This window comes from Zosterops lateralis (genome assembly GCF_965231275.1).
Source record: "Zosterops lateralis genome assembly, contig: HAP1_HAP1_SCAFFOLD_182, whole genome shotgun sequence".
Classification (NCBI taxonomy): Eukaryota; Metazoa; Chordata; class Aves; order Passeriformes; family Zosteropidae; genus Zosterops; species Zosterops lateralis.
Window position 1 is genome coordinate 4,777 of NW_028154508.1, and position 70,079 is coordinate 74,855.

The 70,079-nt window shown below is 51.5% G+C and overlaps 4 protein-coding genes across 4 annotated transcripts; 2 read left to right on the top strand and 2 right to left on the bottom strand.

Annotated features, from left to right (window-relative positions):
• Positions 1–28,878: 28,878 nt before the first annotated feature.
• Positions 28,879–43,210, bottom strand: LOC310923664 (uncharacterized protein). Its single transcript, XM_083885585.1, has 2 exons — positions 43,040–43,210; positions 28,879–30,544 (listed from the first exon to the last, which is right to left on the bottom strand). The coding sequence occupies exon 2, from the start codon at positions 30,515–30,517 to the stop codon at positions 29,681–29,683; it is 837 nt and encodes a 278-aa protein (XP_083741711.1). The 5' UTR covers positions 30,518–30,544; positions 43,040–43,210; the 3' UTR covers positions 28,879–29,680.
• Positions 43,211–43,360: 150 nt separating this feature from the next.
• Positions 43,361–44,769, top strand: LOC310923660 (uncharacterized protein; the record flags this gene model as incomplete). The annotated part of the gene is made up of 4 exons (XM_083885582.1): positions 43,361–43,826; positions 44,192–44,287; positions 44,389–44,567; positions 44,665–44,769. 4 exons carry the CDS (start codon positions 43,361–43,363, stop codon positions 44,767–44,769), a joined length of 846 nt encoding a protein of 281 aa, XP_083741708.1.
• Positions 44,770–45,613: 844 nt separating this feature from the next.
• Positions 45,614–48,699, bottom strand: LOC310923661 (HLA class II histocompatibility antigen, DQ beta 2 chain-like; the record flags this gene model as incomplete). The annotated part of the gene is made up of 3 exons (XM_083885583.1): positions 48,488–48,699; positions 47,690–48,029; positions 45,614–45,626 (listed from the first exon to the last, which is right to left on the bottom strand). The coding sequence occupies exons 1-3, from the start codon at positions 48,558–48,560 to the stop codon at positions 45,614–45,616; spliced, it is 426 nt and encodes a 141-aa protein (XP_083741709.1). The 5' UTR covers positions 48,561–48,699.
• A 9,121-nt stretch (positions 48,700–57,820) lies between these two features.
• LOC310923663 (serine/threonine-protein kinase PAK 3-like) lies at positions 57,821–60,564 on the top strand (the record flags this gene model as incomplete). Its single annotated transcript, XM_083885584.1, has 5 exons — positions 57,821–57,899; positions 58,290–58,389; positions 58,789–58,985; positions 59,887–60,024; positions 60,475–60,564. The coding sequence occupies exons 1-5, from the start codon at positions 57,822–57,824 to the stop codon at positions 60,562–60,564; spliced, it is 603 nt and encodes a 200-aa protein (XP_083741710.1). The 5' UTR covers position 57,821.
• Between the last annotated feature and the right edge of the window lie 9,515 nt (positions 60,565–70,079).

Sequence of the window (70,079 nt, forward strand, 5' to 3'; positions counted from 1 at the left end):
AATTTTGTAAATTTGTCTCAAATACCATGCAGGGAGTGGGGAGGGGACAAGTGCCACCAGCGATGTCCCGATGGCATCACCGCCCCGATGACGGGACGTCGCTGTGCCCGCAGCAGCCCCGGGATGTCCTCGATGGCTCTTTGGCACCGCTCGGCCACCACGAGGCTGTGGGAAATGAATTTGTAGAGAATTCTCAAAGCCTGACAGAAGGCTCACATTGGATCCATCTGCATGCAAACTCTGGGATAAGAGATGCTGACTTAGAAATGCCATGGAACAGGACAGACATTGTTGAGAGAGAAATGAACTAGAAACAAGTTTCCAATAATGGCCTTGCAAATAGACCAGACACTTTGGAGAAATAGAACTATGAAAAATGTATTGTAGTAGGACCCACGAGGGGTAATTTTAGATGATTGGCTTTAAGGCATTATCAGCTTTGTGTGACAAAAGCTGATAGGTCAAGAAATGCTTATAATGTATTGTAATTAGGAAATAGTTTGGCTTCTGATTGTAATGGCATGAATTGTAACATCTGTACCGTCTCACCCTCCATATGAAACTGAAAATGGAATAAAAGTTTTTAAAACACCTCTCAGGAGCCCCATCTCTGGGTCAGAAAAGGGTATAATCCAACCAAATTTGTGCCCCTACGTGAGGCAGATAACTCGGCTAATTTGTCCAACTTGCTGGAAAGCCCCGAGGTAATTTTAAAAGGGATGTTGTTTAAAGTGCTGTTGAAAGAAACGTGATCCTGGACTATAACTGTTCCAAGAAGAGCAGTTGGATTCCTACCCTCGTCTCTGGGGACGGAGATCTGACAATACTTGCCTGTTGTTCAACATCACGTAAGCCTCGGGGAACACGTTAGGATACAAGATACCCAAAATGCCTAGAGATGTTTATAGAAACCTTAAAAATCTGGTCAAATTTAATTCTTGTAACATGTCAAAAACCGAGTTAAAAGACTTGCTAATATACATTCAGAAGGAGTTTCCAGCTGTGGATGAAGATTCTGTGTTATCACTCCCTCTCTGGGAATTATTGGGACTCTGACTTTGCAATGCTTTTACCATAAACAGAGATCAAACAGCTGCCAAGCTGCCCCCAGCGCGTCGTGCAATGATCGATATCTTTAAACATTCCACTAAATCCTCCGTTTTCTCGGCTGCGTCCGCGCCTCCCCTCGACCCCCAGGCAGGTCCCCAGAGCCTCCCTCACCTCCTGCTGTGACCCGAGACCCTGAAACTCCGACTGGGGCTGTGACACCTCCGCCCCTGACACCACGGGCTCTGTCCTGACTTCCCTCATTTTCCGATTCGTGTCCAACCCCCTCCCCCTGCCGTCCCCCCGGGACGGGAATCTTTTGGTGCCTGTGAGAAAGAGGTGGGGGAGAAGAAGGGGGGAAACTCTGTCACCACCTGTGTCCCCACCAGCAGAAGGGAGGACGGTTTCTCTGTTAACATTACAGAGAAAACAGGCTCTGGTTGTGTTGAAAGGGAAAAATCGGGGAGATGCAAGTCTGTGGGGGAGGAAAAGGACAGTGGTCCCAGTAGTTCGGAGGAAGAAGTCAACATCTTATGTGCTGGTCCTGCAAAAACAGAAAGGGAGCCTGGTTTGCCTTCTTTTGATTCGGGAAATAGTTTGAAGAGACTGGCTGATTGGGCTGAGGTAAGACATAAAATCACGAAAGATGAAGATTTTATGTTACCTTATGGAGGGTTGCTTGCAATGCCAGTTAGGTGTAGAAGGAATAATGCTGACCCAAGGTGGGAGCCCATCTCGCATTATGACATTATAGAGTTAAGAAAGGCTGTTAAAGACAGTAGCTTGAGCTCCCCATATTTTAATTATGTGGTGAGAAGTATATTTCATTCTTATGACCTAACACCGTCAGATTGTAGGAATATTTCATCTTTGATTTTAATGAACTTGCAGTATATTTTATGGTACTTAGAATGGCAAAAGCATCTTAGTAGATTGGTTGAGAGGTATGCTGGAGGTCCTCATGCTCACCTTACATTGGGGAACTTGCTGGCGATGCTCCAAATGATAAATCAAAAGGTCAGGCTGAGACTTTTTCTCGGGCTGTGCTCGGAGATGCTAAAAATGCAGCCCAGAGGGCTTTTTTAATGGTCCAACTTGCGAGAACTCATGAAAATGCTTATTCTCTGATTCGACAAGGAGAAACTGAACCCTATGGTGCTTTTTTGGATCGTCTAATCCCAGCAGTTCAAAGGCAATGTCTTGATGAGGCAGCCCACTTGCAGTTAATTACAAGCCTTGCTTTGGCAAATGCAAATGAGGATTGTAAGAGGGTGTTGTGGTTTGAAAGCAAAATGAGTGAGAGGCTCCAAGTCAGAGATACAATTTAATAAGAAGAAAGGTAAAAAGGTAAAAATAAAATAAAATAAATGCAATAACACAAAGGATCACTGACAGAGTCAGAACACAACCTGAGCAGGGTGGTGGAAGCAGTCCAGGTGAGATGCTCTTCCTGAAGCAGTGATCCTGTAGAAAGGTCTGGTAGCTCTGCTCCTCTGGGAATCCAGTAGGTAAGGGCTCCTTGCACTTTTCCAAATATCAGCTTATATCCAGGTGAGAATGCTTGGCTCCTCCCCCTGGGCGGAGCATCTCACAATAGGATGAGGAGTGTGAAGTGGGTCCTTGATGGCCCATTAAACAGAGATAACTCCTGGAGGGAGTTACCTGTGAGTCCTGGCAGGGCGTTGATGGGCCATTAGAAGAAGACAGCTCAACACTAGAGCACTGCCCCACTTGGTTTCAACAGTTCATGAAGATGGTGATGGAATAAATACTTTGTGTACATCCTACACTACAACCCAGGACAGAGGGTCATCTTAGCTCTGCCAGAACAACCTCCCTCAGTTCCTCAAATGCTGTCGGCTTGTAGTAGGCAGGGCACACCTTTACGTCTGGCTGCGGTGCAAGCTAATGTGCTGGGGGAGCAACTTGCAAAAGCTTTTGATACTCAAACAAAAACTACTGAGAAAACTCCCACTGTTTTGCAAATTGATTCTGCTAAAGGGCCAGGTTTTCAGTGTGGGAATCCTGGTCATTTGCAAAGGGACTGTCATGAAGCTGCAAAAAATGTAAAAACACCTAAAAATTGCCCTGGTGCAGGAACGGGAAGCATTTTGCAAACGTTTGTCGCGCTCGGTTTGACAGAGACAGGAAACCACTGACAGGAAACCCGGAAAGGAGCGCGCAGCGCTACCGCGTAGCGAAACAAATAATGGCAGCTCAACCACAAGAACAAACAGCCCGAAGGCACCTGGGGAGAACCTGGGCCAGGTGCCACCTGTACAACCACCAGCCACCTCCCAAGCGATCCCAGCTTATTACCCCAGGGGCACAATGCAAACTGGCAACTTCCAAATTAATAATTTTTTTAAAAAAAACTTTTGCCATGAATGCATTACCACAGGAGTTACTGATCCTTCACAACAAAGACAAGACTTTCTAATTATAGGCAAAGACAGTAATCGAATCCTTGGATTTTCAGTTTTTCCAGCTGTCCTCTCAGCAAATTGTAATGAAGAGCTGAAGATTTTAGCTCTCGCTTACAATGCCCCAATGGTAATTCAACCAAAAACAACAATAGCTATTGCTATTGCATTACCAATGAATGCAAATTGTATACCAAGAAATGCCTTTTCAGAACTTTGGCCCAGTGCCTAATGTCCTTTGGATAAAATGTGTCAGCAATGAACAGCCAGAGCTGACGTGCAGTCTGACACATCTTGGTAAAACAATTCATATTACAGGTATGCTGGACACAGGGGCAGGTGTTTCAGTGATTTCTCATGCATTTTGGCTGAGTGAGTGGAATTTGGTGACACCTACGGGTGCTCTCACAGGAACTGGGAGAGCTACCTCGTGTCTGCAAAGCGAATTCAAGATTACTGTTACAGGTCCCATAGGAAAGACAGCAGACATCTGTCCCTTCATGGTGCAGAAGCCCATCACAGTATGGGGGAGAGACGTACTGTCCCAGTGGGGAGCAAAACTGGAAGTGGGCCTCTGATGGGAACTGAGTCAAAGCCCACCACTCTGAAGCTGTCATGGAAAACTGATAACCCTGTTTGGATTGGTCAACGGCCTTTACCAGAGAAAAAGCTGAGTGCCCTCAAAAATCTGGTAAAGGAGCAGTTGAAAAAGGATCACATCACACCCTCGAATAGTCCTTGGAATTCACCAGTCTTTGTCATCCAGAAGAAAACTTCTGACTCCTGGGGATTGCTACCTGAGGAAGATCAGTGAAGTGATCGAGGACACAGGACCACTCCAGCCTGGACTTCCCTCTCTGTCAATGATTCCAAGAGACTGGCCTCTCGTTATCATGATATAAAGGACTGTTTTTTCAACATACCACTTTACCCAGAGGACGCCCCGAGGTTTGCCTTTTTGGTTCCAGCTGTCAATCCAGGAGAACCACTGCAAAAGTATCACTGGAAGTCATTACTGCAAGGGATGAAGAACTCGGCCACGATTTGCCAACATTTTGTTGCACAAGCTCTGTGTCCAGCATGACAGAAGCATACACAATCTGTGATTCTACACTACATGGATGACTTGCTCGTTGCAGCACCAACACAGGCAGAGATGGAACAAACTCATGACAGTGTTGTCACCGAGATTCAGAATGCTGGACTGGAAATTTCTACATCCAAAATTCAAGAAATCCCACCTTGGAAATACCTGAGATGGAGGGTGACTGAACAATTATGCCACAGAAGATACAGCTCTGGACCAGTGTCAGCCCCCTGCAAGATCTGTAACAGCTTCTAGGAGAAATTAACTGTGTCAGACTGATTTTGGGAATTACAAATTATGAACCTGCTCCACTTTTTGCCCTCTTAAGAGGAGACTGTGACATCAAGTCTCCTAGGACTTTGACATTTGAAGGCCCTTGAAAAGGTCACTGAAGCTCTTCAATAAAGGTAAGGGCATCGTTGTGGTCCAGAAAAGCCCTTTTTTCTTGCAGTGTTAGGAGAAAAAATGCAACCTCATAATCTCATATTTCAGTGGGACTCTTCTGAGAAAGATCCTTTGTTACTAATAGAGTGGGTTTTTCTTCCCGACAGGTCTCTAAAAAGAGTCTTTAGTATTATGGAGAAAACATCTCAAATTATAATTAGAGCTAAGATGAGATTGCTGGCTACGGCAGGCCAAGACTTTGTAATTATCTATTTACCTTTGAAAAAAGAATATCTTCATTGGGCTTTGCAAAATTCAGAGGATTTGCAGAATGCATTGTTCAATTAGTCAAGTGTTTGCTCTATTAATTATCCAGGCCACAAATTATTACAAGCAAAATTGAGTTTCAGAGAAAAACCCATGCTAAGTGCAGAGCCTTTGAGTGCTGTAACTCTCTTCACGGATGGATATGGAAAAACACACAAATCAGTCATAGTATGGCAAAACCAAACAAATAAAACTTGGGAATCAGATATTCAAACAGCAGAGGGCTCTCCTCAGATCGTTGAATTGGTCGCAGTAGTCTGGGCATTTCAGCTCTGTCCAGAATCTTTTAATTTAATTATAGATGAATCTTAAGTAGCTGGTATTGTTAAAAGAATAGAAGGATCAGCTTTGAAGGAAGTTAGCAAAGCTACCCTACATCACCGGCTTTCATGTCTTTATACAGTTTTGCAATAAAGAACTCACCAATATTTTGTGTGCCCTACCAGGGCTCATTCCTCGCTTCCAGGATTCGTGGCAGAAGGAAATGTGAGAGCAGACAAATCAACGATGGTTGTTTCAAACACCTTGACAAACATTTTTGAACAAGCAAAACTGAGCCATGCCTTTTTCCATCAAAATGCACAAGCACTTGTGGAAATGTTTCTCATCTCCAAAGGTCAAGGAGAAGCCATTATTGGTGCTTGTCCTGATTGTCAACTTGTACAACCTCCTGTTTCTGCAGAAGCTGCCAATCCACGAGGGTTGCAAAGCCTGCAGCTATGGCAGACAGATACCACCAAATACCCATCTTTTGGGAAATTTAAAAATATTCATGTGTTGGCGGACACTTTCTCAGGTGCAGTTTTGCCTCGGTCCATACAGGTGAAACAGCCAATCATGCCTGTCAATATTTTCTACAAGCTTTTGCTTCATTAGGAGTATCCCAAGAAATGAAAACAGACAATGGCCCTGCACACACAGCTCAAAAATCGGCCACAGTTCTAATGGATTTTGGAATCCCCTACTCTCCCACAAGTCAGGCAATTATTGAAAGGACACACCACACTCTAAAATGCATTTCAGACCAACAAAAGGGGAAATGGCTGAGGCAATGCCTCAGATGAGGCTGAGCAAAGCTTTATATGCTTTTAATTTTTTAATAGTTCATTTGCAGAAACAAATCCTCCAATTTTTAGGTGCTTTTTAAATAACACACAGGCAAAACTGAAAGAAAATCTTCCAGCTTTAATGAGAAACCCTGAGACAGGACAAATTGAGGGTTTGTTTAATAACCTGAGGCAAAGGCTTTTCTCATGTTCCCACAGGTGCAGGACCTCAGTGGTGTCGTCCCTGCATTTCTTGGTTTCAAGTGTTTGAGTCTTTGCAGCAGCTTTCTCACGCTGCTTCATGTAAACAATAAGTATTCTTAGAAATTATCTGTATGTTTTGCATTCTTGTTCTCTGAGAGAGAACTTGACTGATGGTCATAGTGACCAATGGAGTCAGGAGGTTGTAACCTCTTTGGGCCAATCTTGGCCCTCTGTACAAAATGTATATAAGCCTTTTGGAGTCAGATAATAAAGAGCTTTCCATGTTTCACCAAGCTGCTGCCTGCTGTCCTCTGTCAAGGTCCACTCCCATGTCACAACGTGTTGCCCCTCCAAAGGAGTGGGGTAACAAGTGGTGACCCCGAACGTGTGGGAACAGGGGTCTCCCATAACAAGTGGTGACCCCTCCGTGTCTGGACTGCAGCTCGGTCACATCTGGTGACCCCGGACGTGTGAGAAGAGGGTCTCCAGCACATCTGGTGACCCCTCCGTGTCTGGACTGCAGCTGGGTCGCATCTGCTGACCCTTTGTGTCTGAACGGCACATCTGGACACTGTCCGTGTCTGAACGGACTCCTGACGTGGGAGAACAGGTCACACCGGTGACCTCTGACTGCAAGAGAGACTGCACGTCGGTGGACCTCTGTGCCCAGTGAGAGACTGAGCTGCTCTGCCTGAGGTATCGTGGTAAGAGATAATGATCTCTAAACCCTCCTCAGATGAGGAAACCCTCATGTTGGACCTTTGCCTTGAGGTCCTGCGGAGAGAAGAAGTCTCCTTTCCTGGAGATGCTCTCCAGAAATTGTTCTATTATGCTAGAACTCATGGGTTTTTTTGCAGCCTTGAAGAAGTTTTTTCTACAGCAGAGTGGAAGTCTTTGGGTGACTATCTGCTCCAGGTTTTCTTTGCAAATCGCAGTGTGAAACTTTTGAAACGGATAGCTACCTGGAGCACACTGGAGAAAGTGCTGCCTAAAGTACAGCCTTCCAGCTCTGAGGACAGCTCCAGCCTCATCGGGCTGGGTGCCAGGGAAGACAGTGGAGTCATCCCTCCTGTCCCAGCTCCGCGGAGACGGGCGGGACAGCCGACTCCCCTTCCTCGTAGCAGCTTGGCGGGAAGCCTGCCTGAACTCAGCACAGCTGCTGAGGCGGGCACGGGGTCTCCTGCTGAGCAGACCCCTTTCGCACCCACGCCTCATCGGTGCTGGAGTGTGGAAAAACTCGGGGCTTCTGAGAGCCCCTCGGGATCGGCCCCACCTCCCAGCCCCGTGCCGCCGCTGAAAAAGCGGCAACAGAGGCGAAAAATCGCCTCCCCCACTTCCCTCCCCCCCCATGTTTTCCTGGCCTTGGAAGCGCCGGGAGCACTCTTGGATTGGGGGGGAGGGGTGGTTTTTGTGGATTGTCCGCACTGTGGGGCATCGGTGGAATGTTCCGTGCGGCAGGGCATCGCGGGATCGCGCCGTCCCGGGGCGCCGGGCAGGGCGGCCGTTTCCCCCCGCGGCGGGGACTTGCAGGGCACACACAGGTCCGTACAATCTGGCGACAGGCCAAGTGCCCTGCCGGAGCGGGGGTGGGGCCTTGCCCAGCCTGTGAGGGGCGGGGCGGCCCCGAGAAGCGGCGGGGCCAGCCCGGGGCAGGCGATGCAGCCTGCCTAGCCCCCGCGGGACGGGGCGGTCCCAAGGAGTGAAGGGACCAGCCCAGGGCCACCCCGCACGGCCCCGGGGCGGGAGAAAACCCCCCCGCAGCGGCCGGTGCCGCCGGTCAGAAAGGGCGGGCTGGCCCGGCGCCGCGCGGTGCAGCCGGGCGGCATTGGAGCCACAGCCGCGGCTCCGCCTGTGAATGCAGGGCGGTACACGCCTCCTGCAGTGCTGCCATCTCCTCCCGTGCCAGCCCCGCGCCGCATGGGGCGGGCAGCGGCTGCCGGTCTGAAAGCGGCGCCGAGGGACACGCCCCTCCCAGTGCTGCGTTCTCCCCCCGCGTCCATGGGGGCAGCACTTGGCAAGTGGGACACACCTCTCCCAGTGCTGTTTTCCCCCCCCCGCGCTGAGCAGGAGCAGCGCGGCGGAGGCAGCTGCAGCCGATCTGTCAATTTTAAAGGGACAGCGCGGCCACAAGCGGCTGTTCCCCCGTTGGAGATGGGAATCAGAGGTGCATGATGCCTCGTCTAATGCTCAGGCCAGCAAGACTAATGCTAAGGCCAACAAGAAACAAAGAAAGAGAGTGCAAAAAAGAGAAATCACTCCCTTGTTTCTTTGTGGAAGGTGTGGACGGCCGAATCACATGGCAGATGTTTGCAAGGCAAGCCATGTGAAAGGCCAACCTCTGTCAAAAGGGCAGTGGGGTGCAAAGAGGAAGCGTGCTCAGACAGAAGAGTCTTCCCAGTCCCCACAGCCAATGGAGGTTTGTGGAAAAAGTCTAATCCCATACCCACCTCTCCCTGTCAGTGTCCCTGAAGGGACCAGAATTGTTTAATTTGTGTTTGAGTTTCTGTTCACAGGACAAAGAGTCGGTGGTGAGAAGGCAGTTGCTCTGAAGTTACTGAGCTGCCTGGATTTCACTGGACTGTTGCTCTGATCAAAGACTGTCCTGGAACAATTTGGAACGGACATTGCAGTTTTCTCCTTTGCTGGCAGCTGGAATGGACTGTCTTTCAAGATCCATTCATCGCCCTTCATGACTTGTTTGGGAGCTGTTGGACCAGGATCATCTGGAAATTTCAACCAGTCCTGGGATGTTCCTGTGTTCTGCATCGAAACAGAACTCTGGGGACTGGAGGTTTTTATAACACCTCCAAAAAGCCAATCCTCAAATGTGAATCTGAATGATTGTTTTCTGTGATTCATTTGTATCCTGCAGGTATCACTGGCTGATGAATGTCCAATTCCTTGCACGTTCTGGAATGGGTCATTTTTGCCCCATCTGCCACAAGGCGGCAAAATGTTGTTTGAAAAAACAAACAATGAAAATATTATTTTTTTTTGTTTGAGCTAATTATTGCTCGATTTCAGCTGCAAAAATGGCAATCATTTTTGTATGAGCTCATTGCTCAATTGATAAATGCAGGCAACAATGCTTGTGAATTTGATGGGTGCAGATTTTTGTAAAATTCATACTCTCAGTATTATGGGAGGAATTTGATTGGAGCTTTGCAAGCAGTGTTTTTTCTCCCAAATGCTCTGGAGCCATGAGCTGTTGCGAGTGGCAAGAATCCTTTGGATTTCTTTTTGCGGCCCAAAAATATTCAGAAATTTAGTGCAAGGGCCCACTGTCTTTACAGACGATTTGGGAGGATGAGGTAGGCCAGTGTTCCTTGGAAGGATGATTTTGAGGGCAAGTTTTGGAAGCCCCTGAGGATGGGCAGCCCATTTGGTTTGGGGCTGCTGTCATGGCATTTCCACAGTTTTCCCAGAAACTTTTTCATTTAGTCACGGATTCAAATTCTGTGGTCGACATGGCACACAGATGGGTTGTTCAATTTAAAGGGAGTCAGCAATGTTGTTTGTTCCATTTGCGGAAGAACCTTTTGTTGTGCCACAGAGGCCTGGTTCTTCAAAAAACAAAAACGGGGAACGCAGGGTGAAACCCCGCAAATTTAATTGGCAAAGGCTTTGCATGCCACTGAGCACCTTACAGGTGCCACAGAATTTCACGAACCCTGCAATGTGAAAAGCAGGAAACCGTGACCGAATGAAGGTCAACAGAGGAGGAACCACTGGTCCTCCCATGAGAACAGAAATTGAACTGTAGTTAATTTCTTTTTTCCTTTTTTCTTTTTTTAAAGGTAAAAAGGGTGAGATGTCATCCCTGCATTTCTTGCTTTCAAGTGTTTGAGTCTTAGCAGCAGCTTTCTCAGGCTGCTGCATGTAAACAATATTGTATTCTTAGAATTTATCTGTATGTTTTGCATTCTTGTTCTCTGAGAGAGAACTTGACTGATGTTCATAGTGACCAATGGAGTCAGGAGGTTGTAGCCTCCTTGGGCCAATCTTGGCCCACGGTACAAAATGTATATAAGCTATTGGAGTCAGATAATAAATGGCCTTCCATGTTTGACCCTGCTGCTGCCTGCTGTCCTCTGTGAGGGTCCTCTCCCACATCGCAACGTGTTGCCCCCTCCAAAGGGCAGGGGTAACATATTTTCTCTTAAAGATAAGACTGAAACAGCTGTGATGAAACACTGAAAGACATCTGTTCTTTGTGGATAGAAGAAGATACAGTTTGTTAGACCCTTGATTTCCTGAAAGGTTTTATTATTCCTTGCAAACTCTGCTGTTTTAAGCTGTTTTAGTGGTTTTTCTGTGTTTTATCTCAAGGTCGTAAGTACATGACGGTTTACAAAGGTGTTATCTCAACTTGCTAAGATGATTAGTGCAGATATATTGATTACATGATGTGAATTTGTTAATTTTCTGTATATTTAACTGACTTCTCATGTGCTTTAAGATTTCTTTTCTAATTATCCAAAAGACATGTGTCATTTCAAAATCATTCCTTTTTATTTTCTACCTGCTTAAACATTTCATAACTGCTGTTGTTAAGAGCTGTGTTTTAGAAATGTATTAAAGGACATCATTCCAGTTTAGAGCTTGAGACCTGGCCAGGCCCTGACTATACCTGGACTGACGTTTGGCCAACAAGCCCAGATGTTTTCTGCATCAAAACAGTGTTAAAGTCACTTTGACTTGGCAATTTGACCCTATAAAATGACACCTGTACAGATTTTTGGAGTGGACCAGAGCACCTTGGCCAGGGAAGGAGGTCCGGGTCCTCACTGGAAAGAGGTTTATCAGCTGTTTGCAGACTCTGGGGTGATGGTGCAATATCAAATTGTCCCTCCTTAATCATCCTGTACTTGAGAACAAGTTCAGAGGTGCTCAAATGCTTTTTAAGGTGTCTTAGCCAGCCAGGGGTCAGGGGCTTCTCTGACATCTGTGTTCAGCTTTTGTTTCCATACATTTTTTATTTTATCTTTTGTAAAATGTTTTGTCTTTTCTTAAAACCTTTTTTTGTTAAAAACTTTGCTTTACAAAACACACTTGAAGAGCCGTCTTGAAAATATTACGAAGCCACTCTGGGAGGTTTAAGGCCAACCCTCAGGCTTGATACATCTTCATGGGGCTCATTGCACACTGGCCACATGCGAGACTGTATCAGAAACTTGATGCTCTTTATGAAACTTTATGTGAGAAGGCTTCCTGCACACTGCTGCTGATAAGATGCCACCGCTCCTGCTGGGGCCATGGGGACTTTACTGGCTCGAGCTGTGACAACCTCTGCCTCCATGAGGCTGATTTAGCCCTGCAATAAAGGACTTTGCTTTTACAACTGCCCATCGCCCTTGTCTTCAGTGAGGACACCCCAAAAACTCAACACACGATGGCCCCGGTGGCCAAGCGATGCCAAAGAGCCATCGAGGACATCCCGAGGCTGCTGCGGGCACAGCGACGTCCCGTCATCGGGGCGGTGACACCATCGGGGACATGGCTGGTGTCACTCGTCCCCTCCCTGTGTGGTGTTTGGGACAAATTTGGGGAATTTTCTGGGAATTTTGGCTGAAACTACCCCAAATCCTGATGAGAATTCTTAAAATGACGTCAATGGGGACACTTGGGGGCACTCAACGATATTTAGAGACACTTGGAGACACTCAGAGATGTGGGGGCAGGGGGTGAATGAGCCCCCTTCAGTGCCTTCCAGGAGAGGAAGCCGACCCGGGTTATAAATGACAGTAGAAATGACAACATAAATGACAACACAAATGACAACATAAATCACAAAATACTGGCTTTCGCATTCATGTATAGACTTTTGCATATTGTTATTGATCACAATGATTTTGATACAATACAATTTATAATTCCTTTCAGCTGCTTTTTGATGAAACATAACCTATCAGTTTACGTGTGCACTGTATAGTCTACAGAAATGGCATTGCAATAAATGATTTTATGTTGTAGGCCTTAGCAAAATATTAAAACAGAGACTGCACAATGCTGAAATGCTTTTATATTATAACTATTTGAACTAACTTTTATATTAAAACTAACTCAGAGAATGGTGTTGTCTCAGTTTGAAAGACAAGTGTTTGCCAGGGAAAGCCAGAGCCTCCATTGGAATTGAGAAGTCAAACCCTCTTCCTCCGAATTATAATTTAATTAAAATTTAATTCACAATTTATAATTTTGAAATAAAGGGGCTCTCAGGAAGTGGTATGGGGATAGGAATAACAGTTCTTTACTGGTGTGTATAACCAGGCAAACAAACAACACCAAGCACAGCATTAACAATAAACAGAAGCAGAACCCAGGAACAGCTTCCCTGAGCGCGGCACTTTCCCCTTTGGTGCAGTTCCGGGCACGGCCAGCAGGGGCGCTGGTGGCTCCCGGTGGGCGGGGCAGGTGCGATGATCCCCCCGCGGCTGCAGGGGGCGCTGTGGGGCGGGCTCGGGGAGCGCGCGGGAATGGCGGCTTTGTCCGAGCCGGGAAGGGATGGAAGGGATGGATCAGAAACTGCGGAGCTGTGGCTGAAGGGATGGAAGGGATGGATCAGGAACTCGAGCTGTGGCTGAAGATGCAGAAGGTCTCATCAGGCAGGGGGTGCGAGCCCACGGCGTACAGAAAAGCCTCAAAGCAGCACCAAAGAAGCAGCAATGGAGGGGCAGGGCTGGCCCAGCTCCAGCAGGACAGGAGGAGGTGAGCTCAGAATTCCTGGGCACACGAGCAGATGGTGGTAGATTTCCCAGGACCAGACTTGGTGGTTACAGTGAACTCCTCCCACAGCAAGCAGCAGCCCGGCCGTCCTCTCTCTGAAAGCCGAGAGCAAGAGACGGCATAGCTGCCCCCAGCCCCTGTCCTTCTCCTGCCACCAAAACTCACAGAATCTTCTCCCTCAAGAGAAACTGCCAGACACACAAAAAAAGTGTAGCCAGGTGCTACAACTGCTCTCCTTTGGCCCCTCTGCTCTGTACCCAGAAGTTAGTTTCAGTACCCGTAAGTACCCAGTAATTAGTCTTCTAGCAACTCATGGGAAAGAATTCTGTAAGTAAAAAAGAAAGAAATCTGACCCCCAACATACATCCTTCCCTAATACAGGCCCCACTCCAATGTCAGAGCCGGGTGTCTCCCCCCTGCCAGTAACTCATCTCTCAGGACTGGAAGGTGCCCCAAAAGCTCCTCAGTAACCCCATGGCCCCAAGCTCTTCATGCCAACATGTGGCTGTCTCATTGCAGAGCCCATCCCAGCCATCCCACCTCTCCCAAACACAGCCCCGTTCTTGGCGGGGCAGAGCCGCTGCCGGGGGCATCGGTGTGTGCAGGGAATCCTTTATCCCCCTCGTGCAGCTCCAAGTTCCCGAGGGCAAAGCCCTGGGTTCTAAGGCTGTCCTCCTCCTCCCCAAATTTGTTTAATACCCAAGTGTGACAAGCCCGTGCCCTGTGGCAGCAGCCGGTGCCGGGACAGCCGCGGGAGCTGCGCTAATGCCCCGCGGTGCCCGGGGGGACTGAGGGGATGGGAGTTCATAAGGACCCTCCGTGGCCCTTGCTGTGCACGAGAAGGGTTTTTAGTGCCTGGGATTGATTTCCTGGGGTTTCTGGGCTCCGGGGCCTGAGGAGGCGGCAGAGGGACCCACGGCCGGGGTTGAAAAGTTCGTGGCAACCCCAGCGCAGTGCCCGAGGGCTGAGTGGAGCTGGTTGGGAACAACCCCCAGAGCCCCCCGCGGTGCCCGAGGGCTGAGCGGAGCTGGTTGGGAACACCCCGCTCGTCTCCGCCGCTCAAAGCCGCTTCCCCAGCTCCGGCTGCCGCCTCCGCCCGGCCCCGGCGCGGTCCCGCGGGGTCACCGCTCGTCACGGAGCTGGAGGGGTTCGATGGGGCCGCGCCCCGCCCGTCCCTCGCTGTGGCTCCTTCAGTGACACCGGGCGGCCGAGACCCTGTGGTGGTGTGACTGTCATAATGAGTTTTATTGTAAGACAGTTGTTCTTTGTATCCCGGTTCAGTGCAGTTCTAGTTTTAGTTCCCCTTTTGTTACAAGTTGTAAGCTTCTCCCCCAGCCTTCCCCAGATACAGCCCCTCACTGGTTTGCCTTTCCCTCCTTGGGTACCTGTCCAGCACATGTTAGGAAACCCTCCTGCCCTGTCAGTCACTCCAGGACCTGTCCCCCAGGTCCAGAAGCTTCAATGGGAGATCTCTGGTGACTGGCTGGGTTGCAAGCTTTCCCCTCCTACCTCCTGTTCATTGATTGATGCCAATGCATGTTATGTCAGCAGACACTCCCCAGTTATACCCCGTTGGTTGTATGTCTACCCACCCTGAGTTCCACCCACTGTATAAAACCCTCTCCCCCTTGAGATTCAGGGTCTCTCTGAGGCACTGGTCTTCGAGTGAGGGCTCCCTCCCTCCTGCCCAATAAACCTAAGTTCTAGTTAAGCCTTTGAGGGTCCCTGTCACCCTGAATTTTCTTGCTTGTGAAATTCTGTACCCTTGTAGCAGCTTTCCCACGCTGCTTCACATAAACAATGCTGTTTTCCTACAACTTATCTATGTGTTTGCATATTTCTTCTCTAGGAGGAGGAATGTGATTGATGATCAAGTCCACCAATGATGTTCATAAGGTGGTGACCCTTTTGGCCAATCTTTGGCCTTTTGTACAAAATTTATATAAGGATGGAGTCAGACGTTAAATTAGAATCTTTTGCTGCTTGACCTGCTGTGGCCTGCGTGTCTTTTGTGTGTCCGACATAGCGACATGTCCCGTCTTTCTTCCTCTACCATCGCAATGCGGCAGGGCTGGTCGGTGCCAAGATCCCACTGACTATAGATCCTGTGGGGGCACGTCTGGGCTGGCTGAGCGTTGGAGGACACGCACCGCCACAGATTGGTGCCCAACGTGGGGCTGCCACACTGCCTGTCACCGAAGCAGCGTGGGGGCTGACACGGTTGGCCCGCGATTCGACGGACCCCGTGCTCCAGGCTTTTTGAGAGACTGTTGCTCCAGCGCGTTCCGGAGCCTTCAGCACTTCACGTGCAGCCAGTAGAAGCAGCCCTCTAGTAGGGTGTGCTCCTGGCAGAAGAGGAGAGCAGCTTTCCAGCACCAGGGAAGTTCTCCTCAGTGGAGGAGCCCCCCACATGCCGCCTTTCAACCCACGTCGCCAGAGCTTAGGTGAGTGTCGCCCTGCTGTGGGCACGCTTAGGGAGACTCAGTCTCATGGTGCTGCGCATCTTTTGGGTGCTTTGCACCACACTTTAGGGACGCATCAGGCAGTTCCAGGCTGAACGGCTCAGGTCGCGCGGCCCCTGCGAGGGGGTGCTTGTTTTGCCTCTCCCTGGGAAGATTGCGCTCCAGTGGGGATTTGTGTTCGTTTTGTTGGTGTTTTTCCCTTTTCATTTATGCATTGGTAGTTTGTCAGGTTTTGCTACTGGCTTTATTTTCTGCATGGCACCCCAGTTCCGAGGTTGTTGGTCTGGCTGATTTAAAGCGTGATCAGCATTTTGTTTCAGTTTGCCTTTCATTTGTGCGGTTACGTGGTGTGTGATTGGACAGGATCCAGGAGTTCCCCTCCCATTTCTGTATGATTTATTGTTGTATGTGTCTGTTATACCCTGAGCCACTCCCTACCTGTGCCCTATTGGTCCCATGTTCTGCCCTGCCCGTTTAAGCTGCTGCACCCAGGTGTTCAGGGTCTCTTCTGAGGCACAGCCCTGTGTGAAGGATCCCTTCAATAAAGCCCAGTTGCTTCATCCTCAGGAGAGTCCCATCTCTTCATTCACTTGCACCATAGCTGTGATTCTGCTCCCGCTGAAAGAGCCCCCGTGTTGCCGTGGTGCCAGGGTTGGCCGAGGCGAGCGACACAGGCAGGCACCGCGAAAGAGTGGTGTCTGTGAGCTCTTGGCCCAAGTAACCTGAGGTGGTCACTGTGCCATTCCCGAACCAGGCTGCCACGCCTTGGAGGAGGCAACAAGTGGTGCCGAAACCCGGGAAGTTCGTCTGGACAGGTGAATGGCGGCTGGAGCAGCTGGACCAGCCCGACGGGGAGGACGTTTTTGGACCAGCGAGGAGGATGGAAGCCCTTGTGAAGGTCGTATTGCAGTTACATAAGCAATGGGCTATTGATTGTAAGCCTAAAGATTTTATTTCTGCCGTTACTAGGCTTTTGCAAACAGGTGTTATTGACCGACTGGTGGATATACTCCACCCAGAAGTGTGGGAAAAATGCACCAAGGCTTTAGCTGAGGACACGATGTCCTCGGGTAGTGCAAAAAAGCTTAAATCATGAGGGAGAGTTGTGCAGGCTTTGCAAAAAGCTCTACAAGAGCAAGAAACATGGAAAGCTGCTCAAAAATTTTTGTTTGTCACACCCAGGTTGGGAGTTGGGGCAACTACACAAACCACGATTGGTGGTGATGCTATCGAGTCTAGTGACTCACAAGAGTGGGAGCGCCCCTCATCGCCCTCGTGTTCACTCACTCCCATCCCTGAATGTTCCCCTGTCCATGACCTGCCCATAGAACAACAAATATTATTGCGGGATGGGCCCATTGATGAGCTTAAACACGCTATGGGTAAATTAGAGCCCAAAGGAACTTGGGACAGACCTCCACCTTATGCCCCACAAAATGGTGCCGAGCGGCAAAATGAAGGGCGGGGCACAGACATCACTAGCAGTCGCAACGAGGGTCCCTCGGAAACTGCGAGTGCACGCGAGTGGAAATGAGAAGGGGAACAGCAGAATCAACCTCAGAGGGGTAGGGGATGTGAGTAAAGGACAGAGACCCAATCAGGGTGCGTGCCGCAAAACATGCCCTTTTAAGGCAAGAGTATGAGCAGAAGGCAGGGCGAGCTCAGGGGGAAAGAACAGCCTGCCTATAGGAGGGGCGAGAGGGGGCGGAGTCCAAGAAAAAGGTACCAGAGCCCGGAACCATCCAGTCAGTCAACTTCCGCCTCTGACTCAGATACAAGCCGGAGTGGTTGGCTAGACTGCTGGTCTACCACCGATTCAGACTCAGAAAGTGAGGGAGCAAGCGCAGGTAAAATTAAAAACCCATTTTCCCCTGTTTTAGTTAATAAGGGAAAAATAAGACAAGTCCCTCTTACGAACTTAAAGAAGATACAAATTGCCTGTGCCAATTGGGTTCCTCCGACCACTCCGGCATTCCTGGTCCAAGTGATGGACAGAGGGCCTACTCCCCTGTAAACCCCAAAGATTTACAGGCAATTGTCAAAACAACTGCAGACAAAGGCATTAACTCTGCCATGGTCTCTACTCTCATAGATAGTGTCTTTGGAAATGATGATATGCTCCCATTTGACATAAAACAAACATGCAGATTGATTTTTGATAGAGTGGGAATGATTGTTTTTAAACAAGAGTGGGAAGATAACTGCGCAAAGCAGCTGGCCCAGGTAGCCGGAGCAGATCACCCATTGCAAGGCTCTAGATTACAATGGTTGATGGGCACAGACCTGACAATGATCACCCCCCAAGCACAGGCTCAGAATTTACAGGGAGGCGAGGTTGCAGCAACCAGCCGCGCGGCCAGAGAGGCCATCTGCATGGCTTGTAGAGTGATAGCCAAGCCGGTCCACAATAAAACAAAGTGAGAGCGAGAGTTTTAGCCAATTTGTGGACCAACTCCAGGCGGCGGTCGACTCCTCGGCCTTACCCATGGAGGCAAAAGGCCCGGTTGTAGCAGAGTGCCAACGCCAGCAATGTAATTTGGCTACTAAAGAAATTTTCTGATCGTTACCAGCTGGATCGAGTATCACAGCCATGATTAACCATGTCGCGAAAGAAGAACATTTAGCCCCAATCCAGGAGCCGTTCAGACCACAATAGCCAATGTGATGGCATGCTTTAAATGCAGCCAGATGGGCCACCCCACGCTAAACTCTCCCCAGTCGGACGGCCCGCCACCATCACTCCCCCCACATGAAAACCGGACCAGAGGGCCATGTTGGGCATGTGGGAAAAAGGGACACCTTGCCAGGGAATGCAGAACCAAGACCCAGGGAAACGGGAGTGGGAGGGAGCAGTCAGGCTGCATACAGCCCCCTCCCACCTGGGATGTGAGGCAGCCCCGTTACGCCAACCCCAAATGGGGCGGGGAGCTCCCGAACCCATTACCCCCCCAGGAAGCAACCAACTTCATGGCCCACACGATAGCCCAGCTAGATTCGACTATATCCTCGAAACAGCAAGAGTTCCTCCCCGGGAGTGAGACCCCTGGGTGGCCCTGGCAGTAGAATGTAACAATCCTCCTATAGTGTGGGGGATTTGCCACCTCTGTGACTCCTTGGAATTCCCCTTGCATGAATGACATCACTATTAGCATCCCCTTTTTGATTGACACCAGAGCAGATGTCACGGTTCTCCCAGAGACAAACTGGCCTCCGCTCTGGAACCTGGAAGAAGCCCCCAGGGTAGGCAGAGTCGGAGGATTGTCCCGAGCCCGAAAAAGCACCCTACTAATAGTGATAACGCTCCATACGGAGAAAGGGCCTGAGAAAACTGTCACACCTTTTCCCTATGTCATGTCAGGAGTCCCACCCCTGTTAGGGAGGGACGCCCTAGCCCAACTAAAAGTCAGAGGGACAAATTTATCCTGAGGGCCACTGCTGCACACCCACCCCCGCCAATCAAATTAACATGGAAATCATATGACCCAGTGTGGGTCAGCAGTGGCCCCTGTTAGAGCCTCAAATGACTGTCCTTCTTGAATTACTTGACCATGAGTTACAACGAGGCCACACAGAGCCCTCCACCAGCCCGTGGAATACCCCGGTTTTCATGATACCCAAACAAAGCAGCGAAGGTTTTTGCCTCCTTCATGATTTGCATGAAGTGAATAAAAAAATTCAGCCAATGGGTTCCGTTCAGACACTGCTGCCTGTGAATTCTATGATACCAGAAGGACAACCCTGTGCAGTGCTTGACATTAAAGACTGTTTCTTTTCAATACCCCTACATGAGGAAGACAAAGAGCAATTTGCTTTTTCTGTTGTGTTCCCAAATGGTCAGCGCCCTAACTTGTGCTTCCAGTGGAAAGTGCTGCCCCAAGGCATGGTTAACTCTCCCACCATTTGTCAAATTACAGTAGACTGAGCACTGACACCATTTTGGCACACCGACCCAACCACAACCATTGTCCAGTATATGGATGACATTCTGATCACCACGCCATCCGCAGGTCAGGTAGACCAATTAGTGTTAACAGTCTCACAAACACTAAAAACAAGTGGCTTTGAGATCGCAAGTGCAAAGATAGAGAGAGGACCCTGTGTAACCTTTTTAGGAGTGCAGATTACAAACTCCTATGTGATCCCTCCACAAATTAAAATTCGCCGGAGCATCAAAACACTCCATGACATGCAGCAGTTAGTAGGATCTTTACAGTGGATCCGAAACATTGTTCTGATTCCACCAGAAGTCATGTCTCCCCTGTATGACCTTCTAAAAGGAAAGCACCCGTGGGAACAGAAAGCCTTAACTCCGGAAGCATCAAACTCACTCGACTTCTTTGAACGGCAGATATCCTCAAGCACACTTGCCAGATGGAATCCAGGCGTACCACTTGATTGTATGTACATTTCACAGAAGGAGGGGGAGTAGAAGCAGTAGCCCAGGGGCCTCCCGACAAGGCCAAACCCATACAGTGGGTATCATGGGGAAACCTTCACGCGTGTTTTCCCCAGGAGTTGAATGCCTCAGCAACCTTATTATGAAAGATAGGAAGCTCACCCTGAACCACTTGGGAATTGAACCTGCAAAGATATACTTACTTTTCCACAAACAGCTTCCCATTCTGTTGGTAGCAATGTCAGAACATCTGGCCCTAGCCCTTGTTGGGTTTGCTGGAGAGATCCGATATGCCACCAAGCCCCCATGGACTGAGCTGTTAGCAATTGTAGACATTGAACTCCCACCAAAAGTCATGGACCAACCCCTTCCGGGACCAACAGTTTTTCACAGACACATCCTCAACAACCTCTACTGCGGCAGCGTTATGGCAGTCGGAAGAACAATGGCGCTGTGTCAAGATGACAGATCACACACTCTCAGTTTAACAGTTGGAAGCATCAGCCTTAGTGCTAGCCTGCGGACTGTTCACGAAGGAACATCTTAATATTGTGACCGACTCAATGTTTGTGGCCAAGCTCTGCTTAGCCATGGCAAGGCCTGGAGTAGCGGCGTCCACGACTGCTGTAATGATAGAGGAAGCACTCCTCTTCCGAGAAGGCACTGTGTCGGTCATTCATGTCAACAGCCATAACCCAATTAAGGGATTTTTTCAGACTGGCAATGATAAAGCTGATGCCACGGCAAAAGGACTGTGGACACTCAGAGACGCCCATCAGCTGCACGAAACACTCCACACTGGAGCTAAAGCGTTAGCAAGAAAGTGTGGGGTTTCCGTCATCGATGCAAGACACATCGTAGCTACTTGCCCTCACTGTCAGAAGGCAACACTGTGGTCCAGTGGAATTAACCCCAGAGGCCTTAAAGCTTCTGAAATATGGCAGATGGATTTCACGCTCTGCCAGCTGCTTAAGCCCAGAGCCTGGTTGGCAGTGACCGTAGACACACACAGAGGAATGATTGTGGCCACGAAACACCCAAAAACCAACTCCAAAGCGACCATCCAGCACTGACTGACCGCCATGGTGTGGCTGGGTATTCCAACTCAGATTTTAACAGATAATGGCCCAAACTTTGTCTCCAAATCAATCCAGACATTCGCCTCCAAGTGGAACATTACATTAGTACATGGTATCCCGTACAACGGCACAGGACAGGCCATAGTAGAATGAGCTAATCAGACTCTGAAAGCTAAAGTTGAAGTGTTATCTAAGGCAGAAGGCTTTGCAAATGTCGTCCCTCCAGGAGACCAGGCACGCTTGCTAGCCACGGTGATGCTAGCGCTGAATCAGTTTCCCAGGGAAGATGAGACAAAAAGTCCAGCCCAAAAACATTGGGCTGTTCAGTCACTAGAGGAAGGCCCACCAGTCACAATCAGAAATGAGCTGGGAGAGTGGGAACAGGGGTGGCAGTTGGTCTTAACAGGGCGAGGCTATGCCGCTGTTAAGAAAGAAGGCAAAATTAAATGGTGTCCGCTTAAGTCCATTAAACCAGAGCTGAGGGATAAAACTAATGAAAACTGTTTCTCTCCACAGGACTGGATTTGTGGATGTCTTCGTAACCTGTATGCCCCAGCCAAGGAAAAGGATGACAGGCCAATAGACACCTTGAAGACATCAGAGGCCTCCATGTCGGTAAAAATCAGGCAGTATCGATGCCTTTGTGTCATCCTGCTTCTAGGGCTAGTTGCTGTAACACAGGCTGAACCAGAGCCACACCCTTACCGACCTTTCCAATGGCTTCTCCGAAATCCGACAACGGGTAATTAGAGATAGTACCGTGACTGGTGCCCCCGGTTTTTATGTAGGGCTCGCAGACATTCTCTACCCACATGCGCAGCCCTTGAAGCCCGGAGGCACGCCAGTGTGGGGGACATATTGGTGCCCTAGCTCAAATCCTGGGAAGAGTTATTGTAATTACCCAGGATATTGGTTCTGTGGATACTGGGGGTGCAAAACCATTGTGACATCTGATAGATAGAAGCTGGTCAGAGATGACGAGTATTTGAAAGTAACGTGGGCCCCAGATGGATGCTGACATCCCAAATTTGCAATGGATGGAGTGAAATATGAAAGAGGCACTTGCTCTCAGCTAAAGATAACAGTTTTACGGCCAGACGATACAAGCTGGGCCGTAGGAAAAATGTGGTCGGTGTTCATTCATAAAAGGGGCCAAGACCCTGGGTTTGTAATACAGATAGTCTGATCTCTGCCTCAAGAGCCCAACCTGGTAGGACCCAACCATGCCCTAATGAGAAAAACATTAAAACAAAAACCCAGTTCTACCCTCACCCCCACCTTGTTTAGCTCTCTGCCGACCCGTTTGAATGTACACGAAACAACCCCTTATGCATCATTTTATCGCATGCTAGATGCCGCTTTTATATCATTAAACCAGTCTAACCCAAACCTCACTAACTCCTGCTGGTTGTGTTATGACACTAAACCCCCATTTTATGAGGGCATTGCTGTCAATGCCTCCTTGGTTTACTCGAATGACCCCAACTCAGTTGAATGCAAATGGAACACCTCCCAAACAGGTATTACTCTTAGCCATGTCACTGGCCTGGGTACATGCGTCGGTAACACAGCCATAACAGAACAAAGTAAAAGTATTTGTGCGGCCATTGCCACGGTCGATAAGAGCCACAAATGGGCCATTCCGACAAGACCCGGAATATGGGTTTGTCACCGCACTGGAGTCACCCCCTGCTTGCTCGTTTCTGACTTTAGTACTGCTAACGACTTTTGTGTCCAAGTTGTGATTATTCCTAGGGTCCTATACTATTCCAAAGAGGAGCTAAGCCTCCATGTGGAAAAACTCGATCAACTTCAGAAAAGAGAACTACTAACAGGAGTGACCATAGCTGTGCTGCTCAGCCTCGGAGCAACAGGCACTGCCACAGGTGTCTCTGCTCTTGTGACCCAACAACGAGGACTATCACAGTTGCAAATGACAATTGATGAGGACTTGCAAAAAATCAAAAGGTCTATCTCCTTTTTAGAAAAATCATTGTCCTCACTCTCAGAGGTTTCTTACAAAATAGACGAGGACTGGATCTCTTACTCATGCAGCAAGGGGGCCTCCGTGCCGCCCTAAGGGAAGAGTGCTGCTTCTATGCGGACCACACTGGAGTGGTTAGAGACTCGATGGCCAAACTGAGGGAAAGACTGGCCCAAAGAAGAAAAGACAGAGAGGCCCAACAAGGATGGTTTCAACCGCTTTTTAACCAGTCCCCGTGGCTGACCACCCTAGTGTCTACCCTGATCGGGCCAATTGTGAGGCTCTTGTTGGTATTAATTTTTGCCCCATGTATTCTGAATAGTCTTGTGTCATTTGTCAGAAGCCGTTTAGAGAGAGTCAACATTATGTTAGTGGAGCATCAGCACGTGTTTTAAACAAGAGCTCCCAACAGTTATTTGTTTCACAGTTTAAAAGCGTTATGCCTGAGCTTTTTATATGTTTGCGTATACAGTTAATCATAGGGGAGAGGGGAAATGCGGTAGACAGGGACGAGTGAACGGGAGATATCGTGCTGTACGGTAAGACAGGGCTACCCTTCCCCCATAAGTGTTGCTGTCTGTTATGTTATGTTAGCCAATAGTTAGGCCAGTTCCATAAGCAGAAGGAAGTGACGACACAAACACAGGTTATATATTGCCATGTAACTCATGAATAAACGCCATTTGCCATCCACCATATTGGTGTCTGTGAGCTCTTGGCCCGAGTGACCTGAGGTGGTCGCCGTGCCGTTCCCGAACCAGGTCGCCACGTCTCGGAGGAGACAACAGACCCCTCAGTGCTGCCCCGACCAGCCCTCAGTTCTGCTCTTTTAGTGTTGGGGTGCGGCCACTGCCAGTGCGGTTTTTGTTATTTTTTATTCTATTCTCTACAGCCGCTGCTTCTCGCCACTCTCGGTGCAGTTCTTCCATGACACGGGCGGCGCGGAACCCTCAGTGCGGTTCTTGTATTTTATTCTATTCTCTATGTTCAATTCTATTCACACCTTGCACCCGCCTCGGCGCTGCCCTTCTGCTCACACCCGGCAGTGCCCATCCCACAGAGCGGCTCTTCAGTGACACCGGGCATAGGGGACCCCCCGGTGTAGCTTTTTTATTCTGTTTTACTCTATTCTCCGTATTTTATTGTGTTCACCCCCTGCCTGTGCTTTGGTGCAGCTGCTGCAGATGCGGGCAGGGGAGATGCCCTTGCTGTGGGTCTTTGATTGCATTTTAGTCTTTTCTCTCCATTTTAGCCTCTCCTTTCATTCCCACCTCCCCCGTCTCGCCGAGCAACTCCTCCAGGGACCCGGGGCGGCACAAACCCCTCGGGGCGGCTCCAACAGGGCCCCGCCCGCCGCCGCTCCCCGAGGCCTCCCCGCTGCTCCCCGGGGATCGGACACCGCAGGCGGCCCCGGCTCCTTCCTCTTCCTCTTCTTCCTCCGGGCGGGATTGAGCCCCCGCCGCCGCCCGGCTCCTTCTGCCGCTCCTGCCCGGCACGAACCGGCGGTGCCGCTGACGGGGCCGCAGCGCGGCTGCCCCGGGACTGCCCCGCGCCTCAGGGCCGGGCCGAGGAGTGACCGCACGGCTGGGGAGGGACCCCGCTGGACAGGGCAGGGTCTGACCCCATGGACAGATCCCACGCCGGAGCAGGGCAAGGCTTCCTGTCCCTAAAGGGGGAAGCAGCGGCACAAACTGACCGTAACTCCCATCCCTTCTCCCTGCACCGCTGGGCAGAGGAGGGAGGGAACCGGGAATTGTGGTGAATTTTCACATTCGTCGTTATGAAGCAGAATCACAAGTGGAGCTCCTCCTTCAGCTTCAAACAGGGGAATCCAACTTGGGCTCTGGGATTTCCATAACCTCAAGGTGTTACTTGGTACTGGACACTTTAGTTTAGGCAATATGAGGCCCTTCTGCAGCAATGTCTCTCTGTTTATTGTCTATTTCCCCCCAGCCCTCGTCCCCCTCCCGGAGGTTTGCAGGAGGAGCCGTCCCACAGCCCTTCCTGCCCCGGCACCCGCGGCCGCTCCGGTGCCGTCAGGCCCCGGCTCCAAGGGAAACCACAAACCCCTCTGGAAATAAACCCGCTCTGGGGGAAAACCCTGCAGGGGGATTGAATCCCACGGACAGCCAGGGCTGAGACTTGGAGATTCCAAATGCTCCAAGGGGCCGGAGGGAACCGCGCTGGGGCCTCGGGGCCTCCCTGGCGGCACCTCCGAGACCCCCGAGCAGAGCGACCCCTCCCGCCCCCCAAAATCCACAGGTTTGGGGCAGCTGAGGAAAAGAGCTGGAAAAAGGGACTGGAAAGGGGGTGGACCCCGAGGGGACCCTCAGCCATCGCCCCAAAAGGAAGAGTTTTCTGCAGGAAAGCTACAGGAAAATCCAACAGAAACATGGAAGAAGCCGGGGATGGGGAGGGGACTCAGAGCCTAATTGGGGAGAAAAGTTTAATTGGGGCAAGGAAACTTAAATTGTGGGGAGAAAATGTGAATGGAGGGGATTTGAATGGGAGGGGATGATTTGAATTGGGAAAAGAAAATGAAGTGGGGGAGGATCCCCCAGCCCTCGGCTGTGCCCTGAAGGGGCTGCCAGAGGTTCCCCTGCTCTGGCCCCCCAGGCTGGGGATGTGGAGCTGCCACTGCACCCCGGGAATGTCTCAGGATAGAAACTCCATTCAAGCTTTCATGGTCCCAGTCACTCCCAATAAGATCCCAGTTGTCCCCAACATGGTCCCAGCTCCTCCCAGTCATGCCCTGTATGGTTCCTTTCACTCTCAATCCCTCCCAGTAGGAGTCCAGTATGGCCCCAGACACTTCCAGTATGAACCCACTCACTCCCAGTCACTCCCTCTAGGATGCCATTTGGCCCCATTGTGGTCCCAGCTGCACCAAGCATGATCCCAGAATGAGTCCAGTCACCCCCAGTATGATCCCAGTAACTTCCAGACACTCCCAGTATGAGTCTGGTTTGATCCCTGTCACTCCCAATATGATGCCAGTCACTCCCAGATCCTCCCAATATTATTCCAGTCACTCCAAGTGTGACCTTGTCAGTCCCAGTATGATCCCAGTATGACCCCAGCTGCCCCCTGCATCTTTCCAACTGCACCCTTTCACCACTGTTACGGTTCCAGTCACTCCCAGTATGATTCCAGTCACTCCCAGTACAATCCCAATCATGCCCAGTATATGCCAACAGCACCAAGTTGCCCTCAGCATGTTCCCAGTAGTCCTCAGTGCGGTCCCAATAAATCCCATATGATCCCTTGTGCCCCAATTCTGGTCCCGCTGGGTCCCAGCCCTGGTATATCCTGGTGTTCCAGTCTGTCCCAGTCCATCCCAGCCTGTCACATTCCATCCCAGTCCCTTCCCGGCAGCCGCCGCTGTTTCCCGGATCCTGCGCCCCCCTGCCCCCGAAAGCTGCCCCTGCACCCCCCAAGATGCTGACGGGGATCGGGGGCTTCGTGTTGGGCTCGGTCTTCCTGGCGCTGGGGCTGGGCCTCTGCCTGTGCAAGAAGGTGAGGGGGGGTACCAGGGGTCGTGTCCCCCCTCCCCCAGAGCCTGTGTGCCCCCCTGGAGCCCCCCAGCCCGGTGTCACCCCCTTTTCTCTGCCCACAGAGCTCCTGAGCCGCCGGCGGCCGCAGCCCCTCCCCGTGGCCTCGGGCCCGGCCGGGACCCCCCGCTCCGTCCCCGAGATGATTTTGGGGGGGTCGAGTGTCCCCCCAGCCCCGCTGTCACTGTGTCCCCGCCCGGCTGCTCCCAGTGTTCCCAAAAAAGCTTCCCAGTTTATGGGGGGACCTGCTGCCGTTTATGGGGGGCTCAGGGGAGAGACTTGGAGGGACCGTGATTGGGGGGAGGGGGTAGAAAGGGACCCAGGGCGGATCAGGAATGGGGACCCCCGTGTGTCCCCCCTGTGTCACCCCGCTCTGGGGGGGCCTTGGGAAGCACCTGGACCACAGCACAACACCCAGTGAACCCCAAAATGTGCCGGGACCCCCCAAAGCCACCAGGGAAATTTGAGAAGGGGGCGCCTGGGGGGCCCCCAGGCCGGGCCCAGAGGCCAGTGCTACCCCAGGCCGACCTGCCCCGGCTCTGGGGATTAGAAAGGAGGAGGAGTGGGACCCCTCCTAATGCAATTTTGGGGGTCCCAGCCAGCCCCTTCCCCCACTCTTTCAGGTCCCAGCTACCTCTTTTCCCCCTCTCTTCCACAGCCTTCCCCACTGCCCCTCAATCCACCACCCCTGTCCCCATGCTTGGTTTTGGGGGGTTCCAGGCCCCTCCTGCTCAGTCTGGGGGTCCCATCCACCCTTTCCCTTAATTCAGGCAGTTCCTGGCAGCTTTTTCCTGGGAGGAATCCCTGAGTTTGGGCATTTTTGGGGTGCAGTTTTGGAGAGGGACAGCTCTGTCTGGCTTTCCCCTCCCTGTTGTGGCCTCTCAGCTGCCCCCAACACCCTGGGGCTGCAGGTCCAGGTCAGGGGCTCCTTGAGCAGCTGCCCCAGAACCTCCACCCGTGTTGCAGCCTGTTTTTATTGTGTTTTCAACTGCAGCTCAGTTTCAATGGTCAGTTCTATAACACCCCGCCCCCTATTTTGTATTGTTCTAGTGTTATTTATCCCTAATGGGTTGCCCCTTCCCCCCTGTATTGTTGGTTGTGCCCTGGTTGTCGATCTTCCCTAGACCTGCCCTGCCCTCCTCCTACAGAATTGTCAATCCTTCCCTAACCCTGACCCTTCTTCCAGACTGTTCCCTTTCAATCCCCCAACCTTCCACGCCCTAGTGGTTACTTTGGGCTGTTCCCTCCCCTTGTGTTCTTTCACTGGTCTATGTATTGTACTCCTGCCTTGTGTTCCTCCCCCATGTGACCCTTATTGCTTGGAAACTGTGTCCTCTCCCAAGACCTCCCCCGCTTATAAGCCTCTGCCAGCCCAGGTTCTGCCCCCTTTTTCTGTCCCCGACCCTCCGGGGAATAAACACCTTTGGAAATCACACAGGAGGCCTCTCTCTGTTCCTTATCCCGGCCCATGGACACAACATCCATCTGTGCCCCGCAGCTGCTTCGTGCTACAGCCACAGCCACACCCCGGATGGCGTCAGCCCTGGGGGGGCGGCCACTCTTGGGGACGGTGCCGGGAGCAGCTGGGCAGAAGAACTCCGGCCTCGAGTCACACCAGGGTCTCCCAGCACAGCCAGAGCCGCTGGGCCTGGGGTCCCCAAAGCCCTCAGCAAGCCCCAAGGTCCTCCCAGGAACCCTCAGCTCCCTCAAACCCAGCATCCCCCACAGCCCCTAAAAGTTCCCCCCATGGCACCGGCCATGGCCATGTCCCCACATGTCACTGGCCGTGTCCCACCCTGTCCTCACCCATGGCTGTCTCCCCACAATGTTTCCATCCCTGTCATTGTCCCCCACGTCCTCATCTGTACCCGTGTTCCCCCCGTGTCCCCATGAATGACCATGTACCCCCCAAATATCCATGTGTCCCCATGTCACTCTCCATGTCCATGTCCCCTGTCATCCCAACCATGTCTTAGTTCCATGTCTTTATTTTTACCACACTGTTGGATATTTTAAATGAAGAGAAATGAAAAGCAAATGAAGGCCAAAAGAAAAGGATTTCCCTGTCTGTGCCAGATGAGCATCCACATGCTTAGATGGGAGGGAAGTACCATTTTTGGAGGGGTTTCCACTGCAATCTCCAAAATCTCGGTCTTTGCCCCAGATCATCACCACTTGGCTGTGGAAGACACTCTTGGGCAATAGGAAATCAAAATCATGGAATCCCTGAGGTTGGAAAACACCTCCAAGACTATCCAGTATTTATTGATGCCCCCATGTTGGAGTTGAGACGGCCATGAACTCAGAGTGCTTCAAAAAATCTTCAGAGGCCTTCAAGTATCAGCACCTTGTTATCTAGAAGTTCTTCATACCTTTTCTATGTAGCAATCCTCCAGGCAGCTCCACACAGCTCAGGCTCTTTTTCTCCTTCTTCTCTCTTTCTTCGGCAGTTCCAGCTCACTGCTTCCTGTCCCTAGAAAAGCCACTGAACCCTGTCTGTCCCTCATGCAGTGGCTCACCTTATCTGTCCCTTGCCCAGCCTCCTGTCCCTTCCTCCTCACAGCACGGCCAGCAGATGCCAACTGACTCTCTACCAACTAACTCACTTTTGTATCACACCCATAGCTGTGAGGGCAAGGCTGTTCTCACTCTTCAGTAATTAACACAGCTGCAATATATAGGGGCAGGATTGCCCTTAGCACTACATCTGTCTCCCCATACCCCCAGAAGACAGAATTGAACACAAAAGATTTTCTGGGGTTGAAAGACAACAAGTCTGCTCCCCCCAAGGAATTCCCAATGTCCGTCTGTGTCCCAATGGATGTTCCTGCCCCCGTGTTCATCCAGGTGCCCACAGGGAGACAGGAACCAGTGCAGCCCCCCCAGCCAGGTGTCTTCCCAACACGGATCACCAGGACCACGGATCACCAGGACCACGGATCACCAGGGCTCTGCCCAACGGGGTCACTGGGGATCATCCAACGCCGATCCTCCCATGGGGGATGGAGCTGGAGCAGCGCACGAAGCTCTTCCCGCACTCGGGGCACTCGTGGGGCTTCCCTTATGGTGCCTCTGTTGGTGTCTGGTCAAGTGAGAGATCCTGGAGAAGCCCTTCCCACACTCAGGACACTCGTAGGGCCTCTCCCCAGTGTGGATGCGCCGGTGCACAGTGAGGTGTGAGTTGCGCTTGAAGCCCTTCCCACAGTCGGGGCAGCAGAAGGGCCTCTCCTCTGTGTGAATCCGCTGATGTTTGAGGAGATCAGAGCTGGTCTGAAACCTCTTCCCACACTCGAGACACTCGTAGGGCCTCTCCCCAGTGTGGATGCGCTGGTGATTTCTCAGGTCGGAGCTCCATCCAAAGCTCTTCCCACATTCCCCACACTCATAGGGCCGTTCCCCAGTATGGACTACCTGGTGGCGCATAAGGTTGGTGCAGTTACTGAACCTCTTCCCACATTTCCCACACTCAAAGGGCCGTTCACCAGTGTGGATCACCTGGTGCTGGATCAGGTGGGAGCTCCGGGTGAAACCCTTCCCACACTCCCCACACTCATAGGGCCGTTTCCCAGTATGGATCCTTTGGTGCTGAATCAGGAGGGAGCTCCACCTGAAGCCCTTCCCACATTCCAGGCACTTGTGGGGCTTCTCCCCTCCATGAGGCTTCTCCACCAGCTCTGAGCTCCGCCTGGATCTCCGGCCGCCCTCCTGGCACAGGGCGGCTCTTTGCTCCTCGCAGCTCCCTGGGCTGGGTTTGCAGCCCCTCCTCCTGCGGGATCTCTGGGGCTTTTCCTCCTTCTCCATCTGGGCACTCCTTGGCAATGAAAAATCCTGGTTTGGGGAAAAAACAAATGGAAAGCACCTTAGGCTGGGGGTTCCTCCTTGCCCAAGTTATTCTCAAGAAATCAGTGGGCACCTTCTGTCTGTAAGAACCTCCAAAACACCAAGATTCAGCCCAAAAGTCCTCCAAACATCAAGATAAAATTTAAAAACTCCCCAAACATCAAGACTCAGGGAAAAGCTCTTCTAAAATACAAAGATTCCACCCCTGGCAAAAAAACAGAACATCAATATTTAGACCAATAAAGCTCAGAAACACGAAATTTACCCCCATGAAAATCATGGATCCCCCTCCTGGTCACCTGCTGCATGTGGAGGGGCAACACTCCTGGGGCTGGGGGGAGGCTGCAGATACAGGGAGGGGTGGAACCTTCTGCTGCCTCCTCCTTCTCCTGGAGTAGGGAGTGTCCCTACTCCTTCTAACACTCCATTTCCTCCTACTATTCCTCTTTCTCCTGCACAATCTTCTCCTCCCACGAGCATCCTTTGACTATTTTGTTTTTCAACCCTGCTTCTCCTTCCCTTCCCCTCCTGCCCCAGGCCCAGCACCCACTGCCAGCTCCCTCTTCCCCCCCAAACCCACAGCATCCCACCGGAGGGGCACGGATGGAGCTGGGGCAGCTCGGGCTGGGGCAGCGCTGGGCTCTCGGCCGCTCCCGCCCGCACTCGCTCCCCACTGCAGCCGCTCCCGCCACGACAGCGCGGGGGGACTGAAGAGAGAAACAACAAGGATGACACCTCACCACCTGAGCCTGGGGCTGGACAACTGGGCTCCAACATGCAAATGGACCAAAACAGCAAAGTTTAGGACCTCGTGACCAGTCGTCCATGAGGAGACCATTTGAAGTCCACCTTGAGTGTAGCCCTGGTCAGGCTCCTGCCCTGCCCAAGGTCTGCCCTAAAGAGCTTTCAATAAATATCTGCTTTATTCTCTAGCTCTGTCCAGTCTCTGTTTCAGGCCAGCCTTCCCAAGGCATCATTCTCCCAGAGGTAATTAAGGACATGGACACCCAGAGGGGCAAGAAGGGAAGTCCAGAAGGGATTTAGACAGCAGGGGATGGATGGTGTTGGTGTGCTGGGAAGGGTGAGGGGGAAGGGGAGGGTGCAGGATTACAGTTAAGGCAAGAGGCAGCAGGAGGAATCTCTGTGGTGAGAAAGAGGATGATGGAAAAGAGCAGGAAGAGAAAAATACTGAGGACTGGGACGTTTTCAAGCAGGGTGTAATGCTCAAACTCTGGGAGCTGGTGCAGATGGTTTGTAGCCCCGGTTGGCAGGAGAGGCAAACAAGGAGGTCAGGATCCCAGGGGGTTTCTCTGTGCTGGGGAGCGGCAGGAGCGGGCGCAGAGGGGCGGCACCGGGAGCACGGGCTGGGGGCCTGTGGGGAGCTGCGGGGCCGGGCCGGGGCTGTGGGGCAGCCGGGGCTCAGCGCCGGGCGCTGCCTGAGCCCACCACCCCCCGGGCAGGGCCGGCACTGGCCCCCGGCCCCCAGGAGGCTGCGGGACGCCCCGGCCGCTGCCCGGCCCCGTGGAGCTGCCGGCCCTGCCCGCCGGGGGAGCCGCCTTTGGACACTGCGGCACCACAGGCACCGGCTCTGGGATACGGGCTCTGCAGGGCACGGCCAGCACAAGCACCAGCGCCAAGGAAGGAAGGGAAGGGAAGGGAAGGGAAGGGAAGGGAAGGGAAGGGAAGGGAAGGGAAGGGAAGGGAAGGGAAGGGAAGGGAAGGGAAGGGAAGGGAAGGGAAGGGAAGGGAAGGGAAGGGAAGGGAAGGGAAGGGAAGGGAAGGGAAGGGAAGGGAAGGGAAGGGAAGGGAAGGGAAGGGAAGGGAAGGGAAGGGAAGGGAAGGGAAGGGAAGGAAGGAAGGAAGGAAGGAAGGAAGGAAGGAAGGAAGGAAGGAAGGAAGGAAGTGTTATATGTGTGTATTATAAAATTGGCTTTTCGCAAGATGTATGCTATATGATTAATAACATAGTAAGGATATAAAGATATAAAGTTTATTTCTGCTATTGGTAAGACTAGATATAAAGGGAGTAGTTGATGTAGCAGCTGCTTAAACTGTCTGTTTGGTTGGGATAACATCCAGTGAACATGTAAAGAAGACTCTGCTACTGATAACACCAACTATCAGCATCTACCACCCGCAGAAGGCACCGACCAAGGCCCAAGCTGGATGCGATAGAAAGGACACAGCCACGAAACACGCATGCTCTAAAAAGGCGGACCCAGGGAGGGACCATGCAGAGCAGTTCCTGGAATATGGAAACTAGTTTATGGAATTTCATATATCGATATAACGAGAAGGGTATTTAACGAGTGTCTCTGAGAAAGCAAGGTGTGGACTTGGCTGAATGCCGAGTCACCCGGCCGGCCGTCCTTGGTTTTTTTCTTATCTCCTAATTGTCTTAATTATTTTATTAAACATATTCCTTAAAATTTACTAAAAAGTGAACCTCGTTTTTCACAATTTGGGGGCTCTTGCCGGGATATACCTCGACCCTGAAACCCCAGGAAATCCACAGGGAGGGAGGCGCCCCGCCTGGGTTTTTGGCGGTCCAAAACTTTGTTTTTCCTGGTGAGAATTGGGGATTGCAGGTAAACATCCAAAGAGACAAGCAAGGAGAAAGAAAAAAGCAAGTAAGGAAAAGGGAAAAGGCTCCCTAAAACTGCAGTATTTTTGCTCCATAAAAACCTCGTGCACGAAGAACCTGAGGAAGAAAATGGTTGTGAGTAATTCTCAGGGGAGCGGGTTAAAAGGGGGGTCTGTGTGCTGTGTGAATGGGACACTGGCTGGGTACCCCAGACTGGTGAAGTGAGTGTGGTGTGGCTTCTCATGCTGTTCGTTATCTCGCAAGGGAAACGGCCAGCACAGAGGTGAAGCAAAAGATAAAAAGTGTGAATGTGACCCCCGAGTGATTGGGACGGGATCCCAGAGGAAAGAGGGGTTGTAAAAAACCCCGGGTGGCTGGGATGGTCCCAGGGAGGGGTGGACCCTCAGGAAGGGAGCCGATAGTTTTCCTATACAACCCACTGGGAAAACGGGATACTGGGGGGGGGAAACGTTTGAACCCCCTGGTCTGGGACGGGGTCCCAGGAAAAGGGCTTGGACCCCTTAAAGGAAGAGAGCAAAGGACACCTAGACTTGCTGCTGAATTAAAAGGGTTACGTAAGACCCAAGAGCATTTAGGGTTTGGCCAAATATAGGTATTTTGGGGTTTTTGCCAGATTGAGGATAGAAACACAAAAAAAGCCTTGCAGGTGTAAGGTCCAAGACACCTGGGCTTTGGAAAAGGCTGCCAGGTTGAGGAATACTAAAGGCTTGAAAAGTGTGATAATCTAAGAACATCTGGGGGTTAGTCAAATACCTATGAGTAAAAACTAACAATTTTTTTTTTTTAAAAAAAGGGTACCAATCTTTTTGTGTTGTCTTTGTGTAAGTGGAAGTAAGTGCAGCTGAAGAGGTGTGCTTGTTGTGGAGTTTATTTGTGTTAAAGAAGTGAATTGTTGAAATGGTTAAAATGTCTGAATGGAAAAGGGGGAACTGCAAGGGAATTAATGAAGAATTCAGGTTCAAGAGGGCTGTCTAAAAAGAGGATTGGTGCAGTTTTGCAGATTAATGGGGAAATTCATTTGGAAGAGTTTTTATTGTTGTTGTTATTGTTGTTCTTGAGTGAATGTATGTGTAATATAGACTGCTGAAGTAAAATAGGAGTTTTTGTTTTGAAAGATGGAGTATGCAGCACATGGTGCTGTGCTGCTGAGCTGATGAGTTTTCTGTGCCTCGGGGGAAAAAGGGAGGGGGTGGTGTTCGGGCTGTTGGATGGCTGAGAGGAGACCAGGCAGTGACTGGATGGAATCCTGAAGGTGGGATAGAAGCTTAGAGAGTCTTATGTTAGAGGTCTTGAAAGGTTTTTTGAGAATTTTGGAAATTCTTAGAGGTCTTAGAAGTTGTTTTTGTTTGGTTTGGTTTTTGGTTTTTTGGGGGGGCATTGAAATTGCCTAAAGAGAGCTATAAGACATCAAATGCTGGGGGGTGACCTCAGAAATAGGAAGGAATAGTTTTAATGGAACAGAAGATTGGAGTCAAAAGAGTTGTGAGAGTTCTGGTGTTCGATAAGAAGGAATTAGAAGAAGAAGGAATTATGGATGAAATTAGATCTTTTGTTATTGGGAATTTTTTTTAAACAAAATTAATGCTCAAATGCCATGAGTAAAATGTATGTTGGGAGTCCAGATGCAACTCAGATTGGAACCTGAAAGTAACACCCTATGAGATAATGTTTAAATTATGAAATAAAGAGAAATTAATGTTAAGAGGGTATAGCTTTACAATTGCAAAAATGGGAGAGGAAGTTCTTTAACCCCACAGTGGGAAGATGCTTTTTCAGGTATTGCAGGCAACTGAAGCTGCGGTATGGCTGAAAAACTAAAGCTGCAAGTTTTGAATCAACGTCAGCAAAATCAAGAGACCGGTGTGAGAACCCAAGAATGAACTGTAGCATCTAAACCAGGTGATACAAAGTTGAATTTTAAACAGAGCTGAGTGGTCATGAACTGGAAAAGACTCAAGTAAATTTGGAAGTTATGGACAAAGGACTTTCTCTGTTTTACTTCTCTGCGTAACACCTAAAAATCAGTCCGGTCTGTCAAATGCTACCTCTGTTTCTTCACAGCTACAAAGGAAATGGACTTTCAAGTAATTCTAGTGTGGGGAGTTGAAATTGAAATATGTAATATTGGTTTTTTTTTTTGAAAGTGTTTATGTCACTCCACTGTATAATATTGCAGGTACATGAAAATCACAAGAAAAAGACGGGCTCCATATCCCTAACATTTTGGCTAATTTATTTTAGGTTTTATATCTTACAGAACAAACAATATGTTTTTGCCTCCTTTATTTTTCCTATTTTTGTGTGTGTTTAAGGTACTTCTTTCATACTAACTTAAAGACATTTTATTACTTATTAATCTGTTTTGTTTAAAGAAGGAGGGCAGAGAAGAGCGCCTATGTGAAATACCAAGAGGATATGTTAGTGCTCACAAAATATAGGGTGAACTACTACCCGGCAGAGTGGGAACTAAGGAAAGAGTTTTCAACTAAACTGGTACTGTGTCAAAGTTAATACAGGAGCTGTGATTCCTTTGTGTACACACACAACATTTGTAACCAATACAGGACATTCTTCAGTTACGCTGGCAGCGTTGTCCCCACAAAAAGGTACAGATAATTACTGATAGAAATCTAGTTCTGTCAGGTTTATTCTCAAGAGCAAATTTTTCTTCTACTATTTAGAAGTCATGAGAAGGGATATAAAGATTTGTTCTTCAAATGGGTGGATCAAAAATAATTTAAGGAACTAATTATATAACTTTATAAGGTGGAAAAACTTTGTCATTCGCCTCTTGGACAGAGGTTGAGATGTAGGTATTGGTTGAGAAGTTTTTTTTTTTGTTGTTTTTTTTTCTTTTTCTATGGGCAGTTCTTTGTGTGTCTTTGTTAAGAAACTTTTGAAGGTGTTTTGGTTTTTTTTTATGTAAGAAGATGTCAGATTTTCTTGTAGAATATAAGGAGAGATAGTATGAATGACAAGATACTTGCTGCTTGGAAATATTATTGTGGTATATGCAAAATTTTTCTAGTAGTTTCATTTATTTCCCTGCTTGATAAGTTACTATGAATTTTGCAGAAACTGTTTTGGAAGCTTTTTTTCTTAGTTTTCCAGCTGGCTGCAGATGAGACCTAGCTCACAAAACCGGTGGTGTTAATTGTCAAAGGGGGTTCTTATCGAAGTTTCTAAGGAGTATCTAATCTTTCAAATCAATGCATGTCAAATTGAGTGAGTGTGTTTGCCTTAGATAGAAATAAATCCTATAGTGTATGTACCTTTCTAAGTTCTCCTAAATAGTGAAGGAAAATCTTCTAGAATAGCAAGAATTCATTGTCTTCCTGCCCTAAGAATAGGCTGAGCAGAGGATTGGCCCACCAGAAACCTTCAATATGATAAAACTCTAACATCAGAATATTTATTAAGTTAACAAGTTAAGACTAGTCCATAGATACTTCAATAGAAAAGAAAGAAGTAAAGGGGTAAAAGAAGTTTCTGGGGGGGTTTTTTCTCTCTCTGTATTTTAAGTTATTTTTTTTGTTGAGTAAATTTTTTTCTCTCTCTTTAAATTTCTTTTTAACCTGTCCCTCAATCCTAGTTACAGTTAAAAAGGTGGAAGCTTTCAAAAATTAAATGGTATCAGAAGTGATTCCCCAGAGAGGAAGATGACACCCTAATTTCAGTAGAATGATCATGCAGAAAAGTCACAGTACATGGAATAGCTGAACTAAAGGCGCAGTTTTACTCGAAGTGCAGCTCTGGCCAGCATAATTAATTGTCAGTTCTAAAAAGGCTTTGCAGCTGGCCTTTGGATTAAAAGACTTTACTGCCTTTTAGTGATGCATGTGCACATATATCTTGGTAAATGGGGATTACCAGTGCCTGTTGAGTGGGAAATACCTGAGGAACAGTGGAGAGAATTACGGTTTAAAAAAAAATGTCAAAGGCAATTTGTCTGAAAACTAACAAACAAACAAACAAACAAACAAAAAGAATTGACAAGGAAATAGAGGGCAAGACTGGATTGGCCGCTGTACTTGCCACCAAGAAGATCATCTACTCCTGCTGTGGGTTGCAACCCCACAGGCATGGAGGGTGGAGGTATAAGCCATACCAGACCTCTGTCATTCCTTCTTCTGACACTCATTCTTTGTCTTTTCCCTTATGGGATATTGGCAAAATCATGCTACAGATACTATTGAAAGTTCTATATGAAAAGACACCGAGGTTCCTTTCTTATTACACATACCCATATTGACAGTTACTGTTATAACTCATCCAAATTAGATAGTTGTATTCATAATTGGGAAAATATTAAATTGCGGAAAACTTGAGGACCAATGGTGACTGGTTGGAAAGTGTCTATAAGAGGAAATAATAGAAGCTGTAAAACAAGGAATATGGCTCAAAGCCAAATGAATTCTAAAAGAAGGAGTGGGGTTTGTTATATGTGTGTATTATAAAATTGGCTTTTCGCAAGATGTATGCTATATGATTAATAACATAGTAAGGATATAGGATATAAGTTTATTTCTGCTATTGGTAAAAGAAGATTAGATACAATGGGAGTAGTTGATGTAAGTATGCTTAAACTGTCTGTTTGGTTGGGATAACATCCAATGAACATGTAAAGAGGACCCTGCTATTGATACACCAACTATCAGCATCTCCCACCTGCAGAAAGCACGGACCAAGGCCCAAGCTGGACGCCATAAAAAGGACACAGCCACGAAACACGCATGCTCTAAAAAGGCGGACCCAAGGAGGGGCCATGCAAAACAGTTCCTGGAATATGGAAACTAGTTTATGGAATTTTATGAATATTCATATATCGATATAACGGGAAGGGTATTTAACGAGTGTCTCTGAGAAAGCAAAGTGTGGACTTGGCTGAATGCCGAGTCACCCGGCCGGCCGCACTTGGCTTTTTTTACCTCCGAATTCTCTTAATTATTTTATTAAACATAGTTTTTTAAAATTACCAAAAAGTGAACCTCGTTTTTCACAATTGGGAATTGCAGGACCTGGATTGATGATTCTCTGCTCCAGCTAAAACATTGGATGACTTTTTAACCCCAGACAGACTCAATGTTATGGTTTGGACATGGGAAAGGGAACAAAACTTGAGAAATGAAAAAAAACTCCAAAATTATTAATGCTCAAGCCATGGCTCCTTCAGACTCAGAAAAGGAACTGGAATTGTATGTGAGTGTTAAACAGGGCCATGCCAAAGGAATTCTTGTGCTAAAATGTTTAACCCAGTGGCCAGAGTGGCCCCACTGTCTGCAGAATTGTGCAGCCACAGCTTGAATGGGACCTGAGGCCTGAAAACTGACAGCACAAGGATCTCCTGTTGTCCAAGTCTGGCATCAAGTTCAGGCTTTGAGAACCAAAAGAGCAGGGCTGGGTTATTCCAGCAGGAAACTTGTTCAGTGGCACAGGAGGATTTAGAAGTGAGGACAGGGGAAGGGTTTAACCCAGCCTCCTGTTGGAACAGCCTGCACAGGGGCTGGGGAGAAACCCATGACTGCACTGAGGTGACAGAGCTCCAGAGCCAGGCTGGGAGAGATTGATGAGACATTCCCTGGCCTCAGGGAGAAAAGGTGTTTCTGGATGGGGCTCCAAGGGCAGCAGAAGGGAAAAGAGTTACAAGACATGCTGTTATTTAGGAAAGGGAATTAGACAAAGCACAGGTTACCCCCCACATGGTCAGCTCAACCGGCAGAGCTGTGTGTGCCTGTGAGAGCCTGGGACTGAAATGCCCTGAGCAGGAAGGCTGAAATATCTCCTGCTGACACCATGTCACCCAACAGGGGGCCAAAAGCAATTCTGACTTCTGCAGTAATCACTGGATCACTTAGAAAGCTATTTCTGAAACAAATAATTCCAAGAGAAAGGATTGTGGAAGCAATAAACTACAATAGGGGAACTCATTTTACAGGAAAGATCCTTCAGGGGGTTCTGGCAGCTTTAGGAACACAATGGGACCTCCACAACCCCTGGCACCCCCAGAGCTCAGGTCAGGTAGAAAGAATGAATGGGGAAATAAAGAAACACCTTTGGAAGCTGCTGACAGAAACCAAGAGGCCACAGGTGGGGCTTTTGCCATTGGCTCTGGCAAGAATAAGAGCCAGATCCAGGGCACATATTCAATTATCTCCCTTGGAATTGATCTTTGGAATTCCTTCCCCTGGCAATTCTCCACCTAGTGCAGGCTGGAGATAAGGGATGTGTATTTAGAGCAGCCTGTGGCCAGAATCCTGTCTCCTGTGAAATCTCTCCCACTGGAAGCTGGGCTGGCACAGACCCTGCCTTGGGCCTTTGCTGTTCACACCATCCAACCAGGACATGGGGCCCTGCCTGAGGAGTGGGAAGAAGCACCACTGGGGGCCAAGTGGCCCATCCCAAGTGTCCCTGAGCACAGAAACAGCCCCAGCACAGCTCAGCACGGGGGGACCCCTCACCCTGGGCTCAAGGGCTCGGAAGGCCCAAAGGAGATTTGGACTTCCCGGCTGCAGGAGGAGGATGGGAGGCCACGACTGACCCGCCCTGAAGGCACCGGAGCAGCAGCCAGGGCTCCACAGCGGGGGAAGCCCCTGTGCCTGCCCACAGATCCTCTGCTGGAATAGTCTGCCTGGGCACCTCCTGGGCCATCTCCAGACACTGGGGGCCCAGCCTTGCTGCCACTGCTTCAGCTTCAGGGCTTTCTGTGCCTGCACTCGCCACAGGGGCTGGGGAACACAACGGGACAATTCCACTCTGGCTCTCAGTCACACTCACACACGGGGCTGGATGGGATCACATTGCTCCAAAATATACCAAGTTCAAATTTAAAAAAAAATCTTATTTCGCTAGTCAGGCTTGGTTTGCCTTTGCCCTGGACAAAGGAATTTTAAATATTATCTTTTAAAGGATGTTACAGCACTCAACAGAGATGAGTTTAACATCTCAGCAGACTGGGAATAGCCCAAAAGACACCCACAAAGACAACGACCATCAACAAAACATCAACGACCATCAGCAAACAGCAACCAACATCTGCCCCAGACACTGCCCTGGAATAGCTGGAGACATCTGGTCTGGAAAAGGCTGATGAGGAAATCCAGGAGTGGGGACCTAATTAACATCAGAGGCAAAGAAATCCGGCTCCAATAGGAAACCAAATACTCAGAACTCAGCGACTTGGAAGCAATGAACATCAAACCAATGGATTTCTATGGGTTCAGACTGTAGAAAGTTTAGGAAAAATCCAGTAAAACTCACATGTCATGGAATGATTTCCACTGCACACCCTGGCTACGAGTGGATGAAATGATTTCTGTTGCACATCCTGGCCAAAATCAAGTAATGCCTTGACTCTCTAACACTAAAAATATTGTTGGAGAAATTCTGTTTTTCTCACCGTTTCTGTGACAAGATTACACCACCACAATAATTTCTCATAATAATCCTGCTTTTATATTGTCAGTTACGTTTGGACCAGGGGTGTGAATCAATTCCTACTCCTAGGAGGAAAAGTAAATAAAACTTGATTACTTTGAAATGTTTTTGTCTATGTTTGTGTGAGGCTCTTAGTGATGGCAAAATTTCGGTTTGGGTTTTTCGATGTTCATCTTTAGGCTGCATTTTGCAAAACTGGAAGAGCTTTAAAGGTGACCCTTAAAGGCATAAACAGTCAAAAGAATTAAGCAGTTAAATTAACAGTTAAAACAAAAGCAGATTGTGGGGGGGCACATGTGAGTCATTCAGTGGCTGCTCTGGAAGAGAAGCTCCATTCCAGGCAGCCAGGAGAGGAGCTTTAGAAATGCAAATTAACACTGCTGGGGAAAAGTGGGGACAGTGCACCAGGCTCTTCTTGCCTGCGGGAGGAATTGGGCTGATTCCCTCTGCCCCTCAGCCCAAGCTCTGCCTGCTTGCACAGATGGAATTGGCACAGCCAAAGGCAGAGCACACAGGGAGGAGATCTGACTCTGCAACACAAATTGCTTCAGCTGCAAAGGGAAACAGCCAGTGGAGAATGGTGTGAAAACTTCACTACAACAAGTGGGGGGAATCATCCCTCTCCCCACTCCAACATGTGCTGGCACTGTCTGTGTCACACAGGGACCATCAGACCACTGGGCTGTTTGTGCTACCACAGGCTCAGAGAAATCACTTGGGAATCCAAGTCTGGGATGATTTAATTGGAGAAAAGAGATCAATTGATGCAGCCCTGGGTTAAACGAATGCTCTTTCTCCTCTGTTGTGCTACAGCAACTCTCATCTTTGGGCCCTGCACCACACCTTGCTGAGGGCAGCTCATTCAGCAGCTGAGCAAGGGGATGCAGGTGGCAGCCAGGCCTCCTGAGCCACACACGGCTACAAAAGGACAGGAACTGTTAAAAATGACCCGATAATATTGGCTTTGACATTTGTGCATTAGTCTTTATATGTGGTTATTGATTTCAAGTACGGTGGAATTTATAATCTCTTTTAGCTGCTTGCTAATAAAACTTATTTCTCATTTTAAGTATGCAAATTAAAGCCCATGGAAATAGTAGTGTGATGAGTGTTATGTTGATGTATTCACCTTACAGCTTATAGAAATAATTACGTGATGAGTGTATTGTACCACAGGCCTTAGCAAAATATAAAATGTTAAAATACTTTTTGTAACCGAGAGAACTGTGTAAAGCAATTAGGTTGTTTCCCACATCTGCTGACTGACCTCTCCAAGTGATAAGGGTGACACCAACCAGAGCACGGGAGAAGAATCAGAGAAGAATTTGTTACCTGTTCAGTATCTGGGAAGTCTGAAACAACAGGATGAAGCCACAAGAAGAAATAAAATATATTGACCCGATCCACAGGATGTTATTTAGATAAGCCAGAACAGAAACCCAAAATAAAGCAAAGTTTCTATAACAATGAACGCTACCAAGAATATTTGAATAATGCATGAAACTCATGAACACGTATGTGCCTTAGTAAAGTAACAGTACAGAGATAACACTGTCTTAACGCACCCACGGGTGCCTTGGCTGATCGCCAGGAACACCCAGCGCTGGACATGGTCCTGCTTTTTCCCTTATTGAACTTTGGAAAAATATTCTAAGACTGAATATTCGTTTTTCTCAGAATTGACGTCACTGACAATAATCCCAAAACCAGAGAGGACCCAGCAAGAAAAAACAGAGTCAACGAGTGAATCTGCTTGGAGACAGGGCCGGGGACTGGGAGATAAGGGAGCAACGGGAGAATCCATCAGTTTCAGAAAATGTTCCTCATTGACACGGACTGTGCTCAGCCAAGGCCCTGCGAAATTCCTGAACACGGAGAAGAAGAACAAAGACCGAGCAGAGCCGGGAATATCGGATGTTCTACAAAAGGGGGGCGCATATTAACGAGGACATGCAGGAGGCGGATCGGGAAGTCGGAACTTTCCAAGGACCTTCGCCACGGGGCAAAGGGACAGGGAGATGCAGAAGGGAAAATCAGGAGAAAAAGGAGGCCGCGTCCTACAACAATTGGAGAGACCCCCCGGCAAAGGCCGCACGGCCTCTCCCTTTGTTCAGGAATAAAGTCACTTTTACAGGACTCCTCGGGCTCCTGTGGGGACACAAACCTCTGGCCACCTCTGGGAATTTTCCCGCACAGCCCCCCCCCGGGGACAGGGCGGCCACCTCCGTCCTCCCCACAGGAACCGGGACGAGCCGGCGCTGCTCCGGCAGCGGCTCCTGCCGAGGCAGCGGCGGGAAGGAGAGCGCGGGCAGCCGCTCCCGCAGCGCCCTCAGGCCACGGGCAACACGGCGCCGACACGGCACAAGGAACCCGCCGGAGCCCCCTGCCGCCCCCTCCGCCCGCAGCCAGCCCCGAGCCCCGGCAGAACCGAGCGCGGCTCCCACCTGCGCTGGGGCCGCCTCCGAGCTCCGCCAGTGCCGCCTCACCGGGCTCCGGCCGCTGCCGCCGCTCCCGGGGCCGGTCCCGGTTTCCAGAGTCGCTCCGCGCTCCGGGGGCCGATCCGAGCATGGCGGAGTGGGCGGGCCGGGATCGTCCCTCAGCCCAGCTCTGACCAATCAGCGCGCGAGAAGGAGACGCGGCGGGAGACGTCGGCCAATGGGGGAGAGGGGCGGGCTTGGCGCGCGGCACAGAACTGCCGCGATCCCGTCCTGTGATTATTCCATTGTTTCCCTAATTTGAAAAGTCGGATGTGAAACTGGGCTGGGATGTCCCTCCGGGCACAGCGCCGGGTGAAGCCGCCGAAGTTCGGCTTTTCCTGCCAGGCCCCGCCTCTCCTGTTCCCAACAGGGACACAAAGGGCGGTGGCAGCGCTCAGTGTCCCTGGGCTCCAGCCCGCCCGGACAGGGGCTGCAGGGGACGGTCCTGCGCCTCCTCGGGGCTGCCGGTTCTTCCCCTCGGAGGCCGAGCCCGATCCGCAGCCGCCCCGGGCCGGCACTCGGCAGGTCCCAGGCGCTGTCACCGCCTGTCCCGGCCCGGAGCTCGTCTGCACACACTTTCCTCGGGCGCAAGAAGCCACTTGTCCTAAGCAGGAAGGGGCCACTGGTGGGTGTGCAATGAATGAAGATGTGGAGAATGAGCCCCGCTCCAGTACTGGGAGGGTGAAGAAGCCCCTGAAATGCCAGAACGGATCAGAAGCTGAGAACATACAGAAGAAACCCCTACAGTTTCTGTGTGAGTGCAGGGCCCGCGCCGTGGGCTGTAGGGAGGGGACAGTGTCACCCCACAGGTGCACAGGGCTGGCAGGGCTGTGGCTGTTTCCAGGGCTCTGGAAGAGCCCTCCTGCTCTGCTGGGCCCCCGCAGGGGCCGGGACCGACACCCCCGGCTGCCCCCGGCGCTGGGCAGTTCTTCTGGCCCCGGCTGTGCCCTGGCCCTGGCTGTGCCCCTGTCCCTTGTTTCTCTTGCTGCCAGCTGAGTGAGGGGCACACAGAATGGGGGATCCCTCCTGTGTCCCCCGGGTGTTGGGTGGGGGGATGTGAGGGCTGGGCGTGCTCAGGACAGCCCCGTCCTCACAGCCATGGACTCTTTACTGCTGCAGGTGAGAGGTTCAGATCCCATCCCAAGGTCACCCTGGTCCTGACTCTGCTCGTGATGCTGGTCCTGGCTTTGGTGCCGGCCTTGGCTGTGCTGTCAGGTAAGGGAGGAGCAGCTGCCTCAGCCCAGCCCCTCGGGGCACAGCAGGGTCCCTATTGCCTGTGGAGGGGAATCCTGGACCTTCTCCTCTTCCCTCTGCAGGGGGAAGACAAACAAACATTGCAGCTTTTCCTGGCACTCCGCTGGCCTGTCCTGATGACTGGGTCGGGTACCGCAGGATCTGCTACTTCCTCTCGAAGGATCAGCACACCTGGGATCAGGGTCAGGCTCGGTGCTCTGAGCTCGGGGCCTCCCTGGCCGTGCTCAGGGATGAGGAAATGGTGAGTGAGGGGCTGGGGGTGTGGGGTGTCCGAGGGGGGCCTGGGGGGCTCCTGGGCTGGGGGTGCAGATCTGACTGCTGGTCTCTTCACTTCCCAGGAGTTCCTGTCCCGCCCCAGCCGGAAGGTCAATCTCTGGCTGGGGCTGCGCAGACGGGGACAGCAGCTTCAGTGGGAGGACGGCAGCAGCTTCAACTCCTCGTGAGTCCCAGGGAGCCGAGCAGGGCCTGGGGGATGTGGGCAGGGAATGGGGGCATGGGAGCACAGTGTGTCCCCTGTGTTGCCAGCATTGTCTCTGCTCCTCCTTGCAGGGTTCCTGTCCTGGGCGATGCAGAGTGTGTTTTCCTGGCTGAGAATAAACTCAGGAGTGTGCCCTGCTCATACCTGATGCCCTATCTGTGCAGCAGAGCCCAAACTCGGCTGTAACAGGGGATGGACAAAGCACCTTCTCTGTGCTGGGCAGTCACAGCTTTGCCCTTTCCCAGACCCTGGGGAGAGGCCCTACGAGTGTCCTGAGTGTGGGAAGAGGTTTCAGACCAGCTCTGATCTCCTCAAACATCAGCGGATTCACACAGAGGAGAGGCCCTTCCGCTGCCCCGACTGTGGGAAGGGCTTCAAGCTCAACTCACACCTCACAGTGCACCGGCGCATCCACACCGGGGAGAGGCCCTACGAGTGTCCTGAGTGTGGGAAGAGCTTCTCCACGAGCTCTACCTTGACCAGACACCAACAGAGGCACCATAAGGGAAGCCCTGCGAGTGCCCCGAGTGCGGGAAGAGCTTCGTGCGCTGCTCCAGCTCCATCCCCCATGGGAGGATCGGCGTTGGATGATCCCCAGTGACCCCGTTGGGCAGAGCCCTGGTGATCCGTGGTCCTGGTGATCCGTGTTGGGAAGACACCTGGCTGGGGGGGCTGCACTGGTTCCTGAATCCCTGTGGGCACCTGGATGAACACGGGGGCAGGAACATCCATTGGGACACAGACGGACATTGGGAATTCCTTGGGGGGAGCAGACTTGTTGTCTTTCAACCCCAGAAAATCTTTTGTGTTCAATTCTGTCTTCTGGGGGTATGGGGAGACAGATGTAGTGCTAAGGGCAATCCTGCCCCTCTATATTGCAGCTGTGTTAATTACTGAAGAGTGAGAACAGCCTTGCCCTCACAGCTATGGGTGTGATACAAAAGTGAGTTAGTTGGTAGAGAGTCAGTTGGCATCTGCTGGCCGTGCTGTGAGGAGGAAGGGACAGGAGGCTGGGCAAGGGACAGATAAGGTGAGCCACTGCATGAGGGACAGACAGGGTTCAGTGGCTTTTCTAGGGACAGGAAGCAGTGAGCTGGAACTGCCGAAGAAAGAGAGAAGAAGGAGAAAAAGAGCCTGAGCTGTGTGGAGCTGCCTGGAGGATTGCTACATAGAAAAGGTATGAAGAACTTCTAGATAACAAGGTGCTGATACTTGAAGGCCTCTGAAGATTTTTTGAAGCACTCTGAGTTCATGGCCGTCTCAACTCCAACATGGGGGCATCAATAAATACTGGATAGTCTTGGAGGTGTTTTCCAACCTCAGGGATTCCATGATTTTGATTTCCTATTGCCCAAGAGTGTCTTCCACAGCCAAATGGTGATGATCTGGGGCAAAGACCAAGATTTTGGAGATTGTGGTGGAAACCCCTCCAAAAATGGTACTTCCCTCCCATCTAAGCATGTGGATCCTCAGCTGGCACAGACAGGGAAATCCTTTTCTTTTGGCCTTCATTTGCTTTTCATTTCTCTTCATTTAAAATATCCAACACTGTAGTAAAAATAAAGACATGGAACTAAGACATGGTTGGGATGACAGGGGACATGGACATGGAGAGTGACATGGGGACACATGGATATTTGGGGGGTACATGGTCATTCATGGGGACACGGGGGGAACACGGGTACAGATGAGGACGTGGGGGACAATGACAGGGATGGAAACATTGTGGGGAGACAGCCATGGGTGAGGGCAGGGTGGGACACGGCCAGTGACATGTGGGGACATGGCCATGGCCAGTGCCATGGGGGGAACTTGCAGGGGCTGTGGGGATGCTGGGTTTGAGGGAGTTGAGGGTTCCTGGGAAGGACATGGGGCTTGCTGAGGGCTTTGGGGACCCCAGGCCCAGCGGCTCTGGCTGCGCTGGGAGACCCTGGGGGAGGTTCTGGGGCAGCTGCTCCAGCTGCTCCCCGAGACCAGGGCAAACTTCAAAGCTTTATTGGGAACACTGGGAGCAGCCGGGTGGGGACACAGGGACAGTGGGGCTGGGGGGACACACGAGGCCCCCAAAATCATCTCGGGGGCGGAGCGGGGGGTCCCGGCCGGGCCCGAGGCCACGGGGAGGGGCTGCGGCCGCTGGCGGCTCAGGAGCTCTGTGGGCAGAGAAAAGGGGGTGACACCGGGCTGGGGGGCCCCGGGGGGGCACACAGGCTCTGGGGGAGGGGGGACACGACCCCCGGGACCCCCCCTCACCTTCTTGCACAGGCAGAGGCCCAGGCCCAGTGCCAGGAACACCGAGCCCAACACGAAGCCCCCGATCCCCGTCAGCATCTTGCTGCGGGCGGCGTCCGGCGGCATCTCTGGGGGGTCCAGAGGGGTCAGGAGCCCCACAAATCTCTCACCCGCACCCCGAGCCCCTCCAAACTCCCTCTCACTCTCTCCCACACCACCCACCGGCCCCTCCGACCTCCTCCCGATCCCTGCCCGCCCTCCCCACCGCCCACCAAAGCCCCTCCTGGCCCCTCTCACCAGCCCACAGCCCCAAACCGCTCGCCCCCCACCAAAGCCCCACCAAACCCCCCCAAACCCTCTCCCAGTCCCTTCCCAGCCCCTCCACCGCTCCCCCACACCCCTCCCAGTCTCTTCCCAGCACAACCCACCTCAGCCCCAGCCCCGCTTGCCCATCCCCCAGCTCCTCCCAGCCCCTCCAGCCTCACTCCAATCCCTCCCGCTTCCACCCGCCGCCCCCAAACTCCCTCCCGGCGCCCACCAGCACCCCCGGGACCCCACACCCCCCTCCCCAGCATCCTCCCGACTCCTGCTCAGCCCTTCCACAGCCCCCTGCCCCTCTCCCAGGTTCAACCAGGATCTCTCCAGTTCCCTCCCACTCGCTCCCAGCACACGCCAGTGCCTCTGCCAGCCCGGCCAGTGGCTCCCCCGTACCCCAGTGGCGCCTCAGGGGCTGCTCCAGGCTGACGTGCTCCACCTGGCACGTGTAGCTCAGCCCGCGCCGGGGCGGCGTTTCCAGCAGCACCAGCAGCTGGTGGCTCCAGTCCCCGTTGGGGACCACGTCGGTGGCCACCACCTGGCCCGACAGCTCCTGCTGGCCCTCGAACCACCTCACCTGGATGTGGGCGGGGTAGAAATCCATCACGGAGCACAGCAGGCCTCTGGCACTGCCGGCCTGCGAGCTGGAGGGCAGCAGCGAGATGGAAACGCTGGGGGGCACTGGGAGAGAGCGGGGACACACTGGGATCAGCTGGGGGCCACTGGGAGAGAGAGGGGAGGGGCGGTGTGGGCTTGGGAGGGGCTGGGAATGGACTGGGAGGAACTGGGATGGACTGGGAAAGACTCAGATTGACTGGGAGTGACTGGGAACGGACTGGGAATGGACTAGGAGGGACTGGGATAAGGTAGGATGGATTGGGAATGGACTGGAGGAGTCTGGGCATGGACTTGGACGGACTGAGATGGACTGGGATAATCTCGGGGGTCCCGGTGAGGGACAGGAGGCCCCGGGGATGGGCCCAAGGAGGGCTGAGGGCTCTGGGGTGATTCCCAGGGAGGGTTTGAGGGGCTCCAGGGTCACTGCCAGGGCAGGGCCCGAGGGGACACGCTCTGCCCCACGCTCACCCCTGAGCTCCACAGTGAACGGGGCATCAGTCTTGTAGTTGTGCCGGCAGTACCTGTCCACTTCACTCCGAAAATACTCAATTTTTTCCGGGTCGCTGTTCCTGTGCCGGGCCTGTTTCTCTCCATCCGGAGTGAGCCCCACAAAGTGCCCCACGTCGCTGTCGAACAGCACGTCCTGCTCCCGGTTGTAGATGCTCCTCGCCACGTACCTCACCTTCTCCGTGCCGTTAATGAAGTGACACTCGTACTTATACATCTGCTGGAACACCCCTGGGTGTGCAGGACACAGGTCAGCGGGTGCCCCCCCAGCACTACACCCCCACAATCCCAGTGCCATCCCATAATTCGGGAAGCCTTTTCCACGGCCTCAGGTCAAATGCAGAGTTTTCCTGGGGGGTCAGTGCCTGTCAGCACAGAAAGTGTGAAATTCTCATTCTCCAGGGCTCCAAGCAGTGCCGAGCCCAGGGGCAGAATGAGCTCCCTGCTCCTGCTGGCCACACCATCCTGATCCAGGCCAGCAGCCCTTGGCCTTCTCGGCCCCCAGGGCACACTGCTGGCTCGTGTCCAGCTGCTGTCACCAGTGTCCCCAGGTCCCTTTGTGCCCGGCCACTGTCCAGCCACACCGTGCCCAGCCCGTGGCGCTGCAGGGGTTAATGTGGCCAAAGGGCAGGACTGGGCACTTGGACTTGTTAAACCTCATCCTGTTGGGCTGTGCCCGTCCATCCAACCCTTCCTGCTCTGCTCTTCCTCCTCCTCCTCCTCCTCCTCCCCTTTGTGCCCCTTTTCCCGCGGGACTCGCAGGATCCTCCTCATGGGATTTCCATCCCCAGTGGGTGGATGGGGCTGGTGGGTTCCTCACCTTCCCCCGGCATCTTTTGAGCCCAAAGATTTGGACATCCTCGGTTCTGTCAGCATGACATTTTTGTGCCACATTTAATTATACAGAGAACGATCAATCTTTAATCAAGGGTGTTTCTCCCGACCACTCTATATACAAAAATCAGACTGATTAGTGTGATTGTATATTTTTAAAATTATCTCTGCATTTAATGATTTATTTTACCAGCACATGGGTGTGGACATTTTGAAGGGATTTGTTGTATGAATTTATCTGATTACTCAGAATCCATCCATTAGAGCACAGAACAGCTTAAGGAGGGCGGGTCACAATTGGAATTGATGGTGGGATTTGGATGGAGAGTCCATGAGAGAGATGGAATTTAACATCATGGGTGAAAGAGTTTCAGGAATGAGTTTTTACATATTAGTTATCATAACTGTGCTGATAAGGATACCTTGTTTACTCCAATGCATTCAACAAATGATTCATAAAGCAATTTATGGAGGCTTTAGGGCTCGAGGACAGGGGGGAGATGTTGGGGTACATCTCCCCCTGGGCCCCATTCCTGCAGGCCCAGGAGTGTCCAAACATGTAAGAACTGAATTAAAACATTCAGAAAAAACCCTAAAATACATAAATCTACACAGACATGGGGTAGAAATGCAAGATTAGTTTTAAATAGAGGATTTCAAGTGCCTGCATTAGCTACTAAGAGAAGCCATAAGACTGAGTTTAAGTTTAGTGGCATTGCCTTCTGCAAAGACAGGTAAACTCAAGTGATAACAAAAATTATATTGCCTTGCAGATAGAACAGCTAGAGCCACATACACAGAATTTGTGTAAAAAATTGCATTTGTCTTCGTACATCAATTTTGGCTTAGGATTGGTGTAGCGAGGACATAGAAAATGAAGCCAGGGTTACCAATAATAAGAGAGGGTTGAACTGAGGCAAATGTAGGTCCAACCACTCTGGTTAATCCTACAAAGTCCCTCTATTTCATCTAAAATGGCAGGTTATATACTTTTCCAGATAGTTTACAAATACAGACACATTTCCATTGGCACACAGCAGAGGAAAGAATGTAAACACACATTGTTTGGTTTACTCTTAAGGTGGCTAACACCTGCACACTAACAATTCTATTCACTGACCTTCAACACCCTCTTATCTTTCCCAAACACCTTAATATCTAATTCTAGCTACGCCACAGCTCACTGAAAATTTTTTGTTGTGCCACAGGCCTTGGGCCCAACTAGGCCTCAGGTCAGGCCTCAGTCAGGGTAGTTCAATATCTAGATATAAATCATGTTTCCTTTCCCTAAGAAATTAGCAAGAAGAAAATTCGTATATGTGCCTAAAAACAGAAAAAACTGCCCTACTTTGAGAGCAGACAGGATGGGACTCGGAAAAATACTGATGCTGCTGTTGTTCCTGCTGCTGCAGATAAGAGCTCACGGGACAGAGACAACTGATGCCTCTGCTGCTGCTGCTGGGGCTGCTGATTCTGCTTGGGACTATGAGAATTTATATATAGAAGGTTTCTGTGAATTGCTGTGGACTCTGATAACTTTGCCTTCATGGGACTGATTGAACAATGTAAAAGAGGATTTGTTTTTATAACCCCCCAGGTTCCAGTCCTCACTGAAGGCGCCCTGAGCTCTCGGTGTCAGGGATGGAGCCGGGGCAGGTCGGGCTGGGGCAGCGCTGGGCTCTGGGCCCGGCCTGGGCGCCCCCCACACGCCCCCTCCCCAAATTAAATTCCCCCAGAGCCTTTTGGGGTTCCCTGGGAGCCGCCTTGGGGTTCAGGTGCCTCCCGAGGCCCCCCCAGACCCTTGGGGTGACACGGGGGGGACACACGGGGGTCCCCATTCCCGATCTGGCCCGGGGCCGCCTCTGCCCCCCCAATCACAGCCCCCCCCAAGTCCCTCCCCAGAGCCCCCCACAAACCCCACCGGGCACAACTGGGAAGCTTTATTGGGAACACTGGGAGCAGCCGGGCGGGGACACAGGGACAGCTCTGGGCACGGGCAGGGGGGACACACGAGGCCCCCAAAATCATCTCGGGGACGGAGCGGGGGGTCCCGGCCGGGCCCGAGGCCACGGGGAGGGGCTGCGGCCGCCGGCGGCTCAGGAGCTCTGTGGGCAGAGAAAAGGGGGTGACACCGGGCTGGGGGGCCCCGGGGGGGCACACACGCTCTGGGGGAGGGGGGACACGACCCCCGGGACCCCCCCTCATCTTCTTGCACAGGCAGAGGCCCAGCCCCAGCGCCAGGAACACCGAGCCCAACACGAAGCCCCCGATCCCCGTCAGCATCTTGCTGCGGGCGGCGTCCGGCGGCATCTCTGGGGGGTCCAGAGGGGTCAGCACCCCCCAAAACCTCTCACCCGCACCCCGAGCCCCTCCAGCCTCCCGCTCTCCCCCACACCACCCACCGGCCCCCAAAACCTCCTCCCAATCCCTGCCTGCCCTCCCCACCGCCCACCAAAGCCCTTCCTGGCCCCTCTCACCAGCTCACAGCCCCAAACCGCTCGCCCCCCACCCAGGCCCCACCAAACCCCCCCCAAACCCTCTCCCAGTCCCTTCCCAGCCACACCAGGCCTCACGCAGACCCCTCCCAGTTTCTTCCCAGCACAACCGACCTTATCCCAACCTTCGCTTTCCAATCCCCAGCCCCTCCTTCCAGCCCCTCCAGGCTCACCCAAATCCTTCCCACTCGCTCCCAGCACACTCCAATCCCCCTCCCAGCCCGGCCAGTGGTTCTCCGTTCCCCAGTGCCGGCTCAGGGGCTGCTCCAGGCTGACGTGCTCCACCTGGCAGCTGGTGGTGACCCCGTGCCGGGTGTGGTTTCCAGCAGCACCAGCAGCTGGTGGGTCCAGTCCCCTGATGCTCCACTTTGAGATCCCAGGGATCCCAGGGCTCTCTCCTCTACAGGCTCATCCCTTTCCAGCCTGCCAGGGGTCCCCCAGCTCTGGGATCACCCCTCTCTGCTCTCCCCACCCTGAGGGTCCAAGGGTTTTCCCTCCTCTGCTCTCCCAGGGGTCCCCAGGGCCAATGTCCTCCCTCTGCAGATCCCAAGCGATGGCCACGTGGACCCCCAAAGATCCCCCCAAGGGGCACCTACACACACCGATGGGGACCTCCCTGGGGCACCTCCCAGGGACGCCAGATGATATTTGGGGCTCAATTCCACAATTTGCCAGCTCCAAACACACCCCAATAAAAAGACTCTCTCAGGGAACCCTCGATAGATTTGGGACCAAGTTCCCCTCCCTGCTCACGTCATCACGGGATGCTGTGGGGGCCACTGTCCCCTGGCCGGGGGTGCTGCGGACACAGGGGCACTGGAACCTCCTGCTTCTCCTCCTGTTCCTGCCCCTGCTCCTCCTTTTCCTCTCTTCCTCCTCCTCCTCCTGCTCCTCCTGCTTCCTAATCCCACCTCCTCCCCAGTTCCTGCCTTCCATATTTGGAGTGGAGAACCTTGTTTGTTTTCAGAACTAGAACAAAGATCCCAGATGGAAGGAGCCTTGCTGGTTTTAGTCAGAAGCATCAGTGACTAAAGGTCAAGTTTCCTTTGGCTTGGTCCTGTCCTTGCTCGTCCTCAGTGCTCAGGCTGGGCTGTGGGGTGTCCTTGTTTGCTGCATTTTCACAGCTCCTCTTGGATCCTTGGGGCAATAGGCTGTGCCCTGGGAGGATTCTTTGTGCTCCTTTGTGACACAGCAGAACCTTCCAGGCGGTGTTTGCGTGACCCGCTGCTGTGATGTCACAGGAGCACGTCCCCGTGGTGTTCCTGTTGCTGTGGGACACAGAGGCCGCAGTGTCCAGAGCAGCTCTGGGCGCCTGCTCGTTGCTGGAGGATCCTCCTGTCCGAGGCATTCTCAGCAGCCAGCCCAGCCCCTGACGGGTGTCCTTCTGTGCTTGCAGGGGTACAGTCTGCAGACGTGTGCAGCGCAGCCAAAATGATCCACACTGTGGTTGCTGCAGTTTGCACTCTGTACTCTGTGGCTTATTCGGGGTATTTCTTAACCCACTTGGCACGTAAGTCGAGGCTTTCCCTTGGTGCAGCATCTGTGGCTTGGGTTTGCTGTGTGCTTTCTGTTCTTACTCCGGAACTGAGTTGACTTTGTAACCAAATTGCCCCAAAGACACCATTGGTTTGGGAGAGCTCCTGCCAGCAGCTGCAGCTGAAAAAGGGGATGTCTGCGGGCAGTGGGGTGTGCACAGCATTTGCAGTGAGGCCCGGGGGAGCTCTGTGCTCTCAAGTGGAGAGTCTGTGGCCGTGGAGCCTGGAACTCCCTCCGTTTGCTGGTCCAGCCAAGAACTGACACAGCCCAGTATTTTGGGCTGTTCTCTTGCTTGCTGTGTGAAGGGACTGTGGCTCCTGGAGGGATGCTGTGAAAGCAAAAGGCTCTCTTGGGGTTGCCTTGCTCTGTGGCATTTCCCAGCACAGGCACTTTTTTTCCTAACAGCATCTGGTTCACGTTCCCTCTCCCATTGCAGGGCACCTCACACGTGGATCTCGAGCAGCTCCTCCTTTGGTGAGTTTGAAAGGAACCTTTGGTGTTTGGAATTGTGCAGCGAGGTGTGAGCTCAGCGTGTGGCAGCCGAGTGCAAGCCTGGGGGGCTGAAGGAAAGTTCCTGTCGGTGTCTTTGCAGCAGCAGCAGCAAAGGGATCCCCGGCAGTTTCTCCTTTTCTGTTGAAGAGCTTTTGAAGAGCTGCAGGTCTGGTTTTGAGGCAGAAGATGCTTGCTGGCTTTAGCCACGGTGGAATATCAAATTCCCAACAATAAGTGGCAATGTCGACTTTAGCCCATTGTTAGTTTGAACAGCTCGGAACCGTTTCTGCTTAGTGCAGCTGGATGTGTAGCTGAGGATAAATAAGGTGATAACTGAGACAGAACTTCCCGTCCCTCACACTGCCCTCTGTCCACAGGGCACAAAAGCTGCATCAGCACCTCCTCTGGCTCCCTCTGTTTCCAAAGAGGAGGCCAAAGAGGGAGAAGAGAGCAGTGAGCTTCCCACTGTTCTGGGGGATGGTGGTGAACTTCCCTCTGTGCCGGGAGACGACAGTGAACTCCCCACTGTTCTGGGAGATGAGGGCGAACATCCCTCGGATTGGGAATACAACATCGAGGCTCCCGCGGCGTGGGACAGGGACAGTGGACATCTCCCAGCATGGGAAGAGGAGGCTGAACATCTCCCAGCATGGGAAGAGGACGGCGAACATCCCGTGAGTTGGAAAGATGACGGTGAACCTGCAGCGTTTTGGGAAAAGGATGGAGAACCTGCAGTGTTTTGGGAAGAGGATGGAGAACCTCCCTCTGCTTGGGAAGAGGACACTGAACCTCCCTCTGCTGAGGGATCCTGGGCTGAACGTTCTGACAGCAGCACAGCCCTGCAGGCAGAGGAGAGAGGGGAGTGGTGCCTGAGGCAGCTGAGTACGTCTGCTCTGTTCCTGTGTGCCCGAGCAGGGGCTGTGTGTGTGTCTCAGCATCAGCTGCACCCAGTGTTGCTCTGCAGCTGAATGTCACAGAGTCATTGATTGTCCTTCCCCGGCTGAGAACAAGGGCCACAGGGAGTGGGGCCCCATTCTGGCTCTGCTGCAAGGCAGGGTCTCCATCTGGGAGGGAGCGTCTTCCATGTGGTTTCTTCAGGGAACACCGTGAGCGTGGGGGAGCCTGCGGAGAAATACCTGGAACTGGAGCAGATTGGCCAAGGGTAAGTGCAAGGCAGTTACTTCTACACCAGCAGGGCCCAGGTATTCTGCTGGTGCAGGATCAAGTGAGGAGTCAGGAGAGCTCCAAACGCCTTCAGACACTGGGGTATGATCCTGCTGTCTCTCAGTCCTGACCAGAATTGATAACTGTGGTCAGATGGCACCGCCAAAGGCCCCTGAGGCTGGCAGTGTCCTGCCTGCAGCAAGGAGCAGGACCTGGAAGATCTTCTGTCCCTGGAATGGGATTGCCTAAGAGAGCAACTCACCAGCTGGTGACTGTCAGAAAACAGTTCTCAAGAAGATTTCTTTCAAATATTTTACTTCCAAAAATATCCACCGGTCAGGATTATCAGTATAATGGTTTACAAACAGAAACCAGAGATGAACTAAGAAGGGCTCTTTTCAGCACAAGTAGCAGACCCCATACATTCAGTAACAGACACAGAGCTGCTGCCCTTGAGGGGAAAATGCACGATGCCCTGATGGCAGGGCTCTTGTGGATGCTGCAGGTCTTAGGCAGGAAATGCAAAAGGATGAAATACATTCTTTTCTAGTTCTTTAGACACCCAGACCCCACCCTAGGGTTTGAACTAAAGGAATTCATCATGGACATTTGGGATTTGCTCCAGCACTTTTCCTTCATGTTTGGCCTCAGCTTTCCCTTGCACACCTTGCATGGCAGAGGACTGGTGGCTGCTGCGCCGTTGTTTGAAGGGCTGACGCACCCAGGTGTTTTCTGAATGCTACAGGCAGAAGAGATCTCCTGTCTGGGCTGACCTTCACTCCCAGGGCCTAAAGCACTGCTTCTTTCTTCTCTGCTCTTTTGTCTCCAGGGCTTTCGGGGCCGTTTACAAAGGACTCGACAGGGCCACTGCAGGAGAGTCCAGTGTCAACACGCCCAGCACGTCCGGCAGGTCTCGAGGGCTTTCCCCTCTGCTGGGAGCTGTGGCTGGAGCTTTGGGGGCCCAGCAGAGCTTTCCTGCACAGGCTGCTCCTCTGAAGGCAGAGCAGGGTCAGCCTGCAGAGCACAGCTGGGACAGACTTGGAGCTTCTGGAGTGCCCAAAGGAATGCAAGGAGGGCAGCGGTGTCTGTCAGAGCAGGACACGCTGCCTTGGTCTGCACATCTAAAACCGTGAATGCCTCAGCTGGTGGAGACTGAGGCCCAATTTATCTCCATCCCAGCCTTGGACAGGAGCACTGTTTAGCAGTTTTCCTATGCTGAGTTTAATCTTCAAAGGGTACCTCAAGTCCTAATTAAGGAGAGATCCTGCTTGGGATCTTAGTTTGGGGTTTTAGTCCTACTGCAGCTGTTCACAGAGAGAGAGGGAGAGCAATGAGAAGATGGATGTCCAGAGCAAAGCTCTCTCCTAAACCCTGCAGTTGTGTTTGGGGCTGGTGTAAGTGACAGCCTGTGACAAGGATCATCTGAGCAGTGGATGTGTGTGTTTGCTTTGTTGTGCAATCCCAAACAGAGCAGCTGCATTTGAAATCATGACCAAACCCCATAGAATTGCTAAAGGGTTCCCAGCTATTTTGCTCAGTTTTCACAGGACCAGAATTACCTCCTGGTTGCAAAATGGGTTTGAATAATAATGAGTATCACCCTCATCATTATAAGAGTGGTGGTAAACTAGGGCCATTTGAGAAGAGTGTAGGTGCAGAGAATGTTGTTAGAGCTTTGAGGCTGAGGGACCATTTCTGCAGAGCTCCCGAGGCCAAATGTCTCTGGCCATGTGTCCTGTCAGCAGCCCCCAGCGAGCAGAGCCATGGGCTGTGGGAATGGCACTTGCTGAGCTCTGGTGTCCCATCCCAGGGCAGTTTGGCACAGCCCGGCTCCGTCACTCCAAAAAGACTCGCCCCGTGTTTGCTGTGGCCTCCTGCCACAGACTCCTCCAGTTAAAGCTCTGCAATGTCCCTTCAGGTGGCCATAAAGAAAATCAGTCTCAGAGGGCAGAACTGGGAACGAGCTCTGAATGAGACCCTGGTCCTGAGGGACAAGAAGAACCCCAACATTGTCAGCTCTTTGGACAGGTGAGTGTTCAGGTCTCATCCCGTGCACGGGCCCTGCGTTGATCTTTCCTGGCATCCCTAGTCTGAAGCCTGTCTTGAAAAAGCCTGACCCGGCCATATCTTCCCAAAACAACAGCCTGGCAGTTCACTCCCTCCATGTGCTTTTATTGCTTTGGTGTTTCCTTCAAGTTGACCCTATTTTCTGTGTCTTACAACAAGTGCTGATAATCCATGGCAGAAATTATTTCCCTTGGCTTCTTCTTCCCAAATCTTTTCCATTCCTGCAGATGTCAGGAAGACCAGGTTCTTGTTTCCAGAAACGCCTCATTTGCCCATTTTTCAATGGCCCTGCCTGTTTCTGAAGAGACTTTCTGCAAGGTTTTCCAAACAGTTGACCACTTTTATCCCAAGTGCTGCAGGGCCTCCCTCCCTGGATAACTCTGGAAGTTGTGTGGCCTTGCTCTGGAGTGAATGGTGGAACTGATGAGTTCAGATGCTGAACCGGCTGGGGCCAAGTGTTGTGGTTTCACATGGATCTGGGCTGTTGCTAAACTGCATTTTTCACTTGCTTGCCCTCTAAGGCCTCTCCTTTTGCACAGGTGTCTCCTTCTCCTTTAGACTGTGCAGATTCCAAGGCCTGTGCACCCTGGCAGGAATGTCTCTCCATCTGATTCTGTCCTCATTGACAAGTGCCCTGGAAACAAAACCCCACTGGAGGCTTTTCCATGGGGGAATTGAGCACTGCACATTCATCTCCGGGCCATTGTGTTCCTCTTCCAGCTTCCTTGTTGATGGAGATCTCTGGCTGGTGATGGAACACATGGATGGAGGAACTTTGCAGGACGTTGTCAGACACACACGCATGGCTGAAGGAGAGATGGCAGCTGTCAGTCGGGAGGTGAGGGATCCTGCCTGTGCCTCCCATGGCTTGGACACGATGGTCCTTCCCAACAGGGCAGGGGAACAGGGGTGGCTCCACGTGGGCTCAGGGCTTTGTTTCTGTGTTGTTTTTATGAGCTGGAGAAGAAAGAGCCACTGAAAGGAATGGCCTGCCAGCATCACTGCACTTCTGTTCTTGTCCTCTTTCCTGCTGTGGGGCTACTCTGTCTTGTTTGGATTGGATTTGCTGTTCTCAGCTTTGCCTTGAACCATTTGCCTGGAGCTGGTCTGCACTGCACTCCTGGCCTGTCCCAGCAAAGTTTCTGCTGGCAGAATTCTAAACTCTCCTTTCTTGTGTGCTATATTCCAGCCCTTGATTTTTACCCTGGTGTTTTGTGTTCCCTCTCAGTGTCTGCAGGGCCTGGATTTCCTCCATTCACACCAGGTGATCCACAGAGATCTGAAGAGCTCCAACATCCTGCTGGGAATGGACGGCTCTGTCAAGCTGGGTGGGTGTTCCTGGCCAGGCACGGCGCTCCCGGGGTGCGGGTGTGGGGCTTCCCAGGGACGGCCAGAGCCCCACAGGTGCTGCTGGTGGCCCTGCCCAGCCCCTGCTGCCCCTGCAGAGAGCTCAGGAGAGGAGCAGCAGTGTCAGGAGTGCCTTTGCTCTGGCTCTGGCCCTTCCAGAGGGGTGGGAGTTGGAATCTCAAGCTTCAAGGGAATCAGTAAAAGCCACTGCATGAAAGCTGAGGGTTTCTTTAAGGGTCCAGTTCCATCTTTCCTTGGCTACAGCCCTGAGGACTTTTCCAGCTGGATTCAGTAGTGCATTGTCAGACTGAGAGTGGGGAATGTTTGTGATTGGTTTCCTCATTCCAGCTGCCTTTGACAGGCTTTGTTTCTGTCCTCAGCTGATTTTGGCCTCTGCGCTCAGCTCAGCCCTGAGCAGGACCAGCCCAGCTCCATGGTGGGCACTGCTCACTGGATGGCCCCAGAAGTTGTGACCAGTTCTCCTTACGGCCCCAAGGTGGACGTCTGGTCATTTGGCATTGTGACCATCGAGATGGTGGAAGGAGAACCTCCTTACTTCAAGGAGACGGGGGCCATGGTAAGAGGCAAATTCTCCAGTGTTTGCAGAGCCCTGTGAGCACAGCGTGGCCCTGCCCTGGGAGGAGCAGCTGGAGGTTTCTGCACATCGGGAGGGGAATTCCCAGAGGACTCGAACCTGAACACAGACAAATATTCTGCAGCCTCCAGCAACAATTTGCTTTGGGCTTTAAGTTGTTGCAGCTCTTCTGTCTGTGAGGATGACCTGGAAACGTGGAGCCAGTGGATCAGCTCTAATGTTATCTTGCAAAAAACCCCAAACGCGCCCCAAAACCCAAACCCAAGAAATTTACAAAGGAGTTTCTAAAACAGGATTTGTGAGAGGAAGTCCTTCCTGGCTCTTCTCACTGGGAAAGTTGTCTAACACATGAAGATGATTCTTTAACATCCCCATAGTCTAACATGTTTCTTTCCTATCCCAAGCTCCTTTCTCCATATCACCAAGCCTGAGCTTTCAGCAACACAAACCTGTTTCTTGTCGGGCAGTTTCTGGGATGGGGCAGCAGGAATGAATTTACTTGAGTGTCAGTGGCTCTGCAGAGATGCATTTGATGTGAGAACCCTTTGAAATGACACAGTCAGACCACAGTGACTCTTGAAAATGGCCTGTAAAGCTGGTGTCCGGATTTGGAGACGCAAAATGTGCTATTTCTGATGGAGGTTCCTCCTAACAAAGTCAGGCAATGAGATTGGCTCTCAAGGCAAGATCATTTGGATGCTGCAATGGCTGTGGCTGCACCAGGGTTTGGGATTTTTGGTTGGCCTAGAAAAATGAGCTGTGGAGCAGCATCTGTGGCAGGGAGGAAAGTGCCCCTGGAGCCGGGGCTGAGAAGCCGGGGTGGATGTGAGCAGCTGTGGGTGTGAAGGGAGCTGGCGGAGCGCTGTGTTTGCCTTTCCTGCAGGCTCGCGCTCTGATCCGGCAGAACGGGACCCCGCGGCTGCAGGAGCCCCGGCGCCTGTCGGCTCTGCTGCGGGACTTCCTCGAGTGCAGCCTGGAGCTGGACGAGGAGCGGTGCTGGTCTGCCCAGGAGCTGCTGCAGGTCAGTGCCCGGCGGCTGCAGGGGAAACGGCAGAGCCAGGGAGGGCTTTTCTTGTGGGGCCCTCTCCCATCATCTCCGGTCTCGCTGCTTTTCACACGCAAAGCGAGCAGAAGCCTGGCCTGGCTTGGGTTGGCAGGGTCCTTTCCAGGTCATCTGGGCCTGCTGCCCTCAATGGGCACAGACATCTTCAAGCACATCAGGTGGCTCAGAGCCCTGCCTGACCTGAGCTTGGATGTTTCCAGGGAGGAGGCACCTCCCACATCTCTGGGCACCTTCTGTCAGTGTTTCCCCACTCTCCTGGTGAAAAAATCCTTCCTCCGATCTAATCTGAGCCTGCTTCCCTCCCTTCAGTTAAAATCCATTCCCCTTTGTCCTGTGGCAACAGAGCCTGTGAGGAGCTTGACTTTGAAAAGTGACGGTTCATTTCTTTCTTTTTGATCCTTTGCGCAGCACCCATTTTTATCATCAGCCGAGCCTCTCTCCAGCCTGACCGCTTTGATCGCTGCAGCAAAGACACTGAGGGAGCAGCAGAGGACATGAAGCACTTGAGGAGAGCTTTTTGTTAGAGTAGTTAGGACAAGTAGATAGTTATGGTAGTCAGCACTGCTAGTTAGTTATTGTAGTTAGGACACCCTGTTTGTTATGGTTGTTATGACACCCTGTTTGTTATGGCGGCTGTTGGGGAAGATGAGTCAGGGAAACCTTATAAATATGTTGGCTTAGGAAATGATTCTGAAAATATGAATCCTATAATTGAAATAGAAAAAAAAGCTTGCTTTGAGTTGTAGGATACCGAGCCTTAGTTACTATATTACCTGAAAACAATAGCCTGGGCAGGTGAAAGAGAATCCCTTTTGATTGAACAATACCCTACTACTGGCTGAGGGATCCAAAGGTCGATGTAGCAAAAGAGAAAAGTCTGAAGAGTAGTTTTAGAGTTTAAAATGTAACACAGTATGGTAAAGTAGTAGTTCCTATAGGCCATATGTAGATTCTATAGGATTTTGTGTCTTGTACTGGTTGGTTAGTGTAAATTAGAATATTCAATACAAAAGGAGACATAATGTATTGGAACGAAGACCTTGCTCTCTCTGGCTCTCTTGCTCCCTCCTCTCTTGCTCCCTTCTCTCTTTGCACCCCCTCTCTCAGCTCCTGCCCCTTGTGCTCTGACCCCTGCCACCTCTCTTACCTCTTACCCTCTTGTTCTCTCTCTCCCTCTCTCTTTGGGATTTCCCTTCAGCTGAGGCTGGTGGCTGAAGGCAGTCCCTTTTTACCCACCACCCTTGCAATAAACCCACGTGTTCTAGAATGTCTCAGCTCTGCAGAGTTCCCTCTCCCCGCCATCCACAGATGATCCTACAGGAGGCTTTGTGAATAAAAACTCCCTTAAACCTCAACTCCCTTGACATGTCCCTCCTTCTCCCCCTGCGACTCAGTTGCCTGGAGCAATGCCAGGGCAGAGGGGGCCCAGCCTTGCCCAGAGCTGAGCCCCAGCAGAGCCCTGGCAGAGCCCAGAGCAGCCTCGGCATCTGCAGAGTCAGCCTGGAAGGAGCTGCTTGGAGCCTTCTCGGCTGCAGCCGACTCTGGGTCACCAACTGTGTGTGGTGGAAAATGCCACGGGTTCTGCGGGAGGGCAGAAGGGGCCTGGGGAAGGCCAGAAGGGCCACGGGGAAGGCTCCATGCAAGGGAAAAACCTGCCCAGTTGTGGGAATACAGCCAGAGAGCCGAGCTGGGAGCACTGCCCAGCTCATGACACAAATGGACATGTCAGCATCAGGTGGCCGCAAGCCTTGGCAACCAAAAGCAGAAGTTTGAGAGAGGAATGTAAGAGACAGCGATGTGCTTGGTACAAGATGTGCTTAGCAAGCAGGACTGAGATGAGACAGCACATACCTGTGTTAGTTAGTGCGAGGCATGACTACAGCAATGTACTTGGCAATAGTACCTGTTATATAATGAAAAGGTATATAAACTCAGCCAGGCGTATCAATAAACGGCCTCATGCCTGCACCCCATGGAGTCCATGTCCCTCTGTCAATCGCCGTCAAATGGTGCCCCGTGTGACGGAGCCCTGCAGAACAAAGTGCTGCTGAAAGAAGCAGGAATGACAGCTGGCAAAAGGAACCCCTCCAGAGATGGGAGGTGAGCCAACACTCTGGGATTTTGGAGGTGAGCTGCTGCAGGGGACGATGGGTCAGGGAATGTCTGCCCAGGAAAAAAGTGTTTTTGAGCTCCGTGAGGCTTTTCACTGCCGACTGTGACAGCGAGGAAAGTGATCAAGATGGTCCGGAGGAGGATCCCTTTGATCCTGGACCTATTGATCCTGACAAAGATCCTGATTTATACCCCCCGACCCTCATGACCACTGGGTGCGGTTAAAACCACAAGCACTAAAAGGGGAGACTTTGAAATTCCTGAAAGAATCATAGCTCCGGATCATGAGGGCAAACTGCCAACTCTGGGGAAAAACGACTTTGGGAATTTTCTCACAGAAATCTCCCCCCCTCCTCCACTCAGCCCAAGGGCCTTGGGGCTTTTCCCTTTTTTTTTGGCGAAATCAAAGCCATGCGCTGATGCTCCTCATAAAGGCCGGGAGAACTGAGGGCTTTCCTCGGAGCCGGTGGCAGCGAACACGCAGGGCTGGGAAAGGCGGGCCGGGAGGTGCGGAGAACTTTGTTTGTGTTTCCAGCTCAATCCCGCCTCGGGCCCGGGCCCGTCCCAGGGCGGTTCCTCATCTGCGGCTTTCCCCTCCCACAGCCCGGGGGCGGGGCCTGAGAGCGCGGGGCGGGTGTGGGCCGTGTGCACAGCCCGGGCCTCGCTCGCCGCCATTGGCTGATTGTGCCGTCAGTGCCGGTTGTGGGCGCGCGCTGATTGGGCGGAGCGGGGCCAAGCCCGTTGCCGGGGCCGCCCCCCGGGCGCCCGTGGCTGGGCAGAGGCGCCATTGTGGGAGCGCGTGTGCGGGCCCGGGAGCGGCGGCAGCGGCCGGAGCCCGGTGAGGCGGCACTGGCGGAGCTCGGAGGCGGCCCCAGCGCAGGTGGGAGCCGCGCTCGGTTCTGCCGGGGCTCGGGGCTGGCTGCGGGCGGAGGGGGCGGCAGGGGGCTCCGGCGGGTTCCTTGTGCCGTGTCGGCGCCGTGTTGCCCGTGGCCTGAGGGCGCTGCGGGAGCGGCTGCCCGCGCTCTCCTTCCCGCCGCTGCCTCGGCAGGAGCCGCTGCCGGAGCAGCGCCGGCTCGTCCCGGTTCCTGTGGGGAGGACGGAGGTGGCCGCCCTGTCCCCGGGGGGGGCTGTGCGGGAAAATTCCCAGAGGTGGCCAGAGGTTTGTGTCCCCACAGGAGCCCGAGGAGTCCTGTAAAAGTGACTTTATTCCTGAACAAAGGGAGAGGCCGTGCGGCCTTTGCCGGGGGGTCTCTCCAATTGTTGTAGGACGCGGCCTCCTTTTTCTCCTGATTTTCCCTCCTGCATCTCCCTGTCCCTTTGCCCCGTGGCGAAGGTCCTTGGAAAGTTCCGACTTCCCGATCCGCCTCCTGCATGTCCTCGTTAATATGCGCCCCCCTTTTGTGTAACATCCGATATTCACGGCTCTGCTCAGTCTTTGTTCTTCTTCTCCGTGTTCAGGAATTTCGCAGGGCCTTGGCTGAGCACAGTCCGTGTCAATGAGGAACATTTTCTGAAACTGATGGATTCTCCCGTTGCTCCCTTATCTCCCAGTCCCCGGCCCTGTCTCCAAGCAGATTCACTCGTTGACTCTGTTTTTTCTTGCTGGGTCCTCTTTGGTTTTGGGATTATTGTCAGTGACCTCAATTCTGAGAAAAACGAATATTCAGTCTTAGAATATTTTTCCAAAGTTCAATAAGGGACAAACCAGTTCCATGTCCAGCGCTGGGTGTTCCTGGCGATCAGCCAAGGGACCCGTGGGTGCATTAAGACAGTGTTATCTCTGTACTGTTACTTTACTAAGGCACATACATGTTCATGAGTTTCATGCATTATTCAAATATTCTTGGTAGCTTTCATTGTTATAGAAACTTTGCTTCATTTTGGGTTTCTGTTCTGGCTTATCTAAATAACATCCTGTGGATCAGGTCAATATATTTTATTTCTTTTTGTGGCTTCATCCTGTTGTTTCACACTTCCCAGATACTGAACAGGTAACAAATTCTTCTCTAATTCTTCTCCCGTGCTCTGGTTGGTGTCACCCTTATCACTTGGAGAGGTCAGTCAGCAGATGTGGGAAACAACCTAATTGCTTTACACAGTTCTCTCGGTTACAAGAAGTATTTTAACATTTTATATTTTGCTAAGGCCTGTGGTACAATACATTCATCACATAATTATTTCTATAAGCTGTAAGGTGAATACATCAACATAACACTCATCACACTACTATTTCCATGGGCTTTACTGTGCATACTAAAATGAGAAATAAGTTTTATTAAGAGGCAGCTCAAAGGGATTATAAATTCCACCGTACTTAAAATCAATAACCACATATAAAGACTAATGCACAAATGTGAAAGCCAGTATTATCGGGTCACTTTTAACAGTTCCTGTCCTTTTGTAGCCGTGTGTGGCTCAAGAGGCCTGGCTGCCACCTGCATCCCCTTGCTCAGCTGTGAATGAGCTGCCCTCAGCAAGGTGTGGTGCAGGGCCCAAAGATGAGAGTTGCTGTAGCACAACAGAGGAGAAAGAGCATTCCTTTAACCCAGGGCTGCATCAATTGATCTCTTTTCTCTAATTAAATCATCCCAGACTTGGATTCCCAAGTGATTTCTCTGAGCCTGTGGTAGCACAAACAGCCCAGTGGTCTGATGCTCCCTGTGTGACACAGACAGTGCCAGCACATGTTGGAGTGGGGAGAGGGATGATTCCCCCCACTTGTTGTAGTGAAGTTTTCACACCATTCTCCACTGGCTGTTTCCCTTTGCAGCTGAAGCAATTTGTGTTGCAGAGTCAGATCTCCTCCCTGTGGGCTCTGCCTTTGGCTGTGCCAATTCCATCTGTGCAAGCAGGCAGAGCTTGGGCTGAGGGGCAGAGGGAATCAGCCCAATTCCTCCCGCAGGCAAGAAGAGCCTGGTGCACTGTCCCCACTTTTCCCCAGCAGTGTTAATTTGCATTTCTAAAGCTCCTCTCCTGGCTGCCTGGAATGGAGCTTCTCTTCCAGAGCAGCCACTGAATGACTCACATGTGCCCCCCCACAATCTGCTTTTGTTTTAACTGTTAATTTAACTGTTTAATTCTTGTCACTCTTTGTGCCTTAAAGGGTCACCTTTAAAGCTTTTCTAGTTTTGCAAAATGCAGCCTAAAGATGAACATCGAAAAACCCAAACCGAAATTTTTCCATCACTAAGAGCCTCACACAAACATAGACAAAAACATTTCAAAGTAATCAAGTTTTATTTACTTTTCCTCCTAGGTGTAGAATTGATTCTCACCCCTGGTCCAAACATAACTGACAATATAAAAGCAGGATTATTATGAGAAATTATTCTGGTGGTGTAATCTTGTCACAGAAACGGTGAGAAAACCAGAATTTGTCCAACAATATTTTCAGTGTTAGAGAGTCAAGGCATTACTTGATTTTGGCCAGGATGTGCAACAGAAATCATTTCATCCACTCGTAGCCAGGGTGTGCAGAGAAAATCATTCCATGACACATGAGTTTTACTGGATTTTTCCTAAACTTTGTACAGTCTGAACCCATAGAAATCCTTTGGTTTGATGTTCATTGCTTCCAAGTCGCTGAGTTCTGAGTATTTGGTTTCCTATTGGAGCCGGATTTCTTTGCCTCTGATGTTAATTAGGTCCCCACTCCTGGATTTCCTCATCAGCCTTTTCCAGACCAGGTGTCTCCAGCTATTCCAGGGCAGTGTCTGGGGCAGATGTTGGTTGCTGTTTGCTGATGGTCGTTGATGTTTTGTTGATGGTCGTTGTCTTTGTGGGTGTCTTTTGGGCTATTCCCAGTCTGCTGAGATGTTAAACTCATCTCTGTTGAGTGGTGTAACATCCTTTAAAAGATAATATTTAAAATTCCTTTGTCCAGGGCAAAGGCAAACCAAGCGTGACTAGAGAAATAAGATTTTTTTAAAATTTGAACTTGGTATATTTTGGAGCAATGTGATCCCATCCAGCCCCGTGTGTGAGTGTGACTGAGAGCCAGAGTGGAATTGTCCCGTTGTGTTCCCCAGCCCCTGTGGCGAGTGCAGGCACAGAAAGCCCTGAAGCTGAAGCAGTGGCAGCAAGGCTGGGCCCCCAGTGTCTGGAGATGGCCCAGGAGGTGCCCAGGCAGACTATTCCAGCAGAGGATCTGTGGGCAGGCACAGGGGCTTCCCCCGCTGTGGAGCCCTGGCTGCTGCTCCGGTGCCTTCAGGGTGGGTCAGTCGTGGCCTCCCATCCTCCTCCTGCAGCCGGGAAGTCCAAATCTCCTTTGGGCCTTCCGAGCCCTTGAGCCCAGGGTGAGGGGTCCCCCCGTGCTGAGCTGTGCTGGGGCTGTTTCTGTGCTCAGGGACACTTGGGATGGGCCACTTGGCCCCCAGCGGTGCTTCTTCCCACTCCTCAGGCAGGGCCCCATGTCCTGGTTGGATGGTGTGAACAGCAAAGTCCCAAGGCAGGGTCTGTGCCAGCCCAGCTTCCAGTGGGAGAGATTTCACAGGAGACAGGATTCTGGCCACAGGCTGCTTTAAATACACATCCCTTATCTCCAGCCTGCACTAGGTGGAGAATTGCCAGGGGAAGGAATTCCAAAGATCAATTCCAAGGGAGATAATTGAATATCTGCCCTGGATCTGGCTCTTATTCTTGCCGGAGCCAATGGCAAAAGCCCCACCTGTGGCATCTTGGTTTCTGTCAGCAGCTTCCAAAGGTGTTTCTTTATTTCCCCATTCATTCTTTCTACCTGACCTGAGCTCTGGGGGTGCCAGGGGTTGTGGAGGTCCCATTGTGTTCCTAAAGCTGCCAGAACCCCCTGAAGGATCTTTCCTATAAAATGAGTTCCCCTATTGTAGTTTATTGCTTCCACAATCCTTTCTCTTGGAATTATTTGTTTCAGAATTACCTTTCTAAGTGATCCAGTGATTACTGAAGAAGTCAGAATTGCTTTTGGCCCCCCTGTTGGGTGACATGGTGTCAGCAGGAGATATTTCAGCCTTCCTGCTCAGGGCATTTCAGTCCCAGGCTCTCACAGGCACACACAGCTCTGCCGGTTGAGCTGACCATGTGGGGGGTAACCTGTGCTTTGTCTGATTCCCTTTCCTAAATAACAGCGTGTCTTGTAACTCTTTTCCCTTCTGCTGCCCTTGGAGCCCCATCCAGAAACACCTTTTCTCCCTGAGGCCAGGGAATGTCTCATCAATCTCTCCCAGCCTGGCTCTGGAGCTCTGTCACCTCAGTGCAGTCATGGGTTTCTCCCCAGCCCCTGTGCAGGCTGTTCCAACAGGAGGCTGGGTTAAACCCTTCCCCTGTCCTCACTTCTAAATCCTCCTGTGCCACTGAACAAGTTTCCTGCTGGAATAACCCAGCCCTGCTCTTTTGGTTCTCAAAGCCTGAACTTGATGCCAGACTTGGACAACAGGAGATCCTTGTGCTGTCAGTTTTCAGGCCTCAGGTCCCATTCAAGCTGTGGCTGCACAATTCTGCAGACAGTGGGGCCACTCTGGCCACTGGGTTAAACATTTTAGCACAAGAATTCCTTTGGCATGGCCCTGTTTAACACTCACATACAAAAAATTCCAGGTTTTTTTTCTGACTCTGGAAGAGCCATGGCTGGGACATCAATCATTTTGGGTTTTTTCATTTTCTCAAGTTTTGTTCTCTTTCTCGTGTCCATACCATAACATTGAGGCTGTGTGGGGTTAAAAATTCATCCAGTGATTTAGCTAGAGCAGAGAATCCTCAGTCCAGGTCCTGCAATTCCCTATTAATCCTCAGAACTGTTGCAATTCCTTTTTAGTTCTGGGTAACATTACTTCTGAGATTTCCCAGACCCTCTCTGGGTCAATACACCACCCACATTCAATCAAAAGATGTCTCAGGTTTTTCACCTTTTTCAAATACTCAAAGATGCTTTTTAGCCTGAAAATGGAGCCATTTCACAGAGGCTTCTTCTACCACTTCTTCTTGTCCTCCTGATTGGAGCAAGTCATCCACATCCTGCATTAACCCAGTTCCTGGGAGTGAGGTAAATTCTTTTGCTATTTTCTGCAAGGCTTGCCCAAATAAGGCTGGTGCTTCCCTGCATCCCTGCAGAAGGACTGTCCATGTCTACCATTTTCCCTTCTCCCTCTTGTTCCCACTCAAAGGCCAAATCCTGTTCACCATCCTGTGTCAGTGGCGTCCCCAGAAAGCATCTTTGCCATCAAGTCCTGAATGGTGGCAGTGTGAGGAGGGAACCTGGTTCCAGCTGGTGTCAGGATCTGAGACTGTGAGGTGCCTGGGTTTTATAGTCTCATTTCTTCTTCTTAGGTCCTGCTCTATTCTATGGATTCCATCTGATTTCTTGATTGGCAGCACAGGAGCATTATAGGGAGAGATCCCTGGCTGCAGAAGCCCTGCCTTGAACAGGGGCTCTGTAACAGGCTGCGAGCCTGTTTCGATCTGCTCATACAAGTGGGAGTCCTGATGGTTCGTTAACCGATCTCAGAGTGCAAAAACAACACAGAGGGGATTTCCATATTAATCAGAACAAATGCACCTTTATTGAGTGCCAACAGCAAATGAGGTAGAAGGATTTGAAAAGAAATAAAGGATAGAGAGAAAAAGAGAAAGGAGGGGGCGGTTATAGCTACCAACGGAGATACGAAATCTTTGTGGTCCGGCTAATAGATCCGTCTTCTTTTGTGGGGAGATCACAAATTTTGCTTAACCTAGCAAGTATTTTTATAGCCTTTTCCAAAGCAACAGGCAGTTGGCCAAAAGGTGGGGAGTGTTTGTTTTGAGAGAACACATACAGAAACAGACGGGTCTGGCAGCAAGTACAGTCAATTCACCGTGACTTGCCCATTGTTTCTGCTCAGGTTCCAATGGGAATGCATGCCAGTTTTTTCCAGTGAACGCACCTGCAGGCAACACTTGCAAGACATCCCACCTCACCTAGGCCAGAACTCCTGTTTGGGGTTTTAAAGTCCTTTAAGGGTTTCAGTCTCTGTCCTTGACACACTTGTGGGTTCACTTCAGCCTCGGCCTTGCCAGACATTTGCCACTAAGGTACCACAGAACTGCCCTCTATATCAACTGCCCTCTAATTTGCATTCCCAATTTAGCCATCAAATCCTTTCCCAATAAAATACAATCACATTTAGGAGCAAATAAAATTTCATGCATTTCAAACCCATTCCCCACATCTGCTAATAGTGGCTGAATAAAACACAGCCCCTCATCTTTCCCACTTGTCCCCTGGATAATCAAAGACATTTTTGGCCTTTTCCCCCCTTAGGTCTAAGATTGAGAGTGGGTGGAGAGGCCCCTGTGTGTATGAGGAAAGGCCTGGTGTGGATGCAGCCCCAGGCTGAATGTTGTCAAGGGCTCCAGTGTGGTGGGTCCCTGGTGTAATGGGAGCTGTGGCAGCCCTAGGAATCCATGTCCGTGCAGGGCTGGACTTGCTCCTGCTGAGGGTGCTGCTGTGTGTGCTTGCAGTGTCCCTGTGGGCTGCAGATGGATCCCTGCTTCCTTGGCAGGGGCTGTTTGGGTGGGCTCTCCCCTGCCGAGGAGGGCAATGCCTGTGCCAGGTGCTTGTGGCCGAGCCCGTCCCCTCGGTGCTGGGGCCCCCTTGGGCCCTGGGCTTCATCCCTCAGGGGCTGTGGAAACTCTGCCATGGCCTTTGCCTTCAGCTTGGCCTTTTCCTGCTCCCTTCTTGCCTTCACCTGCTGTGCCTTTGTGCCCAAGTGCTGCAGGGGCTTCTTGTGCCCCTCGTGCAGCCCCCCTGAGTGCCTGTGGGTGCTCATCCTCTGACAGCTGCTGAGCTTTCTGCACAATCATTCCTTTCTGCAGGGCCCAAACAAGATCCTTCAAAGATGATCTGGATCCTTGCAGGGATAATGCACATTTCCCAGCTCTTCCTTCCTTCC

Excerpts from the sequence above, each read along its gene's own strand:
- LOC310923664 (XM_083885585.1), bottom strand. The coding sequence starts at position 30,517 with ATGGAGAAGGAGGAAAAGCCCCAGAGATCCCGCAGGAGGAGGGGCTGC.